Here is a 72,089-nt window from a genome sequence, read left to right as displayed (position 1 = left end):
GGGTCCCCCAGGAACCCTCTGTAGCAGTGGGGGAGCCCCAGATCCCCTTGCAGTTCTCTGTAGTTCTTGGGATCCCCAGGTCCCCCAGCAGCTCTCTGCAATGATGAGGGAATTCTGGACAAGGCCCCAGAGGTGAATCTAGTGTGAGAAGCTGGGATGCCTGGGGGTCTAAGGGAGCCCCTAGAAAAACCACAAAGTTAGTCTGGCCCCCAGGAACCTGCAGGCTGACCAGGGACCGACGAGGTTCCTGGTACATGGGATTTTTGGTGCGCAAAGCAAGACAATCCCAGGCAAACTGGACAATTTGATCCCCCGGCAGCTTTCATCTTACTTTCATCCCGATCTTACTGGGGAACTTGATTCCAAGGCGGGGCAGGGGGCACTCTCCTAGGATGGAGAAATATGGTTCCCTGGGGCATTTAAAACAGCAGATGGGATGCCCCTGGCACCAGGGCCTCAGCCGGGTGGCTGAGGCAAGCAGCTCTGGCTGCTGGGGAGCGGGGAGCAGGGCAGGTGGCTGCTTGGGGCTCTGCTTTTGTTTTTCTGCCACCCTCTTTGTCATTCAAATCACTGTCTGGGAAGGAGAGTGCCTTCAGAGGAGTGTCGCCTGGGAAAGGCAAAGGACAGAGTAGAACTTCCCTGATGCCTGCTTTACCCGGAGAGCAGAGGATTAGGGGACTCCGCATCTTTGGGGGCTCCACACCGTGGGAGCAAATAGCCCTCCTCCAGGCAGAATCACACAAAGTCTTGCTAGTCCTCCCCTTCCGGCCAAGCCAGGACGTGTCTCCAGCCTGGGAGAGGGTGCAGCCAGGCCCCGGCTCCTCCCTCCCGGTGGCCCTCGCCTGCCCTCTCAGCCCTGTCCCGGCCTCTCCAGCTCCTGGAAATTCAGCCCCCTTCTCTTTGGCGCTTCACCCCACTTTGATTTCTTTTTCTTTAGGCCTCTTGCAACCATCCTTCCCTGTGTTCAGATGAATAAAGTAAGGTCTTGGCCAGTCCCTTGCCCCAAGCCTCCTTTCTGCCTCGGAAATTCTTTAAAGGTCTAAGAGAAAGAGGCTAGGACTTCACACGGGAAGGGGTAACTTTGATCCCTAGGCTGGAAATCCCATGAGGTAGAGCTCGGTCTTCCTCCTGTCCCACTGCCTCACGGAGCTCGGCCTGTTAATTTGCTCTCAAAGAATACACAAAGAAGACAGCTTTTAACAAGGTTGGTGTTCAATGACCAGGGAGGTTGAGAGAAGAGATATTCCCACTCTTAATGTATTTACCAGTATCTTCTTCTTAAAATTTGGGTTTAGTTGGCCCCTTTGATCTCCCCGGAACCATAGCCTCAGGCCGTAGTGCCCTAGTCCAGGCCTCCTAGTGAGATGGGAGTTGTGAGCACACGGCCAGCCGGCCCCCCTCTATCTCTGAAAGTAAAGCTAAAGTCAACTAACTGTGTCAGTCTCACAGTCACGGCCGACTGTTTGTGACCCCATGGACTGTGGCCCGCCAGGCTCCTCTGTCCACGGGATTCTCCAGGCAGGAATAATGGAGCGGGTTGCCATGCCCTCCTCCAAGGGCTCTTCCTGACCCAGGGGTCCAACCCAGGTCTCCTGCATTGCAGGCAGATTCTCTACTGTCTGAGCCCCTGGGGAGACCCTAAGGAAATCCCTTGACACAGGGAGCCCCGAAGTGCGATGAGCCCCAGTTTAAAGGAACTTTCTCCATCCAGGCAGAATCTGGGCTTGAATCCTGAGAAGCAGGGCTAGATGGCAGCCTGTTTAATTAAGCATCTACTATGTGCCAAGCCTTTTATATAAATTACCTCACTGATCCATAAACATACAATTTGATGATATTAGACAGAATGAAAATACAGTAATTAGACAGAATGAAATACAATAATTCACCTCAGTTCAACCCCCCATGAGAAGTAAAACCAGGAACATCTTATCTGGTCCTTAAGCCTGTGACTCTCTTTCTATTATACGATGCTATGCAGTTCCCGGTAGAAAGAAGATAAAGGAGTCAGAGTAGAAGAGCGAAGGAGCTCTTAAAAATAGGGCTGTGTTTGTAAATGTTATGGATTTTCACTGGGCTTTGGGCTCAAAGCTAGCTCGTGAGATTTTGAGTAGTTCCCATTGAACGTTTTGAATGCCAGCCACTGCTCCCGTGTCTAAATGTATACTCCGTGATGCAGTCTGCTGATTTGAAGTCTTTAAACCTCCTTGTAATATAGCGTCAGCTTGTATTATATCTTTTATTGTTAACCACCTGCTCTAACAGTAGTACTTGCTTTCATTTGTCCTACAACTGCTTTTCCTAAATTTCAGAGGAAACGTTGGTTTGTTCAAGTATTTCAGAATATTCTCTTTCTCTGAGATGTTCATGATCTCTTAAATTTCAAACGTATTCTCTCTTCCACTTTCATCTTCCAAACCAGAGGTTCCTTCCTTTCTGTCTGGCAGAGCTGATTCTAGGGACTCATCTAAATGTCACCCTTCCAGTCCCCTTCAATGTGACTTTTTGTGCCAATAATATCTCAGGACAGTTTCCCCATAGTGGTATTCCGAGTGAACCTCTGGTCAAGAAGATGCTCATGTCAGCTGTGGTGATTTGTTGAGGCCAGCTGGGTGTATGGTTTTAATAAAAAGCCTACTATTTCCTTTTTGTTAATCAGAGGATAATCAGAAGAGAGACTGCCAACAGGGCCATTCTTCCCCCAGAAGCCTGGGTCACGTCCCCACAGTGAGTGAGGCAGAGGGTGGGTGGCCCTCAGCTAGGCCTGTTCACTGCTCTGGGATTTCCAAGTCAGCCCTGCCGTGTGGTGCCATGTTCATGCCGCAGACAAGTGGCAACGTTCCACCTGTCTCAGAACTTCAGTTCTTCTTAAATACTGGAAACTATGAATGGGATTTCCTGACACCTCAGTTGGTAAAGAATCCACCTGCAATGCAGGAGAACCTGGTTCCATTCCTGGGTCGGGAAGATCCGCTAGAGAAGGGATAGGCTACTCACTTCAGCATTCTTGGGCTTTCCTGGTGGCTCAGCTGGGAAAGAATCCACCTGCAATGCAGGAGACCTGGGTTCAGTCCCTGGGTTGGGAAGATCCACTGGCCTAGAGAATTCCATGGACCGTTTAGTCCATGGGGTCACAAAGAGGCAGACACGCCTGAGCGAATTTCACTTTCATGAATGGCCGGGGGCTGCTGAATATCAAGGAAGAATGGATCTTTCCTCAGTCTGGAGGGCAGCTGCTGTGGCTCAATGCCTCCTGCTGACACCCCGACAGCCCATGCTGGGGTGAGGAACAAGCAAGTCTGAATAATTCTGTGTCTCCTCTGGGCTGGGGTGTGGGCTGCCCCTCACTGAGCCCTCAGAGGCTCCTCTCATCCAACTTGAAACCCGTGGCCTGAGGTTTAGAGTGAATATCCCAGGGTGGTGGATTCTGCAGGGGTTTGGGGACGTTTCGGTGGCAGGGGCTGGTCTTTGCACCTGCAAGTGTGTGTTCTGGCCTCCTTGAGCTATCATCAACCTCTTTCCAGAACCAAGGGGCCCAAACTAGAGGTGGGAAACCCTGGTACTGTGAGTTGAACTGTGTTCCCCGCCCCAGATGTATGTGTTGAAGTCCTTACCCTCAGGACCTCAGCATGAGCCCCTGTAGGAAAATAGGGTTGACCCAGAGGTAGTTAAGGCGAGGTCACGCTGGAGTGAGGTGGGCCCCTGACCTGATGTAACTAGTGCCCTTACAGAAGGCAATTTGGGCACACACACACAGGACATCACGTGAAGATGAAGGCAGAGACTCGCGTGATGCGTCTGCAGGCCAAGGAACACCGCACCTCACCAATAAACTGCCAGAAGCTCGAGAGCACCTGGGAACAGAGCCTCCCTCGTGGCCCTTCAGAAGGAGGCAGCCTTGCTGACTCAATTCTGGCCCCCCGGGCTGGGAAACAGTGGATTTCTGCTGTTTAAGCCACCAATTTGTGGTGCTTTGTTACTGCCATCCCAGTAAACTGGCGTACCTGCATTGCACCATTTTCTTGACTTCAGAATTTCTCAGAGCCTTTAATATAAATTAGATTTGTGTGCAGGGATTTCCAAATTTCACCTTCGGACACTTTTGCTCCACTGGGCATCTAGGAAGACTAGTGTGAACGGGCACACACACACTCTGGAATACACTCCTTATGTGAGTTGTCTACGTTCCTCGAGCCCACCCAGTAGAAGTAAGAAGACGCTGTTTCTAAGCCACCTGGCGCCTTGGGTCTTGGCGCCCGAATCGCTGAACTTCTCTGTGGCCCCGTTGCCACCGTCATGCAGCCGGAATCGTAGACTCCTCGGAGCCTGACCACAGCAGATGCTCTGTACACATCGGGGACCACGTCTAGAGCCGTTTTCACAAATAGCGCCGTCACGGCTGCCGGGGGAGACGTGATGGAGCTGGCTCTCCCGCCAGTTCCGCTGTGGAGTCGGGGCGCCTGGCGGCTGTGGGTGGGGAGAAGCAGCGCTTGAGTCTGGCTTGCATCCAGTAACAGCAGGGACAGCCAGGCCGCTTTCGAGAGGCCTCCGGGGCGCTTTCAGAAGGCAGATTCCCGTGGTCCCGAGGGCTGGCCGGGGCACGTCAGCCTCGCCACTGCCCCTCTGCTTGCCAGCATCCAGATGGCTTGCTCTTCACCCAGGGCCTCCGTTGTCTGGAACGTCCAAGCTTCCAGACAGAAGCCGGGGGCAGGGAACTGTTGGAAGGGGCCAGGGCGGGCGCCTGGAAAAGCTGGAAATAACACTCACACACACAGCCAGGGAGTGTCCCTTCCTAATTGCTACCTCAGGATGGACGTGGCAGATGCGTGGGAGGAGCAGGAGATGGGAGGGCAAAGGGCTGAGGGACACGGGTTGTTGGGCTGCAAACTCCCCGCCTCCAAAAGCACCCAGCTGCTCCCAGCGCCCCCGAGTTCAACTCCTGATCGTTGTGAAGCCACCCGACAGCAGTTCACACCCAGCCAGGAGAAGAGAGGGCGGGGGGAAAGGCTTGGCAGCAACTATGCCCATAAACGCAGTGACTTCAGGCTGATAATCTCCTCCCACCCTAAGCCCCTGAGAGACGTTCAGGCAGCAGAGGAGGAAGCGGGTGTGGAGGGGACAGAAAAACACGGTTGGAAAGGCAGGTGAGGCCCAACTGCTGGGGTCTTCCAAGTCCTGATTTGTTTATTTGTAAAGGATTTCAGGCTACTCCTAGGGCTGTGGGAAGTTATATTCTTTGCACAAATGAGTGACGTATCAGAGCAAGGCTTCTGATGGCTCCAAGGGGCCGAGATTAGAGGCGGAGACCCTGAAAGTGACCAAGGGCGGGAAGCCCCCAGGTGCTCCACTGAGAAGTGGGAAGCGCGCCACAGAGAACACTGCAAACCTGAGTACTGCAGGCTGGCAGAGGGGAGAAAGCAACGCTTGTCCCTCCTCACACCTTCTAGAACAGCTAGACTTAGAAGACTTGTGCTGGCGAGATCACAGAGCAATAGAATGCTCTCTCTCTGCTGGCGGGAAAACGGCTGACCCTCTCCTGCTTGCTTCTCAAAGATGCAAACTCAAAACTTCGACCAAGGGGTTTCTAAGAAACCGCCAAACCCTGTTTCAAAGTAGTTGTAAAACTGCCCTGGAAAACTATCGGATACTTTCTTACAAAATGTGACATGTACCTATCCTGTCACTGTAGGTATTTTCCAGGAAAAATAAATAAAATTTAAAATAAAATTTTTTTAAAGAAGTCTCGAGGAAGACTCATCCAAAAATGTTCACAGTAGCTTTATTCACAAGAGTCAAGGTCTCTATCAACAAGAGAATGAATGAACAAATTGGGTACAGTTCTACAATGAAACACTACTTAGAAATAAAAAGGAACCAGCTACTGACGTGCACAACTTAAGGAATGTCACAGACGTGTGAACAAGGCCGGATGTAAGTGAGGGCTTACTGTATGAGCCTATTTATATGAAGTTCAAGAACAGGCAAAATTAATCTAGTGTGATAGAAATCAGAGCAGTGATTGTCTCTGAGAGTGGGGGGTTAATTGGAAAAGGGCAGGAGGGAGCTCACTGGGGTAATGGAATTTTTCCACAGTTTATTTGGGTGATGGTCACACCATAGGACCATAGAGTACTTTTTGTTTTTAACTCGGCATCTGGCAGGAATGGCATTTGTTGAACCACCCCCTGGGAAACTTTATTCAGACTCCTCTCCTGTATTCGGTCTAGGTTCAATGAACTTATGTACCACAAAGAGGAGAAGATGCTGTTTAAAACCACAGCCTGAGCCTCATGTTTTGGGTGTTGGACCCCAAGTCATTTAACTTCTCCCTGCCTCAGTTTCCATTTTTACATTTTTTTTTACAGTTCGAATAGGCAGTCCACTCAGGGTTAAACAAAAGGCGTGATGAATTACACCCACTTTTCTCAATAAAGAAAAATTACTCAAAAAATGTAAGCAAGATCCAACTTCTAGTTTCCATTCCAGCATGTAGGAAGCTTAGAAATTGCCATTCTGTCCTAACAACAGATAAAAAGCTGAACTGAAAAATCAATCACTATTCTCAGATCCACAAGAGAAGTGAAGTCACAGAACAAACTGATGCCCTCCAGACTGGTGAGGCTGGCAGGCAAACACCAAGAGTCACACCTTGCAAGAGCAGAGACCAGTGCTCGGGGAGGGAAGCCCCAGCTGCAACTGGTGAACTGCTGGAGACTCCATGTGGAGTCTAAAAATTCACGGGAGCGGAGGGACATACTTTTGTGAGATTTATCTCCTGGAGCGAGGTTCTGACAGTGATTATCAGAGGGGGAAAAAATGTAACCCCCTTGTGTTTCTAGCAGAGGGAAGGGGAAAAGAACCATTTTGAAATATGCCAAAACACTCTGCTCTTCTTAGCAGGGCCTGCCCTCAAAAGAAACTGTTTAACCAGAGCCTAGCCTCCTGGGGTTTTATCAGAGCCTAACCAACTTGGAGGAAGGGAAACACCCACATCCAGCCACCTCTACACATCCTGTCCCACCTAATGGGATAACACTGAGAAGTGCGGCCTTGAGGCATAAGCTCACAAAATGACTGAGACTCACCCATGGGACCACAGACACTTCTCCTCCCCCGCGCCTTGTCACCACATCACTAGAGGCCTGTTCACAGTGGTTCCTTTTACCCACTACATCATACCCAGCTATCAGGGAAAAATCACAACACACACTGAAAAAGCTCAGATGGAAGAGACAGAGCAAGCCACAGAACAAGCCTCAGACAAGACGGTGATGTTGGAACTACCAAACTGGGAATTAAAATGACTGATTAATATGCTAAGGGCTGTAGTGAGTGAAGTGGACAGCATGCACCAACAGATGGGCGATAGAAACAGGTGAGCATCCTAACACGTGTTACCACTCAGCCCTGTCCAGCTCTTTGCGACCCCGTGGACTGTAGCTCTGCAGGCTTCTCTGTCCACGGAGTTCTCAGGGCGAGGATACTAGAGCGGGTTGCCATTCCCTTCTCCCGGGGATCTTCCTGACCCAGGGATCGAACCCAAGTCTCCTGCATTGCAGGTGGATTCTTTACCATCTGAGCCACCAAGGAAAAACCAAAAAGAAATGCTAGAGATGAAGAATGCTGTAACAGAAATGAAGAGTACCTGTGATCAGCTTCGTAGGCTGGACACAGCTGAGGAAGGAGTCCCCGAGCTTGATTACCTCAATAGAGACCTCCCAAAATGAAAAGCGAAGAGAGCAAAGAGTGGAAAAATGCCATACAGTCTTCAAGAACTGTGAGACAACTACGAAAAATGTAATAGATGATGGAAATACCAGAGGAGAAGGAAGAGAGAAAGGAATAGAAGAAACATGTGAAGCAGTGATTATGAGAATTTCCAGAAATTAAAGTCAGACATCAAACCACAGATCCCAGAAGCTCAGAGAACATCAAGCAGGACAAATGACCAAAAAATTACACCTAAGAATATTATTTTCAAACTACAGAAAATCAAAGGTAATGAAAGTAGCCAGAGGAAAAAACCTCCTGGCTTAGAGAAGAACAAGGATAATAATTATATCTGACTTCTCAGGAGCCGTGCAAACAAGAAGAGGGTTGAGTGAGACATTTTAAATGTTGAGAAATCAATCACCCACCTAGAATTCTATACTCTGGAATTATCCTTCAAAAGTGAAGGAGAAATACAAAGACAAAAGTTGAGAGAATTTGTTGCCTGTAGACCCGTCTTACAGGAAATGTTTGAAGAAATTCTGTAGAGAGAAAGACAATGTGTACAGATTAAAAATTCAGATTTACATAAAGAAAAGAACTTTGGAGGAAGAAGGGGAAAGATTGTGTCTTATTATAGTTTTAATCTGTCTTCCCTTGACTACTATTTAAGTTAAACTTCTCTTTTTCCTAATTAAAAAATAAAAATAAATTAAACAAGATGAACGGTGGCTCTCCTGAGCTATTAGCTCCAACATGGTCCTCCATCAGACCTTGATCAGGGTTCAGAGTTCCCACCGTTTAGAATGGAGTGGGGTGGGTAGCCTCTTCCTTACCTGTCTCCTCTTCCAGTAAAGAACCTAGTCACCTCTCAGTCTCTTCCCAAAGAGCCAAAGGAACAGTTAAAGAGAAAGGATGTGAAAGAAAACAACACAAGGGTCTGTGTTTGGAGGGTCTTCTACCTGCTTGGTGTCAAGCAGACATCCTGTTCTAAAGATGAGTGATTTAAGCGCCAGCTAAAGTGTCAGAACCTGGTTTTGAGCCTTGGCCTCCTGGCTTCTCCTGGCCCCTTCTACCCAGGAGATTTATAAAAGAGCAATCAGAGAGGTTCACCGCAGTTTCTGAAAACACTGAGTTTCCAGGATGTCTGTCAGAGGCAAAGAGATTCTGTGCATGCAGAGAAATGGGCATGGAGGCCCGAGAGAGTCAACTGTAGGGAGAGGTCAGTGAACTTCCCTGAGCAGATTCACACTGCAGAAGGAAGGCTGTGGGTTGACTCCAGTTCATCCTGGCAGCGGTGATGCTGAGATGGGTGCTCAAGCGGGGCCCTGGCGGCTGGCCAGCTTCTAGCATCTATGAAGGCCACTTTTCTCTCTTTCACCCCTGTTCTTCCTGGAATCCTCGGGGTGGAGGCAAGCACATTCGAGAAGATTAATCTGGAAATATCTGGAGAAACAGGATGAAAGTGTTCTAGGGCGCGGCCTTTGTCAGAATCAACCCTGTTCAGCAGACAACAGGCTACTCCTCTATGCCCCATGTGGCACAAAATCCATTGAACCAGAGCCCATGAATAGTCACACTCTTGCCTTCTTTCCTGTAACTCACTTTGGGAAGTTTCTTTTTTTTTTTTTTTTTTCATTTTCATTGTTCACCTGGTGATTGAGGTCTAACTAAAGGTCAGAAATTTATGGCTATTTTAAAAGACAGATTTTAAGCCCAAGAATGGAACTTACGCTTGAGAATAAAATGAACGCATCCTACGGACAGACTACTGCACGGGGCACTTGACAGGGATGATATTGAAGACACTTAGCAACCAATAGGCACAGACTCTGGTCAACTGTAACAGGGCTCTGAAGGACCAGATGTTAACCCTTTAGTTGCTGAATCTAGGGGAGATGGCCGGGAAAATGGGAGAACAGCCAGGCCTTCAGGGGAGGGGGGAACCCCTGGGGGCTCAGTTTATTCACTAACTGGTACAGAAGTATTTCTGCTGGTTTTTTGTTTGTTTTGTTTTTTGGCTGTGCTGGGTGGCTTTTGGGATCTTAGTTCTCTTGCCAAGGATGGATCAAACCTGCACACCCTTGGCAGGAAAAGTACCTAACTACTGGACCACCAGGGAGTTCCCAGTATTTCTGTTTTTAACAATCGGTTTGCCTTCCCCTAAGCAGAAAGCTAAATCCTAGCCCTGAAGCTGACCATTTGGGGATGGAAATGCTAAACCTAAGGGAAATTAAGAGATCTGGTCAAGGTCATGTAACAATGTCCCAGCTCAGCCTATAACTCTGTCTTTAGATCCTCAACCTCGTACTAGGAAAAGTGTCCCTCTAACATTCTGATGTTTCGTCTCTATCAACTCATAGACCTTGTCAATACCATAATATTTTAAGTTATTTATAATTGTATAGAAAGCAGGCTAAGGTCATGTCAATATATGAAGTATTACCTAGGCCAGGGGGTGGCAAACATTGTCTATGAAAGTCACCCTGCAGATAGTTTTTGGTTTGTGGCTCACAAATCTCTGCCGCTCTGGTGCTGTAACACTAAGTCAGCTCTACAGATGGGTCAATGAATGACTGTGGTTGTATTCCAACACAGCTTTATTAATGGGCAGAAAAATGTAACTTTTGTATGATCTTCATGTGTCACAACATATAATTAATCTTTTGATGTTTTTAACCATTAGAGATGGAAGAAAACTGAGAAAACATTCATTCATTGGAAAACCTCCTTACCTTCCAAATCATACAAAAACATGGTGGGCTGGATTTGGCTCATGGGCTGCACTTTGCTAACCCCTGGTCTCAAGGTTCACCATCTCCCCGGCATAGTATTGACACAGAGCAGGAACAAGTGTGGAGCTGGTCTACCTCACCCTACAGTCTATATACATGAGTAAGCCTGTGAGAACCTTTGAATTCTAGAAGTCTGTTTGTGGGTGTCTGGAGGTTGCCTGCGAATGGGGGAGCTGACCGGCTCTGGGGGCTGTGTGTGCAGAACTGCCTTGGAATCAAGAATTGAGGGACCAGCCCGGGGCTCCCCAAACCCGGGGCCCTTACCTGGTCGTTACCCTGCCCTGCTTCTCTCTGTGCCTACTCGGTAAGGGGCTCGTCAGGAGTCAGCATTTCGCCTCCCTCCTAGGCTTCATCGCTGTGTTATTCGGGGAGGCGGTATAACAGGTAACTGAGCACACGTGCTCTGGCCTGCTGCTCTGTTCCTGCGGGTGACCTTGGGCGAGTTATTATACTTATACTCCCTGGGCCGCCTTTTCTCCACTGGCAACATGATGCAGAGTAACTGAGGCAACACGTAGAAAGGACCTCTATAGTGCAGCTCAGTCAAATACAGCTATGAATATCCCTGTTCTGGCTCTCTCCTGTCTCTCACCGGAATCCGCCTGTTGGACTGGATTATGAAGCATCGGGCTGGCTTCTGGGGACGTGGCTGCAAGGCCAGGAGAGACTCAGCCCTGACCTTGGAGTCCTTCAGCCTATTCAAGGGTAGAGTTGTCTCAGCTAGCTATCGCTGTGTAACAAAACACCCCAAAGTGCACGCATGTATTTGTCTACAGTCTTGCAGTGTGAGCAGTGTGCAGTGTAGCCAGCTGGTTTGCTTCTGTGTCACTGAGTCTTTACTGAGTGGCTCCACTGGAGCTGGAGGCTGCATGACAGCGTCACTCACTCTCAGCAGGGGTGGCTGGAACAGCCAGGGCTAGCTGGGCTGACCCCTGTCTCCTCCTGCACCTCCCTCGCCTCATGGCCTCTCTCTAGCATGGTGACAGCGCCTTCCTTGAGGACAAAGACGGACAAAGGGGGCACTTAAGGTCCCAGCCTAGAAGCCATGGTATCATTACCACCCCTTCCTTTGTAACAGCAAGTCACAGGGCCAGCTTGATGCAAGCAGAGGTGACGCAGTCTCAGTGTCTTGCGGGAGGGAGCGCACAGGAGTGGAGGAGCTGTGGGCAGTCGTCTCTGTAGGGTATCTACCAAAAGGATGGGAAGAGACAGTGTGAGCCACTTGGGAGCAGCATTCAGACTAGCTTGACCCTTTATAAGCCAGAACCTAGACACTAAGATAAATATTTTAACTTTATTTAAAATTTTTTCCCTTTTCTTCTGTTTTTTTTCAGCCATGCAGCTTATGAGATCTTAGTTCCCCAACCAGCATTGAAACTGGGCTCCTGGCAGCTGAGTCCTAATCAATGAACCTCCAGGGAATTCTCTCTCAAGACATATTTGAAGACGTTAAAGAAAGATTTCTTTCTCTGTTGGTATGAAAGAGTTCTCTTAATTTTAAAACTTATTTTTCAAAAGCTTCGTTCATCTTACTAAAAAAAAAACCTAAGATAATGCTAATGAAAAATAAGAATTTTAATCACTTTCTGTAACTCAAAAAGATTTTGCATGACTCTCTACTTTTATACATTCCATTTTTATAATGATAAAAGTTATAGAAATGAGAAACAAAACCTTTATATAGGCTGTTCACAAACCGTATTCGGTTATTTTTACTTATCACAATATCCAACATTCTTTCCATGTCCCCTACATGGTTTTCATAATTACTTTTTCAATAGCTACTATATTGTTCCATTGTGTTGACCTGCCACATCCCATTAAATCTTTCCCCTCCTGGTCATCTCAGTTGTTTCTGCTGTGATATATTTTTTCGTATTTTGACACGGCCTTCCTGTTGTTTTTTTTTAATAGCTGAATGATATTTCATTGTGTTTATCTATCATCTTCTATGAACATGTGTTCCTTTTGTGGTGACCATTGTGGCTGTGTGTGCAGACTGGATTGCAGTGAAGCTGGTCGCAGAAACACATGCTGGGACCAGGAGAGGCTGCCTCTGTCACTCACGGGCAAAGGCAATGGGGGAGGCTGGAGACCAGGATACGAGCAGATCAGTCACACAGCAGTTCCATCAGCCCTGCTGGACATCCACCTCTGCTCTTGTTTATCCACCGCTCATGCACGCCTAAGCTTTTGTGTCAGGATGTCTTGAAATGCCTCTCGGCTTCCTATTGTTGTTATTTTTAACCTGTTATAAGAAGCCTATAGTATCATAGCTCTTTTTTCTTCTTTTGAATGACTTTCTAAGATAAATTCCTAGGGCTGAATTACGAGGTCAGAGAGCGCTGAATATGTTTGGCTCCTGCTATGAATGGCATAGTTGCCTCCCAAAGCTGGCACTGCATCCTGGTGCTATTGTTCCATATTAGCATTGAAAGCCAGCCTGAATGCGAATGGGCGTCTCCAACAGGCCTCCCCGCGTTTCTCCTCTGTGTGTGCTGATCATAGCACTTATCACAGTCTTTGACTGATGGCTCACTTGTCTACGTGTTCACCTAGTCTCCAGATCCCTAAGGAAAATAGGCATCTTGTCCATCTCTAAGTGTCTAGTCCTGGCACAGTGACTAGTCCTACAGAGAAGAAGTGAAATGAATACTAATTTAATAAGTAAATAAATGATTACCTGAAATGGTAATTATTTTCTCAGACTTAGTTTCAAATCCATCTCCCTGAGCAGTGTCCATACTCCTTTGGACTCACCTTCAGTTCAGTTCAGTTCAGTCGCTCAGTCATGTCCGACCCTTTGTGACCCCATGAATCGCAGCACGCCAGGCCTCCCTGTCCATCACCAACTCCCAGAGTTCACTCAGACTCGCGTCCATCGAGTCAGTGATGCCATCCAGCCATCTCATCCTCTGTCATCCACTTCTCCTCCTGCCCCCAATCCCTCCCAGCATCAGAGTCTTTCCCAATGAGTCAACTCATCACGTGAGGTAGCCAAAGTACTGGAATTTCAGCTTCAGCATCATTCCTTCCAAAGAAATCCCAGGGCTGATCTCCTTTAGAATGGACTGGTTGGATCTCCTTGCAGTCCAAGGGACCCTCAAGAGTCTTCTCCAACACCACATTTCAAAAGCATCAATTCTTCGGCGCTCAGCCTTCTTCACAGTCCAACTCTCACATCCATACATGACCACAGGAGAAACCATAACCTTGACTAGAGGGACCTTAGTCGGCAAAGTAATGTCTCTGCTTTTGAATATGCTGTCTAGGTTGGTCATAACTTTTCTTCCAAGGACTCACTTTACTCATCTCTAAAATGGAGATAACAGCTACCTTGCTGGATCTGTGTAGGTGTTTGAGACAGTGTTTCTGAAAGGTCTAACACAGAGCCTGATGCAATAACAGGCGACAGTTTTTATTAGGATGGCATGTGAATGTCACGTGCACACACAGTGAATCTCCCCTTGTAAGAACCATTAATATATTTCTCCACTTATATGTTAAGTTCTGACCATTTTTCTAATAAGTTTGAACAAAGGCTTCTTATATTTTAGTTTTCTAGTCCTTTGTCACATCAGTTAAAAATATTTTAATTGTGTCATTTTTATTATAGAGGGTTTGCGGTTGCTGTTTAGTTGCTAAGTCCTGTCTGACTCTTTTGTGATCGCAGAGACTGTAGCCCGGCAGGATCCTCTGTCCCTGGAATTCCCCAGGCAAGAATACTGGAGCCAGTTGCCATTTCCTCCTCCAGAGGATCTTCCCAGACCAGGGGTTGAGCTCACTAAGCCATGCCTCCTGTGGCTCCCGCATCGGCAGGCAGATTCTTCAGCACTGCACCACCTGGCAAGCCCAGTATTTGGGTGGTCACTGTTAAATCTACTATAAGTACTTAAAAAAAAAAAAAAAACCCAAACACCTCATTTCTTATTTTTTGAGAAAAAGAACATTATATTACCAAATGACATTGAAACAAAGGGGTAAAGTCAGGGTGAGGCTGGACTCACCCCAACAGTTGAGGGTGGGCTCTGTTGGGAGGGCAGGGTAGGGGACAGCCAGCCTCTGAGTTCTGATTTAGACTATCAATGCCACCTGGAGGGAAATGGCCCCCGTTTAAAATTCTACCCCATTGGTGTCAACAGACGCTCACGCTCTTGGGGTCTGGAGTGGACGTACCTTTTGGCCTCAGGGGAAGGGATGACTAGTTAGCTGCCTCATAGACAGAGTCTCCAGCTAAAGACCCTTCCTCCTTTTCATTTTGTTATGAACATGAGGCTAAGCTCTGGTCAGAGCTCTGCAAATGAGAACTCGCTGAGTGGAATTTCTAGAAAAGTTCCTTCAAGGTGAGATGGATATCTGGGTAGTACCCCCATTACCCCATTTCCATCCAGACACTTCCTACGTGGAGTATAGGTGCAATGACTGGGGCTGCAGCAGCCATGTTGAGCCATAATCTGACCATAAAGCTAAGAAGTCAAGCACTAGAAATGATAGCCCCCTGATGAACCACTGTACTAGCCCGGGGACGCACACCTTTGTGCTTATTTTATGAGAAAAAAATAAACCTTTCATTTACTTAAGCCACTTTGGTTAGTTCTTGTTAATAACAGCTAATCTCCATTTCTAATGGGCTTCTCTGGTGGCTCAGGTAAGAATTTGCCACAGCGCAGGTGACCTGGATTCAATCCCTGGGTTGGGAAGATCCCCTGGAAAAGGAAATGGCATCCCACTCCAGTATTCTTGTCTGGAGAATTCAATGGAGAGAGAAGCCTGGCAGGCTACAATCCATGGGGTCACAAAGAGTCCGACAGGACTGGTTGACTGACACTAAGTAACTAATCTCTGTTTCTAATAGATACATTTCAGAGCCTTATATACTATTCTTTCTTCATCGACATTTGGCATGGGTTTACTTTGCCTACAGCTTTCAGCTCAAATGCCACCTCTTCAGAGCTACCTTCTCTGACCGGCCACTGGTCCTAAAGTCGCCACCCTCCCCCTTGTCACTGTTCTTCCCCATCACCTCAGTTGGTGGTCCTTACTGCGCCTTTCCTACCAGCGATGATCTGACGTGTTGATTTCGTCACTTGCTGGTTGTCCATCCTGCTTCCTTGCACGCTCGCAGGGACTGGGCCTGTCCTGCTCTCCTCTGCCATGGGGAGCTTTCAGGGCACGTGGTGGTGCTCAGTGAGGACACGTGCGCTGGGCGAGCCTGTGCAGGCGCCAGGATGAGGCACTGGGAGTAGGCGGGCCTGTTGGTAGGCTTCGTCAGGGGGCATCCAAGAGGCTCGAGCGGAAGGCTTGTTGTGCCAGTGGGTAGCAGGCCAGGGTATAGAGTGGGAGGGAGAGGCTGACTTTCCCTCACCCCGCCCCTTCAGAGTGTGAAACACACCCCCTCAGGGCCCCTCTGCTTGGGCAGAACGTGAGTGCTCATTCGTCATCTTCACCTCTATCGTGGCTTCTGTGCCCGCACAGCAGGACCTCAAAATTCCTAAACCATCTGTGTCAGGATATAGCTTCATCCCATGGGGAAATACTCACCTGAGCCTCCACAACAATGGTTGACTGACTGAGCCCCCAACATCCCTAGTGGCAGAAGGCTTTTTCTACCCGGAAGATCTTTGACAGAAGTGGTTGTGGTTTCTCCCTCTCGTGACTTGATTAAATCCCAACTCAGTCTAGGCTGCCAGGTGCAGGTCTCACTTCTCCAAGGAGCCTTCCTTGATTGCTCTGGTTCACCTGGGTCCTTCCTGTTTCCCATGCCCTGACCCCCCACTTTGACATATCATTCGTTGTTTTACTCATTTGTTCATTCACCTAAAAACACCTATTTAAAGCCTCCCCTGAGCTGGGTACTATGTTAGTCCCTGGGTTACAATAACCAAAAATAAACGCAGTCTATAATGATCACATATTAATTCTTTTTTCCTTTTTACCTTTTGGCCATGCCGTGCAGCATGTGGGGTCTTAGTTCCCCGACCAGGGATTGAATGTGTGCCTCCTGCACTGGAAGTGCCAGGGAACTCCTGAACCACACATTAATTCTTGAGATGTTTCCAGTTTTCAGTGCCTTGGTGATCATCAAATTGTATAAAAAAAAGCCCTAAAGTCAAGTGGCATTCACAAAGCAGATGGTAGCTTTCAGCCACACTGCAAGCACTCACCTCAGGACCAGCACGGTGATGGCTGCAGAGAAAGGTTTGTTGTAGGGCAGACCCATTTAGCTCTTTTGGGGGCAGTAGAGCTGTGTACACATGGGTGGTCTGCTGTTGTGTGGGGCTTCCCTGGGGGCTGGAGCTAACAGCAGCCCTGCCCAGAGGTCACTGTGGCACCTTCCGATGGGGAGCTGTGGAGCACAAGCGTAGGAGAAGGAGAACCTCTGTTAGCCACGAGAAAGTCAAGGTTTAGGTTCTGGGCAACTAACAGACAGAAGGGAAGGAAGTTTGATTCTTTCAGTGAAAACCCAAGAGTCTGCAGCAGGGTGGGCCACAGGATAGTCAAGGAGTCACAGAAGGGTCTTGATGGCACCAGCAGAGGGGCAGGGGGCTTCCCTTCTCCTGTGGGTGGGAGGGAGCTGAGTCAGCTCACATCCTGCCTTTCCTTGTCCAGCGAGACCAAACACGCTCTGAGCACAACCAGTCAATCAGTGCGCTTGTGCCATGCCCTCAAACACAAACGCACTCAGACGTCACTGTGACACTGCTTCGTAATCCGGAATCCAAACAACCCAAGCTCACACAGCCAGACTGTTTTCTACCCTCGGCTTGTGTCAGTAGGAAGCAGCTTCCACATTATATCACAGAGCCAGGGAGATGGAGCCAGGGCTCTCATCACTCAGAACCTCAGCACTACATCCACGGACCGCTCCCACTCGAAGCAACGTACCTGGGGAATCAACACTGATTCTTAGGCGGCAACTGGATCAGCGTGGATAAGCCTCACTGGGTAGCATTTTCATGTCAGGTGTGTTTCATTGGAGCATGACTCCTTGAAAACGGCATGACCTCTTTGGCTTTCGGTTGATTAGAATGTTGAAGCAACCAGGCCAGCCCACGGCTGACCTTGCTGGACAGGCCCGAGGTTCACCCATCTTGTGATGACTTGTCTGTTTTTAATCCCAGCCTGGCTTCTTCCTGCCGCCCAGAACTCTCTGGCCTGCTCCAACCCCTTGCTGTGTGCTCAGCAAAATAAATGCATTTCAGAGATTAAGCAAAACATAACTAAGAGCGCAAATCTCCTAGAGGAAAGAAAATGATAAACAGTGCCGCATCCCAGAGCAGACTGCCTGCTGCTCTCACCACGGGTGCATCTGCCCTTCGCTTACCTGGGTGAGCACTGGGAGCTGGCCCTTGTGGCCCTGTGGCTGCGGATACACGGGCCTGGTGCTTTGTGGGCAAATCCTTGTCTGCCATCTTTCCCTAGGCTGTGAACTCTCGGGGGTGAGGGGTAGAGTGTCTCCTGTGCCTGCGCCTGGTGTGGGCTCCACCCGCACCCAGGGAGACTGTAGGATAGCTGTAGGTGGAAGCCACAGGGGGCCTCTGGGACTAGAAAAGAGCTACCATGAGTGTGTCATAACACCAAGGTGGAGATGAAGCAGCAGGGCTCAGACTAATGGGTATCTGGAGGCTCTGTCTTCTGCAGGCAGCCTGGGGAGGGGGTGAGAATGAGTTCCCACCCAGAGAGTTCGGTGGCGCTGTAGCCAGGGAATCTGCCAGCCCTAGAGTTCCAGAAGGCCCCAGCTGCTTCATCCACTGTCTGCTGCCCCTCTTCCTCACCATCTATTACAGGTTGAATGGTGTCCCCCAAAAGGTATGCTGAGGCCCCAGTCCTCAGTACCTCAGCTTCTGACCTTATTTGGAAATAGGGTCATTGCAGATGCAATAAGCGGGGATGAGACCCACTGGAGAAGGGTGGATCTCGAATCCAACAAAGCTGGTGTCCTTAGAAGGCCACGCGAAGACAGAGGCATGCAGGGAAAGCGGCACGTGACGACCAGGGCACAGACTGGAGGGACGCAGCTCCAAGCTGCGAGCCGCCCAGAGCACCAGAGGCCAGCAGAGGCGCGAGCCAGCATCCCTTGACGGGCTCAGAGACAGGGTGGCCCTGGGACTCCATGGTTCCAGGCTCTCTGGCCAGCGCCTCCTGGACTGGAAGACAACACGTCTCTGTTGCTTGAGCCCACTCCATTCGTGGTACTTTGTGACAGCAGTCCTTGGAGACAAGTCCCCACCCCTCTCGTGTCTGAGATGCTATGCCAGAGAGGAACTTATTGCGATGCTAAGAAAGCATGAAGCTAGCAAACCATTGTGACATATGACAAGGTACACAGCATAAGTCCGCAGTGGTCATGCACAGATGTGAGAGTGGGCCCATAAGGAAGGCTGAGCACTGAAGAAAGGAGGCTTTTGAACTGTGGTGTTGGAGAAGACTCTTGAGAGTCCCTTGGGCTGCAAGGAGATCCAACCAGTCCAGCCTAAAGGAAATCAGTCCTGGGTGTTCGCTGGAAGGACTGATGCTGAAGCTGAATCTCCAATACTTTGGCCACCTCATGCGAAGAGCTGACTCATTAGAATAGACCCTGATGTTGGGAAAGACTGAAGGCAGGAGGAGAGGAGATGACAGAGGATGGGTTGGATGCCATCACTGACTTGAAGGACATGAGTCTGAGCAAGCTCAGGGAGATGATGAAGGCCAGGGAAGCCTGGGGTGCTGTAGTTCGTGGGACAGGACTTAGCAAATGAACAGCAACAACAAAAAGCAGGAGAGTCGGCCCTTTTCCAAGGTCCTGGAACTCACTGTGTGTTTGTAATTTTGGATTACTTTTCTTAAAGGGTGTCATCTATAGCGTGTGAGTCATCCTCCACGGACCCTGGCTGTGTCCTGGTCCCTCTGTTCACCCCACCCCCTGGGCACAGCCTCGGGGGGTGGACTGCAGGCCCGGGCGGGGCCATGGACACTCCTGACTCCACAGACGGCATCGCCAGCCCTGGAGGCTTTGGAAAGAGGGGCCAATGTCAGGTTGCTCTGTTCGTGGGGGCAGAAGGCTGAATGGGAGCACTTCTCAGAGTCACTCCTGGGTAATGATGTAGAACCACCTTCCATCAGAACCTCAGTGGGCAGAAGCTCACATTTACAGCAGGCAGCCTCCATGGAGCAGAGCTCGGCCCCGATGGAACAGTTGAGCCCGGGGGAGAGAGAGGCCCGTCGCTGCTCTCCTTGCAGGCTGCCCTGCTTCGAGGCCTCCCTGCCTCCCCCGACCCCTGTCTTCCTTCTCTACGTCCACATTAGAGGGGTGGCAGATGTGACCCCTCAGGCCCTACAGGCACGGGTACACATGACCTATCCCCTGGCTCAACACAACTGCTTTCTCATCCCGTCACCCATGTCCAGGCCGACCCCAGTTCAAACCAGTATCACCCACATGCACTTGGCACTTAGCTGATTCTCCCAGTGGGGAATCCTGGGTGAGTGGCATGTGGGCCCTGGGATTGAGGAGTTCTTATTTTGCTTAGTTGCCCAGTTGTGCCTGACTCTTTGCGACCCCATGGACTGTAGCCCGCCAGGCTCCTCTGTCCATGGGATTTTCCAGGCAAGAATACTGAAGTGGGTTGCCATTTCCTTCTCCAGAGGATCTTCCCCCCCCAGGGACTGAACCTGTCTCCTGAATTAGTAGGTGAATTCTTCACCAATGAACCACCAAGGGAGGCCTGGAAGGAGGAGACAGATCCGAGAATACCTCAGAGCCATAGCAGGTTCCATTCCAAACTATGGCAATTAAGTAAGTCACACAAACTCTTCTGGTTTCCCAGTGTCTGTAAAAGATACGTTTAGGACTTCCCTGGTGCTCCAGTGGCTAAGAAGCTACCTGCCAATGCAGGGGAAACGAGTTTGATTGCTGGTTCAGGAAGATCCCGTATGCCAAGGGGCAACTCAGCCTGTGCGCCACAAACGCTGAGCCCTCGCTCTGGAGCCCGTGCTTTGTAATGAGAGGGGCCACAGCAATGATGAGCCTTTGGCACCACAAGCAGAGAGTAGCCCTCACTTGCTGCAACTAGAGAAAGCCCCCACAACAACAAAGAGCCAGTGCAGCCAGTAAATAAATAAATGATTAAAAGCAGAAGTCATGTCTGTACTATACTGTGGTCTATTCAGTGTGCAACGGCGTTATGTCCGCAAGACAATGTACATGCCTTGATTGAAAAATACTCTATTCCTATAATCTATACGGGGAAAGAACAGATGTGTGCACATGTATAACTGAACCACTTTGCTGTTCACTCTTGCTGAAGCTGACAACATTGTATACTCCAAGTTAAAATAAAAGTTTTTAAATAGCTTACTACTCTGAAGTTCTCAGCATCACGTGACAGCCCAGGATGGCTGCACCTTCCCTTTGTGAAAACTGCAGGACCTCCACAGTGCAGTAACACAGGGTATGCCTGTAAATGGCCACGCAACACAGAAATAACACTAAAGAATGTGGCCACTGCCCAACAGGCAAGCACTGTGCCATCTGGCTTCTCAAGAGGGCAATTAATTTCAATTTGGGTGGGGGTGGGTGAGGGTTTTATGAAGGAGGTGCTGCAAGGTGGTGATTCAAAGTGTGAAATAGTCAGAACTAATGATGCTGACCAGCGAGAGAGGAGCAATTTCCCCGGGGGCCTGGCGAGTATCCTCAGAGGCTTGGCCGTGGGAAAGTCCCCGGACCTTGCAAAATGAGGTGGGTTAGCAGGGACGCGCAGGGCAGGGAGGGCCGCCGGGCACTACTCAGAGGTGGAGCATCACAATACTCTAACCCCAGGCTCGGCTGTGCCCCAGTGAGTGTACCAACTGCTCACAGCCCCAGGTGGGGTGAGTGCTGGGCACATCCAGGCACTGGCTTGGCCCCTTCCCTCTGGAAATAGATTTCCTTCCATTTCCAGAACAGCCTCTCACAGCTGTGCCTCTTCTTCCTGGATGTTGCAACAAAACCACCTGCCCTCCCGTGAAAGAGGGCATTGTTTCCACCTGGGCCACCCCCAGCAGGGTGGGGAGAGCAGAACCTGCTGAGGAGAAGCCCAGCCTGCCGGGTGGGGGCATCTCAGTGCCAGGCCTGAACCAAGCAGCAGGTGTGGCTGCCATAAAAGAAATAACTCCCCGGGCACCGCAAACGGAGACACAGCACTGCTGCTTTCCTCAAGGCGTCATCGCTGCTGGGAAAGCTCTCCTGAGAGCTCACCCACCTTTGGGGGATAAAATGTTTACAAGAGGAAAACACATAAAGAGACTTTGTTTTGCTTTTCTTTAGACACTTGAGCCACCCACAATCATAGTTAAATAAAGTAAACAGAGCAAATTCTCTAACCATGGTCCACACAGAAAGAGCAAAGATGACTGTCCTGGGGGTGGCCAGTTCAGACCAGACTGGGGGGCACAAACTCCAGCCTGTTTTCACCACCAGCTGCCCTGGGTTGGGGGTGTGACCAAGTCTTTAAAAGGCTGGGTAAGATGCGGATTTTTCAGTTGAGTACCTAACCTGAGACCTCCACACAGGATGGGTATACAGAGTGTGTTAGTTTTGAAGTGAGGGTATATCTGTGTGTCAGTGTGTGTGCGTGTGTGTGTTTCTGTGTTTGCATGTATGTGTATTTCCTTGTATGTCTGTGTATGTGTCTCCATGTCTGTATGTCTCTGTCTGTTCATGTGTATATCTGTGTGTGTGTGTGTGCCAGTGCGTGTGTTTGCTTATGAGAGAGAGAGAGGAAGCACCAATTAAGGGCTGGTTCATGCAGGGACTCTGGGGGCCCTGGTGCCCCTCTCAGCCCCACTGACCCGTTGTCTCACTTGCTGCCTCCGCCCTCCATAGACACGTGCGTTCTTTGATCGCCTCAACATTTCCTGATGGCAGCAAAGGGATGGCCAGTTTTATGCTCCAGGTTGTTAACTCGTGGAAGTTCTGGAAAAGCAAACATGTAGGTGCCGGGTGCACGGAGCATCCTGCCTGCACAGTGGGCCCCTTGTCAGGGCCCAGGCTGCTCCCTGCTGGCCGGCTGGCTGGTGCGGCCCTGGCAGGGCGGGTGGGCAGCCTGCCTCCACTGTCCCCTCCTTTCCTCACGATCTTCTCTCCCCTTTCCCTTCCTCCTTATCGTTCATCCTCCCACTTTCCTCCCCACCTCCTCGTGGTGTCTTTCTCAAGAGAGAAGCAAACGGCAGAGCTGGCCGCTCACAGGAAGTTTCCGAATTCTACACGTGGTGGGAACAGGCTTTACCTCAAAGCCCCTTAAAAGAGCCACCCTGGGGTAGCCCAGGAGCCTGGGGAGGCAGCGGGGGAGCATCCCAGCTGGGCCCTCAGCCACCACAGCCCGAGAGGGCCCTTCACCCCATGCAAGCCCTCACAGGTCTGCCCGCCTGCTGGCACTCTCCACGTCGCCTCAGCCCATCTGGCCTCAGAAACCAGGAGGCATCTTTTCTATACCAGGGTCACCGCACCAAGTCATCCCCTCTGGCCGAGAGGACTGATGCAGTTTCCTCTGAAAATGATTCTGTCATCCCAGGAAGCCACGTGGGGGACTCATGGCAGCACAGCCAGAGCCCTGGACTGTGCAGCTGGCCCGAGTATCTTCCCGACAGCCTGCCAAGCCAGGTACCCTAAGCTGGTCAGAGTCCAGGGCTTCATTTAGTTCCTCTTCTCCATTAACTCACCAAAGTTTGTGTCACTTTGTTGTGGTTACATATAGCCATTGACCCTAAGAAAGTGTGTGAGAGGTGAGCATGTGAGAGGTGAGCACGCACCAATCATAAAAGTGTCAAGCGAAAGCTTCTCCTTCATTGTTCGAGGGCGTGAGAGCAACACATTTGGAGTCATATGCACACGTTTCATGGGTGTGTCCGTGTGTATTAAACTGCAGGTGGAAAACCAGAACAGAGAGCGGGGACAGTTGTGTGACTGTAACTAGGAATTACCCAATGTGAACAAAAGAGAGGAAATACAAAAAAAAAAGGACAGATCTTCAGGGACCTATGAGACTACAACATGATTTGATGTTCACGTAAAGGACTTAGTGAAAGGAAAGAAGACTGTGAGGAAGAAAAAGTCACTGAAAAACAATAGCTGAAAACATCCCAAATTTGGTAGGAAGTTGAACAAACTTCAAAGACGATAAACCCTAATAAGTCCATGCCAAGACACATCATAATTAAACTTCTGAAAACTAAAGAAAAATAATCTTAAAATCGGCCAGAGGAAAACACTATCTTACCTATAGGGGAAAAACAATTTGAATAACAGTAAATTTCTCATCAGAAACCATGGAGGCCAAAGGGAAGTAGCACAATATTTTTTAGCACTGAAAGAAAAGAACTGTCAACCCAGAGTTTTATACCCAGCAAAAATATCTTTCAGGAATGACAGGGAAATAAAGACATTATCAGATAAAGGATAACCAAGAGAATTTGTCATCGGCCAATTTACCCAGAATAAGGGCTAAAGAAAGTTCTCTTTTAAAAAGTTAATGATAAAATCAAGAATTTTGGAACACCAAGAAGGAAAAAAATCACAGCAAAACGAAAATATGGGTAAATGTCATAAGCTTTCCTTCTCCCATTAAAGTTTCTAAATAATGTTTAATGATTGAAGCAAAAATCTTAACATCCCTTTCTCAACAATTGATAGACCAACTAGAGAAAAAGCCAACAAGGATATAGAAGAACTCAACAGTGCCATCAATCCATAGAATTTAATCTACATTTATAGAACACTCCACCCAACAACAGCAGAATGCACAGGCTTTTCAAGCTTCCATAGAACACAGACCAAGATGGCCTATATTTTGGGCCATTAAAAAAGGAAGTTGAAGGAATTTAAATCATGTAAAGTGTATTCTCTTGCCACAATGGAAACAAACTACAAATCAATAACGAAAAGATAACATAAAAATCTCCACACATTTGGAAACTGAGCAACACATTTCTGAATAATTCATGGGTCAAAGAGGTAACCATAAAACAAATTGTTTAAAATGCAAGGAAAAGAATGGAAATGAAGATACAACATATCAAATTTTGTGGCACATCAATAAAATAGTGCTGACAGCGAAATGTGTAACACTAAATACATATAATAAAAAAGAGGAAAAGAAAGCAATAATCTAAGCTTCCACTTTAAGAACTTCAATAAACCCAAAGCAAGCAAAAGAAACAATAATAAAGTCAGAGCAAAAATTAACAAAATTTAAATAGAGAAACGTTTCCAAATAAAGAAAATCAATGAAAAAAAAAAGTTGGTTCTCTGAAAAGATAATAAAATGGTGAACTTCAAGCAAGACAAAAAGAAGACACAAATTACCAACATCAGGAACAAAAGAGAATATATCACTACAGACCCCACAGCCCTCAAAAGGAAAATAACAGAATATTGTAAACAACTGTATATCAACTTTGACAATTTTGATGAAATGAACCACTTCCTCAAAAACCACAAACTATCATAAATCACTCAACATGAAATAAATCTTTTGAAAAATACTATAACTATTAAGGAAACTGAATTTGTAATTAAATAACTTGCAAAAAGTTCCAGGCTTAAATTCACCAAGTGGAGAATTTCACCATTCATTTGAAAAAGAATTAACACTAATTCTATACAATCTTGTATAGAAAATAGGAGAGCAAACAACTCAAAATTCATGCCATGAAACTGGTATTACCCTGATTCCGAAATCAGACAAAGAGGGTATAAAAAATTCAGACCAATGTTCCTCATGAATGTAGATGCAAAAATTCTTTATAAAAATATTATCAAATAGAGTTTAACAATATGTAAAAAGAATTGCTCACCATGACCAAGTGAGATTTATTCCAGTGATGCAAATCTGGTTTGATATTTGAAAATCAATTAATGTAATCCTTCATATTACAAAGAAGCCCCTGATCATATCAATTGATGTAGTAAAAGTGTCTGACAAAATTCAAAACTCATTCATGGTAAAAACTCTTGAAAAAATAGGAATAGAAGGGGACTTCCTCAAGTCAATAAACAGCATCTATGAAAAAGAACCTATAACCAACATCATACTTACTGATAAAAGAGTGAATGCTTCCCTTCTAAGATCAGAAACAAGGCAAGACTGTGTACTCCTATCATACTCATTAAGCGTAGTGCTGGGCATTCTAGCTAGTGCGACAAGGGGACCAAAGGAGGTAAATGGCATATAGATTGCTCTAAGGAAGACTGCATTAAGAGGACAAAAAGACCAGAATGGGAGAATATATTTGCAAACCACAGATCCAACATAGGACCATTGTTTAGAATATAAAAAAAGAACTCTCCAAACTCAACAGTAAAAGAGCAGACAATCTAATTAGCACACGGGCAAAAAATATGAAGAGACATTTTACCAAAAAAGACATAAAGACAGAAAACAGGTGCATCAAAAAATGTTCAACATCATTAACCCCTAGGGAAATGCAAACCTATACCACAATGAGACATCACTACAAACATATCAGAATGCCTAAATAAAGATACAATGACAATAAATGTTGATGGGGGGACAAATCAGAGAAACTGGATCACTCATATGTGGCCAGTGGGAATGTAAAATGATACTGCCTCTCTGGAAAACAATTTGGCTGTTTCTTTAGAAACTAAACATACAACTACCACATGACCCAGCAATTATACTCCTGGACATTTATCCTAGAGAAACAAAACTTAAGTTCACACAAAAACCTGTACAACAATGTGTATGGCAGATTTATTTGTAGTAGCCGCAAACCAAAAGCAACGCAGATGTCCTCCAACGAATGAATGAATGGCTAAACAGACTATGGTATAGCAAAAAAAAAAAGAGAGAGAGAGAGAATGAGCTATTAATACAAGTAAAAACCTGAATTAACCTCCAGAGAATATACTGAGTGAAAAAAATTCAATTTTAAAAGGTTATATATCATATGATTCCATTTTTATAACATTCTTGCAGTGATAAAATTGTAGAAATGTAGAAGTGGTTGCCAGTGGTTAAGGCAAGATGTGGAAGTGGGAGGAAAGAATTGGTGATGGATATGTTCTGTATCTTAACTAGATCAATGTCAACATCCTGGTTGCACTAGAGTTTTGCAGTATACTGAGTAAAATGTACCTGATAGCATTCTGTATTACTTCTTACAACTGTATATGAATCGTAAATTAAAAGTTGAATTTAAAAATTATGAAGATGACAAAGAGCTTGCTTATGTTGGTTATATCTATTGATATTTATATTAAAAACAAAAATAGACATTTAAAAATATCAATTCATTGAAAATAATGTCATACCAATACATATTAATACAAACAGCACATTTTGAGAATAATTATTTTTTTCAAAACAAAGGAAAATTAGAAAGTGGCAAAGTTTTGCATTTTTCAGATCTCTGTAGTGTTTGGTTTAATTGAAGACAGCTGGATTCTCATATTCGCTTCTGCAATCTAGTCACCTCCAACATGTTGTTTTAGTTGAAGTATATGAAGACAACCCAGTCCCACTTTGATATTAAGTTACCAAAGACAAGAATATTTTAGTAGCCTTTCAAGTAATTGTAGATACTTTTTTTGATATCAATACTACACAAAAAGTTGACAAGTGATTATATTTTTAATTAGCTGTAACACAGAATCTGAGACTATGTTAATAAACTTTTCATTCTCTGTTGCTTCAAAATCCATTTATCCATATTGCACTTGGAAGGAATCGTGTTTGAATTTTGGCTTTCTAGAGCCCTGAAAAGTGTCTAGGACCACCAGGGGTTCCTGGAGGACACTTTTCGAACGATTGCCCTAGCGTTCTTATTCTGAGACCTGATACAAGTACCCAATAAATACATCAATTTGATGATGGAATATTGAAACCTTTTAGTTCAAAAGACTGCCCAGAGACTGGGCAGATGAAACGATTAGAGGTGGGAGAAATATTCCTCTGGAGAAGTCAGATAGAAAATACATATATTGAAGAACACATGGTCCTTGCCTCTGGCCCTTCCCCAATGCAGACCCCATCTATCTGTGAGCCATGATACTATCATATGTCTTCAAAGAGAAAGGGCTTTCTGCAGTACACCGGCCTAATAGGTGACATTTCAAGCACTTTTGGGGTTTCCCAGGTGGTGCTACTGGTAAAGAAGCCACCTGCTAATGCAAGAGATGGAAGACCCATGGGCTCAGTTCCTGGGGCAAGGGGAACCCCTGGAGGAGAAAATGGCAACCCACTCCATGGGAGTGGGATTCTTGCCTGGAGAATCCCAAGGACAGAGGAGCCTGGCAGGCTACAGTCCACAGGTCCGCAGAAAGTAAGACACAGCTGAACTGCCTCAGCACACTTGCATGCACATAGGCACTTTTAAAAAGACTTTTCCCTCTCTTTTTATAGCTGAAGATGTTGAGTGATTGAAATGAATTATACAGGGGATCAGAATGAGGAGCAGGTGCTAGGGTTCATGACCCTCTCCCCCATCCATATCCCCAGTAGAACAATGAATGGCCCCTTTTAGCAGCTGCTGACCAGCTTATACTTGGCTGTTCTCTTAACGGCAACATAACGGTTCCCCCACGAATCTAAATCAATGAAACAAAGAATCCTTTCCCTTTCCCAGTGAATGGTAACCCAGGAGAGCTCACTGCCTCAAGTTATTATTACAGCAAATAACTAAGCAAGGATTAAAAACAAGATCAGACTCATCTGAATAGGGGAAATCATGGCAAGCTTTCAAATCTGTTTGCTTTGAAGCAGTAAATAGTCACCAACTCAAATCTGGGAAGACATCTCAGTAAGAGATGGTTAGGTGTGGTTTTTTGTTTGGTTCTGTTTTTTTAGGAAAGGGTTTGCATCTTATTCATAAGTATTCTGGGAAAGTCTGAGAAGAGATTAGCTGTGAAACACTTAGGACGGTCTGGATAGGTTTTTACTCTCAACTATAGGAGCCCAGTGGGCTACAGTCCATGGGGTCACGAAGAGTCTGACACAAGTGAGCACACACACTCACACACAGAAAACCAGTGCCGCTTTGCACCCTCCAGTTTGTCCCTGAGGGATGTGCCGCGTATGGTAAGACGCTGCTCCCTGCTGACTTCTCCCTGGGTAGGGTTTGCCTCAGTCACTACCTGCCATCCCTCCTGTCAGAACCTCAAGTCTTGCAGAATTGGTGCTCAGTTAGTTGTTAATTTAATGAATCACATTTAGCTGGCTAGACGTTGAGCCATTGTTAGTTAACATACGAACTTGTTATTCCAGGCTGTTGTAGAGTTTTACAGAAAATGTCCTGGGATTCCATACAGGGGAAAATTCAGTTGTGCCTGATGTGGCTTTTCTGAATTTCCTAATTTATTTAATTTAATTTGTCAAGCAAAAGGACTTCTAGGATCAAAATCATGTTTCAAAATGCCTTGCCTCTCTCCTCCCTTAGGACCTCACTTCAGGCACATGAGTAGGCTAGTGTGCTATAGAGTTGGAAATAATTTAGGACAGTTGTCATCTCTTTGCTTGTTTTACCTATTTTTTGGCCTTACCAACTGGCATGCATAGATCTTAGCTCCCTAACCAGGAATCAAACCTGGGCCCCTGCAGTGGAAGCACGGTGTCTTAACTGCTGGGTCACCAGGGAAGTCCCCAGGAGGACAGTTTTTTACAGCAGAAATTGTCTTCTTGGTGTCATGCCAGTCAGAAGCCAAAGGTTCCAGTCCCACAAAACATCTTAGAAATCGCTGCATGCATTGTAGTTCTTTTGGTAGAAAAACTTGGATCCAAGATTATTATCCTCTGTATTTTCTTTAAATCCTCATGGGTTTTGTGAATATACTAATGCTTTAGGAGAGACCTAAGTTAAATTCAATTACAAAAAAAAAAATTCAATTACAGCACATATAAATATGATAACAACAGTAATAAAAACTCTGTATAATAAAGCATTTCCAAACCCCAGCTGGTGGCCTACTTACAACAACAATTACCCAGTTCTCAGGTTTGTTATAATAAGATTTGACTCATGTTTGGGAATCCCTGAATATATGAATAGAAGATTTCCCTATGATTTGTGGCCATTCTGTTCAGTTCACCAGGAGATATACACATGTCATAGCAACTAGATTTTTATTGGGTTGGCCAAAAAGCTCATCCTGGTTTTTCCATGACATCTTACGGAAAAACCGAACGAATTTTCAGCCAACCCAATAGCTCAAGTTGACTTCACTCATTTATTCTTTTCACTAATTGAACAGTTAGCTATCATAAAATAGGCTGTCAAAAATAATTTTTAAAATGCCTTACTGTATGTCAGACACTATTATGGCTCCTTTATTATTATTATGGATCCATATTCCATCTTTTAACTTCCTAACAACTGTATGCTGCAAGTATTTGTTTATCTCTGCCAAGAGTTAATAGTCTTCTGATGGAGATGAGTACTTAGATAAATAGAGAACAGTGTTGTCGATGCAGTGGGAGAGCTGTTCCAAGGGATTATGCAGAAACAAGAGAGAAACGCGACTTGATTTCCCCAAAACACAGGGGATGAACAGAAAGTAAAAAATGCTTAAGTTTTATTTCTTCTTTCATGTACAATTAAGCTTTTCATGGTTTGAAAACATTCATTAATATTTTATCACAGATAATATATGCCACTACATTCAGTGTATTTCTAAATATTAAATCATTAGGCTCTAACAGTATATCAATTTTCTTCTAAAAATGTTTTTAGATCTGACCTCAGCTGTTTTGAGCAATCTGCTGATAAATCTGTATGGAGCCCTGAACTTTATTCCTTGAGAAGTAAGAATAGATGTTGATTAGGTGAATTATTAGAAAGCAAATCTGGATAACATAGTGTGAAACACCTTGACCAAATTTACAAAATGGTGCTCACAGCCCAAATTTGGAATCCAGAGGGTTTTTTTTGTTTCTTTGTTTGACTCTCTAAAATGTTTGCAAAAATGCATCAATGTTGAGACATTTGGGAAATTTCAAGTAAAAATGGGTAAAATGTTTTCTCATGAAAACCAAGATTTCTGATTTCTCTTTAGAAAAAATAGAATAGTTGGTAACCTGGGCCACTATTTGGAAGGTGGGCATTAGAGACAGAGGAAGTGGTCTAAGAAAAGATGTGTGTGTGTGGTGGGGCCGGGGTGGGGGGGTGGTGTGAACTGCAAGTGGTTCCCTGAAGTAGGAGTGTAAAATTTAAGTCAAAAGGAGTAAAGATGAGGTTGAAGAGGCCCAAATGGGTCAGATTTTGGCAGGCTTTGCATGTGGTGTTAAAGAGTTTGAAATTCATCCTGCAAAAAATAAGCAGGGTTTTAAGTAGGTGAGTCACACTGTCTGATTTCTGTTCCAGCCAGATCATCCTAATGGCAAGTGAAGGGAGAAGCTGAAGACACCCAGCCTGAAGACTGGAAGGTAAGCAGAGAAGCTGTATAATGATTTAAGAAAGACACAGAGTAGCTTGAGTTCTGGTAGTGACTGTGCGGATGGAAAAAATACAGAAAATACCTGAGAGATGTAAAGGAGCATAGAAAAAGTTCAGGGTTTTACATCCCATGAAGCAAAAGGATGAAGAAGGAGAGGAGGGGTCCTCCTAGGATGCTAAGCATGGGGTGGGTGGTGTCCTTAGGCTAGGAGGAGATCACAGAAGGAAACAGTGTGGAAGGGAAGCTGACGTCCACTCCCAGGCCTGTGAGTTTGGGGGTGTGGGCGGCCACGCAGAGACATACAACAGGCAGTTAGCTATAGGCGCTGCCTTAGTCTGTTTGGGTGGCTGTAGGAGGAGAGTGCAAGATCAAGGCTCTGGTGGATTCTGTCTGGTGAGGGCCCACTCCCTAGTTCATAGTCTTCTGGCGGAGTCCTCACATGGTGGGAGGGGTGAAGGAGCTTTCTGGGGTCTCTTTTATAAGGGCACTAACCCCATTCATGAGGGCTCCACCCTCATGACCTAATCACTTCCCAAAGATCCCACCCCCAAACACCATCATATTGGGGATTAGGCTTCAACATACAAATTTTGGAGGCACAAAAACATTCATTCTATAGCAGGAGTCTAGGGCTCCATGAGAATGACTTATTTAGAGGTAAAATTTTGGTTGTCATTAGCAAATCAGTGGTTGTCAAACCAAGAGGTTACTTAAATCCGCCAAGGAGAGTGTGGAGCTAGGGAAGAGCACCATGGAGGATGAAACACGGGGAACACCATCTTCTGACGCAATGACATGCAGGCTCTAACTGCTCAGTATGCTTTTGCATCTCAGACAAACTGTGATTTCTGCCTTTTCACCAGAATAGCTTTCTCCTCTTCATCATTTCCTTTCTCACATTCACTCCTCACTGTCCTACTGCTTGGTACCCTTGCTACTTCATTTCACTCCCTTAGATGCTTTGTCATAAACTATATCACATATAAAAAGAGGGTATTTAATAATACCCATGAAGGCAATGGCACCCCACTCTAGCACTCTTGCCTGGAAAATCCCATGGATGAGGAGCCTGGTAGGCTGCAGTCCATGGGGTCGCAAACAGTCAGACACGACTGAGCGACTTCCCTTTCACTTTCATGCACTGGAGAAGGAAATGGCAACCCACTCCAGTGTTCTTGACTGGAGAATCCCAGGGACGGGGGAGCCTGGCGGGCTGCCGTCTATGGGGTCGCACAGAATCAGACACGACCGAGGGGACTTAGCAGCAGCAGCAGCAGCAGCAGCATGATCTAAAGATCAATAAATTAAACACAGTATCAGTTTAAAAAACAGAACATTTCAGTTGTAACCCTTCCCTCATCCCTCCTCCCAGGGGCAATAACCACTATCATGAATTTTGCAGTTTTCATATAGTTTTATCACGTGATTATCACTAAATATTTTTCTTTTTGAGGGGGAGTGTTTGTAAAAATGACGACTGTCTTTTTCTGTAATAGGCTTGTTGGTTGTGCTGTGGTTCATTCTTTCATTTCTGTTTGGTCCATTGCATGCTGTAACATCAATTGTCCTGCTAATAGACATTTGGGGGCATTTTGGAATTGGGGCTGTAATGAATGGTGTCTTTATAAACATTCTTTTTTAAAAAATATGTTTATTTGGCTACAGAGGGTCTTAGTTGGGGCAGGCAGGCTTTTCTAGTTGTGCACATGGGCTTAGTTGCCTCACAGCATGTGGGATCTTATTTCCCTAACCAGGGATCAAACCTGCATCCCCTGCATTGGAAGATGGGTTCTTAACCATCAGACCACTAGGGAAAACCCCAAACATCCTTATCTGTGTGTTTGGTGAACATCTGTGCCTCCAGTTACACCTAAATTTGAAACTGCTAAATTGAACTGTGTGGGCAGCCACACTCTTCCAAAGTGGTTGTACCCATTAGTAATCTGACCTGAAGTTATCATGCTTTTTCAAAGCTGAGTGGTTTTTTGTTGTCGTTGTTGTCAAGATACCTATGTTCATTAAATAATTTTTAATTGAAAAACAATTTTCTCATTTGTCCTAATATTCAGTGACTAAAGCAACAAAAAAAGTTCTCTGTTCCGTCTTCTTTTCCCCTTTTTCTTCCCACTTTTCCTTTTTTGATTCATTCTAAAGGCTACGTGAGTCGGAGCGAACTCTGGGAGTTGGTGATGGACGGGGAGGCTTGGCGTGCGGCGATTCATGGGGCCGCAAAGAGTCGAACACGACTGAGCGACTGAACTGAACTGAAAGGCCACAGAGCTCGGCTTTGTACTTTGTAGGCCCTGGTTTGGTTTTCTTTCCTCCTGCTCTCCTTACTCACCCCCACACACCACCCACAGGAAATTGAGGAAGGTCCCCAGGGTCCAGGAACCTACATTCCCTGTGGATTCACGGGGCTAGAGCAAAACCCCCATCATCAGAAAAGCTGGAGAGGGCAGGTTGCTGTTGGCCTCTGGAAAATCCCCCCAGCCCCGGAGCTCCCTGTTGGACCGAGTGCAGCCTGCTTTGTGTTTTCTTTTTAATTTGTGTCATCTGTACAATTAGCCCTTGGTGACTAGCGGATATTGGTCTGTCGAGCTCCCTGTCTGCTTGCCGAGCGGAAAGGTAAACAGCACTGGGACCTACTCAGTATCTCCCACGGGTTATTTATGCATGCAGTGTGCCGCTCTGGAAATAGAAACATCAGCGCTGTGAGGCATCCAGAGGTGAGTGGGGCAGGACTGGCGTGCTCCTTGTCAGACGGACAGCTGTGGCCGCCGCACAAGAGCGGACCGGAGCCCGCCCACCAGGGCGGAGGCAGCAGCCGCTTCCGCTTGTCAGGGCAGTCCCGGAGCCGCGCAAAGGTTGCCCGCCCCCAGGAAGGGCTGGGGCCCCTCTGCAGCGGAAATGCTCTCGTTGACCTCCAGCTGCCTGGCCCTGGGGCATCTAGGCTCTGGGCTTATGATGCATCTCAGCCCTTAGCTTCTGGGGGATGGATCCCTGGCTGTGAGGGTGCTTCTCTCTGAGTGTTTACGGCAGCAAACTGAGAAGGTGCCCTACATGGGTTTATCCTTAGCTTCATTCCCCGTGATTCCTCTCCTTGCCCAAACACTGTGTAATACCTGGGCAATACCTGGGTCTCACCCTCAGAGATTCTGATGTCCAATGTGCAGTCTGGACGTCAGGATTTTTCAAAGCTTTCCAGATGATTCTAACATACAGCCAAAGCTGAGAAACACGACTTAGGCTCAAAGCTGAAGGGTTCAGGGATACCAAGAAACCATTTGTTATTTCTGTTTTGCTTTAATTAACTGTCATTCCTTGAAGCCCATTCATTAAGTGCTGACAAAATGCTAAGCTCCGAACACACCTTAGGTTACAATGATTTGCCCTGAGTCAACCTGCTTATTTAACTTATATGCAGAGTACATCATGAGGAACACTGGGTTGGAGGAAGCACAAGCTGGAATCAAGATTGCCAGGAGAAATATCAATCACCTCAGATATGCAGATGACACCACCCTTATGGCAGAAAGTGAAGAGGAACTAAAAAGCCTCTTGATGAAAGTGAAAGAGGAGAGTGAAAAAGTTGGCTTAAAGTTCAACATTCAGAAAACGAAGATCATGGCATCTGGTCCCATCACTTCATGGCAAGTAGATGGGGAAACAGTGGAAACAGTGGCTGACTTTATTTTTCTGGGCTCCAAAATCACTGCAGATGGTGATTACAGCCATGAAATTAAAAGACGCTTACTCCTTGGAAGGAAAGTTATGACCAACCTAGATAGCATATTCAAAAGCAGAGACATTACTTTGCCAACAAAAGTCTGTCCAGTCAAGGCTATGGTTTTTCCAGTGGTCATGAATGGATGTGAGAGTTGGACTGTGAAGAAAGCTGAGCGCCAAAGAATTGATGCTTTTGAACTGTGGTGTTGGAGAAGACTCTTGAGAGTCCCTCGGACTGCAAGGAGATCCAACCAGTCCATTCTAAAGGAGATCAGTCCTGGGTGTTCTTTGGAAGGAATGATGCTAAAGCTGAAGCTCCAGTACTTTGGCCACCTCATGCGAAGAGCTGACTCATTGGAAAAGACCCTGATGCTGGGAGTGATTGGGGGCAGGAGGAGAAGGGGACGAGAGGATGAGATGGCTGGATGGCATCACCAACTCGATGGATATGAGTTTGGGTGAACTCCAGGAGCTGGTGATGGACAGGGAGGCCTGGCGTGCTGCAATTCATGGGGTCACAAAGAGTTGGACACGACTGAGCAACTGAACTGAACTGAACTGAACTGTTAGGAAAACAAAGGCTGAGATGTTAAGGGATTTGCCTAAGTTTACACAGCAAAGTTTGGTTTAAATTCTGATCCTTGTGACTCCACTGCCCGTGCTCCAACCTGTTTACCAGTCTGCCCCAGGTCACCTCTCTTCTGGAGACACATCAAGGAGGGTTTGGGGAATGAGAGATCCCTTTCACTCAATGTAGCATGATTTAAAAGATGAGTGAGGGAGAGACGAAGAATTCAAGCAAGTGAGGAAGGAGGAGGGAGAGTCCTCGGCCACAATTCAGGGCCCAGCTTGCGGTGGGGAAGGCAGGCCAGGGCAGGGCTCAGACTTGGCTCTGATGGCAGAAACAAGTGTCTCATGAACAGACCCCTCAGGCTGGGATCTGTGAGATCAGCTCGGAGGTCACTGGAAACCCTGGGCCACCCTGCAGGGCACGGCTGGGTCAGTCAGGGAGCAGGACATGCAGAAGCTAAGGAACTGGTGCTGTCTTTTAAAATTTTTCTCATTACCCAGTTTCTTGTGAATTCATTTTATGATGAGGAAGAAAAAAAAAACACATTAAAAACACTGTTATGTGAGCACTTTTTCCACAGTCTGTTGTTCTTGAATTTACAGTCTCTTTCAAGGCTCTTACCGTAGACTGAAAATCTATCTAAAAAGCCAAAACTATAGAGCCCGAGGCTATCAGCATGTAGACCTAATTTCTGTTCAGTTTGGGGGCACTTAAAGTGTAGAAATACAGATCTTCTTTTGAGCTTGGAAACTCCCATACCTAGTCCCTCAACTGGAGTCTTTTTCTTGGCTTCCCATCACCAGAATCTAGACTAGTCTTGGAGCCAATTCCACAGGCTTCCTCTGCAGCTGAGCTGCTCTATACAACCGTCTCCCTGCAGGGTTTCTGTTCTGCTGCTTTTTATCTTGAACCAGAGATTCCCTTTCCTGATTTCCCAAGGCAGGGATGCATCTGCTTCTTTCTTTCCCTTTCTTCTCCTCAAATGGACCTGGGACATTCTTTTTTTTTTTCTTTTTAAGTGTTTGTTTGGCTGCACCAGGTCTTAGTTGCAGCACGCAGGATCCTCACGCTTCACTGTGGCGTGTTGTATCTTTAGCGGAGGTGTGCAAAGACTTAGTTGTGGCCTGTGGAATCGAGTTCCCCAACCAGGGATCAAACCCAGGCCCCCTGCTTTGGGAGGATGGAGTCTTAGCCACTGGACTACCAGGGAAGTCCCCGGGCCTGGAACATTATCTGAAGGCACCTGCCTGGCCCTGCTCCCTTCCTGCCAAGGAGTTGGTTTCCTTGTTGTGTTATCATCTTCCTGTTCTGCCATCGTTACCCCAGACTCCACTGCCATGGGCATCATCACGGTGTCCTAGGCCACTTACGTTGAGAACAAAGACTTATGTTGAGAGCCAAGACGTCCCAAGGAGTTATGTTTCATGAAACACACTGAAGGCCTGAAACACCTTTTACGGAAAGTCTTCCTAATGACATTACAAAGGATAGAAGACTTCCTTAATGGCACCCAAAACATGATTTAGTTTGCTGTAATGATTCAAGTACCTCAATCATCTAGGTCATTGAAAAGAGGTTTTGAAAAAGAGGGTATCTTCTGAAGTGTGAATGAATCAAGGCAAATTGGAAGTGGTCAAACAGGAGATGACAAGAGTGAACATTGACATTTTAGGAATCAGCAAACTAAAATGGACTGGAATGGGTGAATTTAACTCAGGTGACCATTATATTTACTACTGTGGGCAGGAAGCCCTTAGAAGAAATGGAGTAGCCATCATAGTCAACAAAAGAGTTCGAAATGCAGTACTTAGATGCAATCTCAAAAACGACAGAATGATCTCTGTTCACTTCCAAGGCAAACCATTCAATATCACAGTAATCCAAGTCTATGCCCCAACCCGTAATGCTGAAGAAGCTGAAGTTGAACGGTTCTATGAAGACCTTCTACAAGACCTTCTAGAACTAACACCCCAAAAATATGTCCTTTTCATTATAGGGGACTGGAATGCAAAAGTAGGAAGTCAAGACACACCTGGAGTAAAAGGCAAATTTGGCCTTGGAGTACAGAGTGAAGCAGGGCAAAGGCTACTAGAGTTCTGCCAAGAGAACGCACTGGTCATAGCAAACACCCTCATCCAACAACACAAGAGAAGACTCTACACATGGACATCACCAGATGGTCAACACTGAAACCAGATTGACTATATTATTTGCAGCCAAAGGTGGAGAAGCTCTATAGAGTCAGCAAAAACAAGACCAGGAGCTGACTGTGGCTCAGATCATGAACTCCTTATTGCCAAATTCAGACTGAAATTGAAGAAAGTGGAGAAAACCACTAGACCATTCAGGTATGACCTAAATCAAATTCCTTATGATTATACAGTGGAAGTGAGAAATAGACTTAAGGGACTAGATCTGATAGATAGAGTGCCTGATGAACTATGGAATGAGGTTCGTGACATTGTACAGGAGACAGGGATCAAGACCATCCCCGAGAAAAAGAAATGCAAAAAAGCAAAACGGCTATCTGGGGAAGCCTTACAAATAGCTGAGAAAAGAAGGGAAGCGAAAAGCAAAGGAGAAAATGAAAGATAGAAGCATCTGAATGCAGAGTTCCAAAGAATAGCAAGGAGAGATAAGAAAGCCTTCCTCAGCAATCAATGCAAAGAAATAGAGGAAAACAATAGACTGGGAAAGAATAAAGATCTCAAGAAAATTAGAGATACCAAGGGAACATTTCATGCAAAGATGGGCTCGATGAAGGACAGAAATGGTATGGACCTAACAGAAGCAGAAGATATTAAGAAGAGGTGGCAAGAATACACAGAAGAACTGTACAAAAAAGATCTTCATGACCCAGATAATCACGATGGTGTGATCACTCACCTAGAGTCAGACATCCTGGAATGTGAAGTCAAGTGGGCCTTAGAAAGCATCATTACGAACAAAGCTAGTGGAGGTGATGGCATTCCAGTTGAGCTATTTCAAATCCTGAAAGATGATGCTGTGAAAGTGTTGCACTCAATATGCCAGCAAATTTGGAAAACTCAGCAGTGGCCACAGGACTGGAAAATGTCGGTTTTCTTTCCAATCCCAAAGAAAAGCAATGCCAAAGAATGCTCAAACTACCGCACAGTTGCACTCATCTCACACGCTAGTAAAGTAATACTCAAAATTCTCCAAGCCAGGCTTCAGCAATACGTGAACTGTGAACTCCCTCATGTTCAAGCTGGTTTTAGAAAAGGCAGAGGAACCAGAGATCAAATTGCCAACATCCGCTGAGTAATGGAAAAAGGAAGAGAGCTCCAGAAAAATATCTATTTCTGCTTTATTGACTATGCCTTTAACTGTGTGGATCACAATAAACTGTGGAAGATTCTAAAAGAGGCAGACCACCTGACCTGCCTATTGAGAAGCCTATATGCAGGCCAGGAAGCAACAGTTAGAACTGGACATGGAACAACAGACTGGTTCCAAATAGGAAAAGGAGTACTTCAAGGCTGTATATTGTCACCCTGATTATTTAACTTATATGCAGAGTACATCACAAGAAACGCTGGGCTGGATGAAGCACAAGCTGGAATCAAGATTGCCAGGAGAAATATCAATAACCTCAGATATGCAGATGACACCAACCTTATGGCAGAAAGCGAAGAAGAACTAAAGAGCCTCTTGTTGAAAGTGAAAGTGGAGAGTGAAAAAATTGGCGTAAAGCTCAACATTCAGAAAACAAAGATCATGGCATCTGGTCCCATCACTTCATGGCAAATAGATGGGGAAACAGTGGAAACAGTGGCTGACTTTATTTTTCTGGGCTCCAAAATCACTGCAGATGGTGATTACAGCCATGAAATTAAAAGATGCTTACTCCTTGGAAGAAAAGTTACAACCAGCCTAGACAGCATATTCAAAAGCAGAGACATTACTTTGCCAACAAAAGTCTGTCCAGTCAAGGCTATGGTTTTTCCAGTGGTCATGTATGGATGTGAGAGTTGGACTATAAAGAAAGCTGAGTGCCGAAGAATTGATGCTTTTGAACTGTGGTGTTGGAGAAGACTCTTGAGAGTCCCTTGGACTACAAGGAGATCCAACCAGTCCATCCTAAAGGAGCTCAGTCCTGGGTGTTCATTGGAGGGACTGATGCTGAAGCTGAAACTGCAATACTTTGGCCACCTGATGTGAAGAGCTGACTCATTTGAAAAGACCCTGATGCTGGGAAAGATTGAAGGCAGAAGGAGAAGGGGACGACAGAGGATGAGATGGTTGAATGGCATCACCGATTCAATGGACATGGGTTTGGGTGGACTCCGGGAGCTGGTGATGGACAGGGAGGCCTGGCATGCTGCGGTTCATGGGGTTGAGAAGAGTCGGACACGACTGAGCAACTGAACTAAACTATGAGGTGTGACTTAGTCTGTGAGTGCATATGTGTGCATATGTGTGCTTATGTGTGTGTATCCGGGTAGTCACACAGAAGAGTGAAGATGTTTGTGTTGATACTAAAGGAATCAGTAGCCATGGTTACAGGGTCTGGCTGAGCCTCTGTTGTGTTCACCAGCAGACATGTTTCTCAGGACAGCAATTTCCTCCTCTCCCAAGCAATGAAGTGTGCAGACTGGCTGATGGAAGACTCCTGAATCACCCAGTAACTAGGTTGGTGAAGGGGATGAACCCTCATCTTTACCAGCCTCCCCTTCCATGTTCCTCGGCGGACACTCAGTGAGCTAAGGCTGGAGGTGGAAAGCCAGCGTTAATGTGGCAAGAAGTGCTTTTTCCTTTGGTTGACATTCCCCCTGAGAGGCCTAACATTGAGAAACGAAATGCCCGGAGATCAAATTGCTTTTATTACCACAAGGAAGACACTTAAGCTTGAAGGTGAGACAAGCCTAGTTCTAATCAGGCCCACATGACCATGGATGTGGTCTTGGCCTGTTTTCACTTCCTGGTGTGGAGTTAGATGGGAGCGTTTGTTCCAGTCTGAAGAAAGGGGGAGGCATGAGAAAGTGCCTGTGCGGTGGAGATGTGACCCTAGGAAGACACCTGACCCTCAGATGGGAAGGGTTCCAGGCGGGATGGCCAGACCACGCCCTGCACAGCTCCTGACTCACCTGTCACACAGTCTGTGTCCACGTATGGGCAACTGTAACTCCACTGAGCTCTACAATAATCCTCAGTCCCAGTGGCATTTTAAAAATGTGATCCAGGGCAAATGTGAGATTTTTCAAATTATCGGCCATAGGCCCCTGAGAAGTCTGCAAGGACATTTAGGAATCCGTACATTCTAGGAGGACTTGGTTTTGTTATTTATTTGCTTATTTTTGGTTGCCTTTGCTGCTGAGCGCAGGCTTTCTCTCGTTGCAGTAAGCTGAGTCTACTTTTGTGGTGGCGTGCAGACTTCTCATTGCGTGGCTTCTCTTGTGTTATGGAGCGTGGGCTCTAGAGCCCAGGATCAGTAGTTGGCACATGGGCTTAGATGTTCCGAGACATGCGGACTCTTCCCTGACCAGGATCAAACACAAGTCCCCTACATCGGCAGGCAGACTCTTACCACTGTACCACCAGGGAAGTCCTCTAGGAGGGCTTTGAAAGGTTTGGATTATCTGACAGCTGTTTAGAACAGAAATATGATGGGATTGTAGAGCCTGTGTCTGCTTTTGTGTTTACAATCAAAGCTTCACCATATTAACTGATGAGTTAATATGATCACAGTGAACTTTTTAAAAAATCATAACAAAATTCATGCAGAGAAGTACACTCTTTCCCAAATCCATCAGAGGCCATCTGTTCAACTTTCTCTCCCATCTTTCATTGCTGGGTCAGCGGCCTCACTGCAGGGGCAATGACTGAATTTCCGTCCTGGGGAAGCCCCACAAAGGTGGTGGGGATGGAGCTGGGCCAGGAGGAAAGGGTGGGATTTAGCTGGGGAGGGAGGAAGGGGCCTGGTGAAGGCAGGAATGTGACGCCTTTCAGGGTCTACTCACTTCCAATCCAGACTGTTGTAATTCCGCAGGGAGACCCTTCACATGGGGATGGTTTGATAGTGTTGGAAGTTAATAAACTGTACATAATTTTTAAAAATTATATCAGTAAGAATCATTACTTCTGCTTACCTTCACTTTAAGATAAGGTTAGGGATGCATTTTCCTCCAAGATATACATGTTAAAAAATTAAACTATATTTGTATTGAAATCTGGTATTCCATTCATACTTTGAAAGCCAAGGTAGTTCTTCTTTGGATTCACTTAGGAGCTGAGTGTTTGATAACAGGCAACTGGTATACATTTAGAAACACCATTTTGTTTAACTTGGAAACCACCGTAAATCCATATTTTGGTTTTCCGCACATCACTGGGTTCCACATGGCACATCTGGGGTTTGGAGAGAGGACTTGGGGAGGGACAGGGAGGGGGCTCTGTAGTTTCCCAGGCTAAAGGCGGAGAGTCGGGGAGGCCGAGAATGTGCAGTTGATCCATTTACTTTGAGGAAATGGTCTTGTCCTGCTTCACCTTCCCCAGCCTTTCTCTTAGATAACAATGTGTTTTTTTTCCTGGAACTGCAGTATTTGATTCTATGCCATCTCTTCCTTTTATCACAAAACCTTCTCATCAGTACTGTTTAATGTTTGAAGTGTAATCAGCTAACTTGAGGCAGCATCTGTTGGAAAGTTTCCTCCACCCACAGGGTCACTTCCCGTGCTGGATTCCCCAAGCCCCTGGGATGTCCTTTGCCCAGGCTCCTGTCTCTGCACTCATTGCACAGGCAGGCAGCTTGAAAGCCATCCTTAGGTGCCAAGTCTCTACTTACTTTCATTCTTTGACAAAAGTCCAGGACACAGCAATAGAGAAATCCTAGCACAGCTCCGCCACTAACTGGCCAGGTGACCTTCCATAGGCAGGACTGTAGGCACCTCAAGTCCTGGACGTCATCTTGCCTTTACCTTCCAACCCTGTTACCTTCCTGCTTCAGAGCCTCTGTCCTGACTGGCAAGAACCTCAGAGGAGTCCACACCTCCACCAGGTTGGAGTAACTTCTGCTAGTGGGGTGCGGTGAGGGACCAGGCAGGCCTAACCAGGGGGTGGTTCTGGTGTTAGCCAGCTGTGTTAACCTGGAACAAATTGCTTCACCTCTCTAAGCCTGTTTCCTCATCTGTAAAACAGGGTCATAATGGTACTATTTCATATGTGTAGGACTAATGCAGATTAAATGAGAAATGTATGTAAAACATTTGGCACAGTAAGCTATTGATGATGGTGTTTGATGGTGATTGATGAAGCTATTCCTATGGTGATGGTGATGATGATAACTCCGAATCTCATTCCTCTGGAGTATTTTGAGGGACTTTAGCCAAGAGTAGCCAGGAGAGAACCCTGTCTTGGCTCTAGACTGGATCCTCTTTCTCTTCCCTCTCTTGGGGAACTTCATCCATGCTAGAACACACTCTATGATCATATCTTGGCGTGACTGACATCCTAGTTGCAGGGAGCAACAAGTCATTTCTCCCACTGATTCACAGAATTCAACACGACTCATTGTCTTGCCACGTGTTTCCTTTCTTTCTATGGCTCAAATGCACGTGTCACTGCAAGAGGAGGAACTCTTCCCCTGACTCCCTCAGAATGCCCAAGTTCAGTGCCTCCAGCTTCAGCCTTGGCTCCAACAGTGGAGATTGGGGAGTTCAGACCTCAGAAAGGATGGAGCATCCTGGAAAACTTCCTTCGCTCCAACCAAAAACCATTCCCATCCCAATTCAAGAATTCTGTGGCAGTTTGACCACTTCCTTTATTTCCCAACAACTTTTTTTCTGCAGAGGCTCATTTTCCTTTTGAAACTAAGTCGTCCTCTTTGAGCTGGAGTTTCACTATGGAACTGTTTTGTACCCATCCATGGATAGTTTTGAGCCTCCCTGGTGGCTCAGAGGTTAAAGCGTCTGCCTGCAATGTGGGAGACCCAGGTTCGATCCCTGGGTCGGGAAGATCCCCTGGAGAAGGAAATGGCAACCTACTCCAGTATTCTTGCCTGGAGAATCCCATGGATGGAAGAGCCTGGTGGGCTACAGTCCACAGGGTTGCAAAGAGTTGGACAGGACTGAGCGACTTCACTCACTTCCTTGTGGATAGTTTACAAATGTTCTCTGCAAATTCTGGGGCTTTTGTGGAAGTTTGCCAGAGAGACTTCTCATGAGCTAGGTTCTAGCATGGATGAAGTGAACTTTTGACAGTTCCTGCATCCACCATATTTTTCCTGGAAAAGTTTTCCATTTTCCTTCTCTTTATCTAGATCTAGACAAGAATTATCCTTGCTATCAACTGAGGTGTAATAGATTCCTATCTTAAGGAGGTTTTTCTTGAAAAAGTATATATATGTATGTATATATGTGTGTGTGTGTATGTATGTACTCACACAGTGAAGAGGACAGATTTCAATTGGGTAACCTGGAGAATTTTTCCATAACACAGATATGTACATATCTGACCTCCTAGATCAAGATATGAGATATTTTTAACATCCCAGAAGCTCTCTAATATTTCCTGATGCTGCTTCCTCTTAATACCAACTGCTGCCAGATGAAATGACTTTAATGGTTTATTTCACTGCGGATTAGTTTTGCCTGTTTGTGCAATTCATATGAATGGAATTGTCCAACATGTACTCTTTCAGTTCAGTTCAGTCGCTCAGTCATGTCCGACTCTTTGTGACCCCATGAACCGCAGCACGCCAGGCCTCCCTGTCCATCACCAACTCCCGGAGTTCACCCAAACCCATGTCCATTGAGTCAGTGATGCCATCCAACCATCTCATCCTCTGTCATCCCCTTCTCCTTCTGCCTTCAATCTTTCCCAGCATCAGAGACTTTTCAAATGACTCAGCTCTTCACATCAGGTGGCCAAAGTATTGCAGTTTCAGCTTCAGCATCAGTTCTTCCAATGAACACCCAGGACTGAGCTCCTTTAGGATGGACTGGTTGGATCTCCTTGTAGTCCAAGGGACTCTCAAGAGTCTTCTCCAACACCACAGTTCAAAAGCATCAATTCTTCAGCGCTCAGCTTTCTTTATAGTCCAACTCCACACCCATACATGAGTACTGGAAAAACCATAGCCTTGACTGGACAGACTTTTGTTGACAAAGTAATGTCTCTGCTTTTTAATAAGCTGTCCAGGTTGGTCATAACTTTCCTTCCAAGGAATAAGCATCTTTTAATTTCATGGCTGCAATCACCATCTGCAGTGATTTTGGAGCCCAGAAAAATAAAGTCAGCCACTGTTTCCCCATCTATTTGCCATGAAGTGATGGGACCAGATGCCATGATCTTTGTTTTCTGAATGTTGAGCTTTAAGCCAATTTTTTCAGTCTCCACATTTACTTTCATCAAGAGATTCTTTAGTTCTTCTTCGCTTTCTGCCATAAGGGTGGTGTCATCTGCATATTTGAGGTTATTGATATTTTTCCTGGCAACCTTGATTCCAGCTTGTGCTTCATCCAGCCCAGCGTTTCTCATGATGTTCTCTGCATATAAGTTAAATAAGCAGGGTGACAATATACAGCCTTGACGTACTCCTTTCCCTATTTGCAACCAGTCTGTTGTTCCATGTCCAGTTCTAACTGTTGCTTCCTGACCTGCATATAAGTTTCTCAAGAGACAGGTCAGGTGGTCTGGTATTCCCATCTCTTTCAGAATTTTCCACAGTTTATAGTGATCCACACAGTCAAAGGCTTTGGCATAGTCAATAAAGCAGAAATAGATGTTTTTCTGGAACCCTCTTGCTTTTTCGCTGATCTCAGTTATTTTTAACTTTTGTACGCTTTTCTACAGTACAAATGTTCCATAATCTCTCCATTCCACTACTGATGGATGTTTGAGTTATTTCCAGGTTTTGACTATTTTGAATTTAACTGCTGTGGAAATTCTTATACATATCTTTTGTTGAGCAACCTCATTCCTCTTGACTGTAGAGGAATTGTGGAGCCGAGGATAAGCTTAGTTTAGATAAAGCAGAGATGGCCAAATAGTTTTTCAGAATGGCGACAGTCATTTGCACGCTCAGGAGTGAAGTGTGAGTGTACTAGTCGCTCAGTGTCCTTGCCAACACCTTGCCTGCTGGTCTCTGAATCTTAGTCCTTCCTGCGGGTGTGTGGTAGTATTTTACCGTGAGTTTAATTGGCATCTCCTACTGTGGTGCTGACACAAGGTGGCCTTTATATGCTTATTGACTATTTGGATACTCTGTTTTGCAAAGTACTTGTTGAAATCTTGTGCCCATTTACAAATTGGATGATCCTTTTCTGTTCATAGGAACTCTTTACATATTCTGGACACTAGTGCTTTGTCAGATAAATATACTGCGAATATTAGCCAGTCTGTGTTTTCCCTCTTCACTCTCTCAGTGGCATACTTTAGTGAAGACAAGCTCCCTAATTTCAGTGTAGTTCAACTGATCAACCATATTTTTAATGGTTACTGGCTCATGTGGCCCAGTTAAGGAATCTTAGACTATCCCTAAAGTCATAAAATATTCTGTTTTTTATTCTGGAAACTTCATTGCCTTACTTTTCACATTAAGATTTATAATATATTTTGAATTGTTAAGTAGGGAGTCAAGCTTTATTTTTCTTATACAGAAATACAATCAATCCAGGGCTATTTATTGTAAGGACCATTTCCCTCACTGAATTGACGGAGTGCTCTCATCATAAATAAAGAAGTTGTTTATGTGTAGGTCTGTTCCTGGGATCCCAGTTCTATTCCATGAATTTATTTGACTATCTTTGTGCCAAAATAATGCTGCCCTGATTACTGTAGCTTTAATAATAAATCTTGATATCTTCTAATGAAAATCCCATGGACAGAGAGCCTGGTGGGCCACAGATGAGATTGCAACAAGCTGGGCACAACTGAGCAACTGAGCACACGTCTGATACTGAAAATCTTCAAGTGTTATCCTTTAAGATTGTGCTGGGTATTCCAGATTGCCATGTAAATTTTAGAATCCGCTTGCCAAGTCTTTCCCTCACTCTCTCTCGCCACTTGATTGCAATTTCTTAAATCTATAAATCATTTGGAGATAAAATTGACAAATATTGAGATGATACATGTCTCCACTGTTTAGGTCTTTAGTTCCTCTCTGTTCAGTTCACTTCAGTCATTCAGTCGTGTCCGACTCTTCGCGACCCCATAGACTGCAGCATGCTAGGCCTCCCTGTCCATCACCAACTCCTGGAGTTTACTCAAACTCATGTCCATTGAGTTGGTGATGCCATCCAACCATCTCATCCTCTGTCGTCCCCTCCTCCTCCTGCCTTCAGTCTTTCCCAGCATCGGGGTCTTTTCAAATGAGTCAGCTCTTCGCATCAGGTGGCCAAAGTATTGGAGTTTCAGCTTCAACATCAGTCCTTTCAATGAATATTCAGAACTAATTTCCTTTGGATGGACTAGTAGGATCTCCTTGCAGTCCAAGGGACTCTCAAGAGTCTTCTCCAACATCACAGTTCAAAAGCATTAATTCCTCTACACTCAGCTTTCTTTATAGTCCAACTCTCATGTCCATACATGACTACTGGAAAAACCATCCTTGACTAGATGGACCTTTGTTGGCAAAGTAATGTCTCTGCTTTTGAATATGCTGTCTAGTTTGGTCATAACTTTCCTTCCAAGGAGTAGGCGTCTTTTAATTTCATGGCTGCAATCACTATCTGCAGTGATTTTGGAGCCCCAAAATAAAGTCTGTCACTGTTTCCACTGTTTCTCCGTCTATTTCCCATGAAGTGATGGGACCAAATATCATGATCTTAGTTTTCTGAATGCTGAGCTTTAAGCCAACTTTTTCACTCTCCACATTTACTTTTATCAAGAGGCTCTTTAGTTCTTCTTTGCTTTCTGCCATAACGGTGGTGTCATCTACATATCTGAGGTTATTGATATTTCTCCCAGCAATCTTGATTCCAGCTTGTGCTTCCCCGAGCCCAGCGTTTCTCATGATGTACTCTGCATATAAGTTAAATAAGCAGGGTGACAATATACAGCCTTGACGTCCTCCTTTTTCTATTTGGAACCAGTCTGTTGTTCCATGTCCAGTTCTAACTGTTGCTTCCTGATCTGCATATAGGTTTCTCAAGAGACAGGTCAGGTGGTCTGGTATTCCCATCTCTTCCAGAAGTTTCCACAGTTTATAGTGATCCACACAGTCAAAGGCTTTGGCATAGTCAATAAAGCAGAAATAGATATTTTTCTGGAACTCTCTTGCTTTTTTAATAATCCAATGGATGTTGGCAATTTGATTTCTGGTTCCTCTGCATTATCTAAAACCAGCTTGAACATCTGGAAGTTCATAGTTCACATAATGTTGAAGCCTGGCTTGGAGAATTTTGAGCATTACTTTGCTAGTATGTGAGATGAGTGAAGTTGTGAGGTAGTTGGAATATTCTTTCACATTGCCTTTCTTTGGGATTAGAATGAAAACTGACCTTTTCCAGTCCTGTGGCCACTGCTGAGTTTTCCAAATTTGCTGGCATATTGAGTGCAGCACTTTCACAGCATCATCTTTTAGGATTTTAAATAGCTCAATTGGAATGCCATCACCTCCACTAGCTTTGTTTGTAATGATGCTTCCTAAGATCCACTTGACTTCACATTCCAGGATGTCTGGCTCTAGGTGAGTGATCACACCATCGTGATTATCTGGGTCATGAAGATCTTTTTTGTACAGTTCTTCTGTGTATTCTTGCCACCTCTTCTTAATATCTTCTGCTTCTGTTAGGTCCATACAATTTCTGTCCTTTATTGAGCCCATCTTTGCATGAAATGTTCCCTTGGTATCTCTGATTTTCTTGAAGAGATCTTTATTCTTTCCCATTCTATTGTTTTCCTCTATTTCTTTGCACTGATCGCTGAGGAAGGCTTTCTTATCTCTCTTTGCTATTCTTTGGAACTCTGCATTCAGAGGCTTATATCTTTCCTTTTCTCCTTTGCTTTCCACTTCCCTTCTTTTCACAGCTATTTGTAAGGCCTCCTCAGACAGCCATTTTGCTTTTTTGCATTTCTTTTTCTTGGGGATGGTCTTGATCCCTACCTCCTGTCAATGTCATGAACCTCCATCCATAGTTCTTCAGGCACTCTGTCTATCAGATCTAATCCCTTGAATGTATTTTTCACTTCCACTGTATAATTGTAAGGAATTTGATTTAGGTCATACCTGAATGGTCTAGTGGTTTTCCCTACTTTCTTCTGTTTCAGTCTGAATTTGGCAATAAGGAGTTGATGATCTGAGCCACAGTCAGCTCCCGCTCTTGTTTCTGCTGACCGTACAGAGCTTCTCCACCTTTGGCTGCAAAGAATATAATCAATCTGATTTCAGTGTTGGCCATCTGGTAATGTCCATGTGTAGAGTCTTCTCTTGTGTTGTTGGAAGAGGATGTTTGCTATGACCAGTGTGTTCTCTTGGCAGAACTCTATTAGCCTTTGCCCTGCTTCATTCTGTACTCCAAGGCCAAATTTGCCTGTTACTCCAGGTGTTTCTTGACTTCCTACTCTTGCATTGCAGTCCCCTAGAATGAGAAGGACATTTTTGGGGGTATTAGTTCTCTCAGTGGGGCTTCCCTATTGGTTCAGATCGTAAAGAATCTGCCTGCAATTTGGGAGACCCCGGTTTGATCCCTGTGTCAGGAAGATCCCCTGGAGAAGAACATGGCTACCCACTCCAGTATTCTTGACTAGAGAATTCCATGGACAGAGAAGCCTGGCAGGCTACAGTCCAAGGGGTCACAAAGATTCAGATGTGACTGAGTGGCTAATACTTTCAGTAATATTTTCTTATTTTCAATGTGGAAAGAAAATTTAATAAAATTCATCTTTTTACGTGGCATACTTCTTTCCTTTTTATTAGGTAGGAGTAGCAATGCAAAAGCTATTGAAAATCAAATTCCATTTCCAGCCTATCGATGATAGACCTTAAAGATGTCTAGAGGCCCCATGGTAGCATTGGTCTGACTTCACAGCCCTCCTCATTGCCTGCTGTGCCCTGGGTTTCTGTAGATTAGAGAGTCCTTCAGGCCTCCCCACAGCTCTCCATCTAACTGTCCTGCTCTGACATTGCCAGTTTCTCATCCCTCCAGACTGAGTTCATTTTGTTATTTACTTACAGTCTGATTTCAGACTGGGTGTTTGTCTGCAAGCTCGCTTACGTGAAAAGACATTTTACCAGAAGGACATAGGGGGCTTATAGGGCCAATGGGAGGCTGCAGGGCTAGGGGCTGAAATGGGCAGACATCACTCACTTGGAAAACTCGGTCGTGAGAAGCCCAGTGCGGTCTCTCAGCAGCAGCTTGGTCCACAGGCTGGTGTGGCTGCGTAGAAAGAACACCCACCAACTGCTCCTCCGTCCTTGTGCAACTTGCTCAAGAATGAACGTTCCAGAAGAGAGGGCCGTCTGAGCCAAGTTGGAATTACGTGAGAATCTGGCTGCTTTGGTTTTCGCACTGGGAGACGGGCGTGGGAGGAGGCAAGAATGATCTCTCACCTGAATTGTATAGCATGAGGACTCACCTGAAGGTAAGCAAGGAGCTCTTGTTAAAGGGGAGGGAGGGACGGTTGAAGGTTGGAGGGCTGAAAAATAACACTGTTATCCTAAATAGATGGTAAGTCACTCGAGGGCAGTTACAGGGCCCTGAGTATAGACTGGGAACCACCATGCGTGTGATTGTTGTTTACAGCGGTAAACACAGTTCAGAATGTGCTCAAAGGATTTATCCTCTGGTGGGGAGTCCCTAGTCCTCAATGTAAAGTGGAACCTAACACCTTAGCCCCTGTTCTCTGGGCAACCTGCATGATAATCCACTACAGCCATCAGTCATTTTAAAGAGGAAAGAGAAGGTAAGGTTATTTACAGAACGAACTCAACCATGTTAAAATAGATAGAATAAGAAATATATGCACTAAAACACTGAGTGAGAAAGTCTGGATTATGAAAGTGTAGGAAATTTTAATTTACATTTTTTGCTTTATTTTCTGTATTTTCTAAATTTTCTACAATAACCAGATATTACTTAATGACATTATGGTCAGTAGTGATTAATATCCTCACCTCTATAATATGTTTTACTTACATTTATAAGTTGGATAACTTTGAATCCCTTTTTGAAGTAGTAATTCAAAAAAGTAAAAACAGGGCTTCCCTGGTGGCTCAGTGGTAAAGAATCCGCCTGCCGGAGCAGGAGACCTGGGTTTGATCCCTGATCCGGAAGATCCCACATGCCGCAGAACAGCTAAGCTGGTACGCCGCAGCTGTGAAGCCTGGGCGCTAGAGCCCGGGAACTGCAGTCACTAAGCCTCTGCGCTGCAACTGCTGAAGCCCAGGCGCCTGCGCTCCAGCCGACGGGCCGCAACCAGAGAGTAGCCCGGCTGTCGGCTGCTAGAGAAAAAGCCGCACAACGACGAAGACCCTGCACAGCTAAAAGTAAATAAATAAAAAGTTTTAAAGTCAGATGATTTGTTCTTTAACTTTTAAGTGAACATTTTGTTGACATATGCTGTCTGGAGAGAGGAACGTACATCCTAAAGGTACAGCCTCGTGAACTTCCCCCGAACGGAAGCACTCACGTGTCAGCGCCCAGATCATTATTCGCGCTACCCCCTCCTTCCTCTCCCGCGCCTGCCAGCCATCCTGACTTCCCACACTGTGGATTGATTCTGCTGGGTTTGGAACTTTCTATAAATGCAATCATGGAATACTTACTTGCGTGTGTCTGCCATCTTTTATTCAACTTTCTATTTGTGAGCTTCATCCATATTGCTGCGTGTAGCTGTAGGTTATTTATTAGCATTGATATAACTGATATTGCATAAGTTTATCATGATTTTTAAATCCACTCCTCTGTTGAACATTTAGTCCGTCTTCTTCTCCCCAGTTTTAGGCTGCTATGAATAGTGCTACTGTCAGGGTTCTTGTATGTGCGTTTTGATGAACATGTGTAAGCTTTTCTGTTGAGTATATACCAGGAGTAGCCTACTGGACCCTAAGGTGTGTATATAACCAGCTTTCGCAAATACCGCCAAGCCGCTTTCTACACTCCCTCCCTCTCAAGTGATGCCTCACAGTTCTAGTTGTCCTAAATCTTTCCCAACACTTCACATTGCTTTCTCTCTTTTAGCCATTATTATGGGGATACAGTGGTATCTCGTGGTTTCAGTTTGTGTTTGGCAGTTGGCTAATAGGATTGAGCGCTTTTCATATGTTTATTACACATTAGCCTTTTCGTAAAGTGCACGTTTACCTGCCCCTTTTCCTGTCTGCTAATACCTATCAGATTATGCTTGATAACTGTGTGTTCAAACTGTCTCTGTATTTAATTATTCTCTGTATCCTTGATTTATCAGAGCTTCCCCCCACCCCCAAACATTAGAATCACCTAGGCAATGGCACCCCACTCCAGTACTCTTGCCTGGAAAATCCCATGGATGGAGGAGCCTGGTGGGCTGCAGTCCATGGGATCTCGAAGAGTCGGACAAGACTGAGCGACTTCACTTTCACTTTTCACTATCCTGCACTGGAGAAGGAAATGGCACCCCACTCCAGTGTTCTTGCCTGGAGAATCCCAGGGACAGGGGAGCCTGGTGGGCTGCCGTCTATGGGGTCGCACAGAGTCGGACACGACTGAAGCGACTTAGCAGCAGCAGCAGCAGCTTTGAATAAATGTTGTTCCTGGAACCTCATCCGTGTGAAGTCAGGACTTTGAATTAGTGAAATCGGTTGCAGCACCACCACTGGCATTTGGTAAAACTTTAAAACTTGATTTCAATCGTACCAAAGAGTTGCAAAAATAGTACAAAAAATTCCCATATTTCCTTCAACAATTTTCATAAGATGTTTACATTCTATCACATTTGTTGTATTATTTCTACATCTATTTATTTTTATGCCTATCTCTAGGTTTAGATCAAGATCTAACTTATTCTCTGAATCGTTTGAGAGTAAGTTGCAGGTATCATGCTCTTTTACCTCAGTCCAGCCGTTTTTGAGAGAGCCTTTTTTTTTCCTTGTAGTTTGGTTGATTTCTACTTTCTAAATTTTCAAAGTTACGTTGTTAGGTCCAAATAGGATATGTTTCCTATATCTTTTTAGTGAATTGTTTCTTTTTATTGAAATGCAGCTTCAATATTATAATGTGTAATAGTATTTCGTTTCAGGTGCACTACATAGTTGTTTGGCATTTGCATATATTATGAAATGATCACAATATCATTTATAATAATCCTAGTAACCGTCTGTGGCCTATTTAGTTTATAACTGGAGGTTGTGCCTCTTAGTGCTGTTCACCTATTTCAGCCTCTCCCCCCCTCCCACTGGCAGCCACCATCTCTTCCCTGTCCTCTGTGTCTGCGAGTCTCTTCTCATGCTGTTTCCTTTCTTTGTTTGGTCTGTCAGATTCTACATATAAGTGAAATCATACACTATTTATCTCTCTCTCTGACTTACTTCACTTAGCATAATGCTCTCTAGGTCCATCCATACTGTTTCAAATGGCAAAATTTCATTCTTTTTATGGCTGAGTGGTATTCCATCCTGTGTGTGTGTTGGGTTGGTCAAAAAGCTCATTCAGATTTTCCGTACCATCTTATGGAACACTCAAATGAACTTTTTTTGCCATGTACACAGTAGTATTTATATGGGTGTATATATAGATAGGTAGATGTCACGGCTTCTTTATCCATTCATCTATCATCATCTATCAATAGACATTTAGGTTCCTTCCAAATCTTGACTATTGTAAATAATGCTGTAATGAACATTCACGTACATTTTTTTCTCTTTTATTCAATTTTAAAAAAATTGAAGTATAGTTGATTTACACTGTTGTGCCAATCTCTGTTGTACAGCAAATGACTCAGACATATTATGCATTCTTTTTTCTATTCTATTCCATTGTGGTTTAGCACAGGATGTTGAATATAGTTCCCTGTGCTATGCATTGGGACTTTGTTGTTTCTCCATTCTAAATGGGGTAGTTTGCATTTATCAACCCCAAATTCCCTGTCCATCCGTCTCCCGCCCCTTCTCCCCATTGGCAACCACAAGTCAGTTCCCTGTGAGTCCGTTTCTGTTTCATAGGCGGGCTCATCTGTGCCATATCCCACATGCAGGTGGTACCCTGTGGCGTCTGTCTTTCTCTTCCTGACTTACCTCATTGCGTACGATAATCTCAGATTGCATCCATGTCACTGCAAATGGCATTATGGCCCTGGCACTTATTTATATAACTGGAATTTTGTACCTTTCAGCTGCCTTCGTCTAATGCTCACTCTCTCCACCTCCTCCTTTTTAAATTTTAAAGTCTCATTTAGATTCTCCAACAAACTTATTACATTTATTTCCCATCATGAATTTTCACATCCCATGTCTTGGGCTTTCAGTTCCTTTCTTGCTGGTGTGCATCGTTCAGTAGTCCTTTGCTAATCACAACTAGTAAAGCTTCTAAATCTCTGAATGTCTCAGCCTTGAATGATAACTTTAGCTACTATAGCATTCTATTTGGACAAATATTTTTCTCTTTTTTTTTAAGATAAAATTTTTATATTCTATTGAATCCATTATGACTGATGAAAATCCAACTTACTATTCTTTTTTTTTAAATTACAGCCTTAACTCTTTAGTATCTTTTATAATTTTTCTGTGTGTTTGTTCCAAGCTTTTGGTACTATGTGTCTACATGAGAGATTTCTTTTTGTTTATCCAACTCATAATACAGCTACTGTTTCAACTTAACAATATTTGTCATTTTTCAATTCTGCAATATTCTCAGGTAATTGAATACTATCTGTCTTGCACACTTTCCTTTTGGAGCTTGCTAGGGCTTTTCATTACAGACACTTGGTCTCTTAAGTTTTCTTTCATTTTTTTCATCTCTCCATATCTGTGCTATATTCTAGATAACATCCTTAGATTTATCTTCAAAATGATTCTCTCTTTGACTATTTACAGCCCATGGTATCCACTGATGTTTCAGTATCAATAACTATGGTATAAGATGATTAATTTTTAAAGAAATATGTCAATACTTTTTATAGTCTAGCTTATGACATTCAATATTCTTTCAATATGTTAGGCATAATTATTTTAAAAGCTTTTTCACATTTTTCCCTATTATTTTTCACTCTTGATTCTTCCCATGGTGGTTTGTTTCCTTCTGTGACTTCCAACTATTGACTATGAAATAATGTTCAGGAGTATTGTCTTTGTAGGCGTTCCATCTGCCCTGGACTGCAGAAGCATTTTAGAAGCTGCTCTCTCCTTCGCCTCTCCTGATTAATGGATTCTGAAGCAATTGTGAATGCTAACCCCTTTGTTTGGGCTCCTTACATCACAGCCTGCTTGGCTGGATTCTAAATGTTGTGAATGATGACTTTTCTACCCACAGGACCAAGTGGAAAACAAGTTCTCTCGATATTGCCCTCGTGGGTGGAGTTCTTCTAGTCTCTTTCACGTTGTGCAGCCATTGTTGAATCTCGATTTTATTCCAATAGCCCAGTCCCAATTCCCTTCGCATATGGGGCATATGGCTTGGACTCTTTCCCCCTATGCAAAAGCTAAAGCCTCAGTTCCTGATGGTTAAGGCTTAAATCCAGTTCTGACATCCCTATGAGCTATTTTTATTTCAGCTCCTACTTACCATTCTGGCTTTGAACAAAATCTCATTTTATTCCTGGAAACTTCAATGTATTAGATATGTATGTAATCTGGTAATAGTCCAGAATTTTTCTATATTTGAAATGAGTGGATATTTCTCTGCCGAGCCAGTATGTCATATTGACTAAAAGTGCATGTGTGTCTGTGGAGAGATGTTACATCAGAGAGGCAGCAGCAGGACCAGAGGGTGATTTTGACATAGAAGCCAAGGGAGGAAAGAGCATCAAAGAGAAGCTGATGGCCATTGGTTGCTATTAGGCAAAAGCAAAAGAGGAAATACAAGATGTGAACACAGGATCTAGAAACGAGTGACTCCTGAGCCTGGTATTCGATCAGATTTCAGGAGAGAATGAGGGTGGGGAAACGGAAGCAGTACAGTTTGAGCTCCTGTCTGGAAAGTGTGACCATGTGCGAAGAAAACAATCACAGAGGTCCCTTCAAGGAACATTGTGTGAAGATTTGGTTTCCAGAGCAAGAGAGACCTCAGACTAGCATCGGTGGTTCACTGTCCATCTGGCAGGACATCTGTTCTTCTAGCCATCCAAATTTTGTTTACTTCCTGTATAGGAAGATAGCATTTGCTTTTTATTTGATGAAAAGTTTTTCCAGCTCAAATGGACGTCTCAAAACTCTCTTTCTGATCTCCTCTAGCCTCTTGGTTTGAATTTGGCGTCCTTAGCCTGAGAGTTGTGGTTCTGGGTCTCGGCTTCTTGGTGACATAGACAAGGGCATAACAGATGTGATAAAACCAAATTCAGTCATATCCAAGCCACGTGGTTGTCGCAAGGTGGCCCATTTCCACAATGAGTAGAAGCAGGGCCGAGGAGAAATGGGGGATTATGTAAGGGATGTGCTCTACCGCCCAGTCCTATCTGGCTCTTTGCGACCCCAAGGGCTCCTCGGTCCATGGAGTTCTCCAGGCTAGAATACTGCAGTGGGCTGCCATTTCCTCCTGCAGGGATCTTGCTGACCCAGGGATCAAACCCGTGTCTCCCGTGTCTCCTGCACTGCAGGCAGATTCTTTACCGCTGAGCCGCTGAGGAAGAAGCCCTATGTAAGTGACAGAGGAAAGTAAAGAGAGAGGAAGAGGAAAGAGATGAAGAGGAGAGAGGGCGGGGCAGAAGGGGAGAGGGTGCAAGGACATTGACTGATTAACTGAAGAAGGCAAGTGCAGAACTTATTACATTTGAACCTCCGTGAGGCTACAGACACTGGAATGCTACATGCCTCAGCAGATATGCTCAATCTAAAGATATTCTCTGTCTGCCCCCAAGCTATTCTTAATCATTTTCCTTACCTTTTTACGTATCTAGTCATTGTATCCATACAGCAGACCTTCTCAAACTAAATAAATCTGAAGGCGTTTGGAGCAGTACAATGCCTGCAGAGTCCCCTTTTCCGAAAGGGATCCTCAGAACCCATGTATAATTGTTGCCCCCATCTGCTCTCTTTGGACTGAGACACTCCTGCATTCACGTCTCTTCCTTGACTTTGCTCCTTAGTAGCTTTGCTCATGAAATTTTACTATGCAAACCTCCCCAAGAATCTTATCACTGAGTCATTTTCAGATATTTTTAATTTGGTTGCAATGCTTCCCAGTGGCTCAGTGGGTAAAGAATACGCCTGCACTGCAAGAGCTGCAGGAAACGTGAGTTTGATCCCTGGGTTGTGAAGATCCCCTGGAAATGGTAATCCAGTCTGGTCTTCTTCCCTGGGAAGTCCCAGGGACAGAGGAGCCTGGTGGGCTACAGTCCATGGGGTCACAAAGAGTCGGACACAGCTAAGCAGTTGAGCACGTTCACACACAATGCCCTCCCCGCGCGAACCCGGCGGGTGAACAGAATGAAAGCTGACATCATTGTCAGAGGAAACGGCTGGGATGTAGCCTCCCTGAGCCAAGAACAGTCCTTATGACCAGGCCCTTGGGCTGAAGCGGTGTTGAAAGCCCAGCTGGTGGTCAAAATCCTTAGTTACAGCTGAGCTGCTGAATGTGGAAACCAGCAAACCACTGAGCACCCCCTAAGCTGCGGGTCTCAAAGGCAGTCTATTCAGCGTTCAAACAAGAAAGAATGCATCTGAACGCTCTGGAGAACAACCTCCGAGGAGCTTTTCGCTAATTGAAGTTTGGATGGAAGTGCAAGAGTTGCTCTGGGACTCTCCCAAAATTAATTAACTGCTTGGCTGAAATGAATAAATAGCAAGCTTAAGAAAGGGGATTCCACTTTTTCTGTCTGCTCACAGCTGGTAGGTCTCACTCAAGGGAGACTCAAAGGAAATTCTGGAATAGAACAGTGGGGTCGACAGAGACTGAGTCAGAGGCAGGGGCTGGCCAGGTCTCTATGGCCCAGCGTCAGCACTCATTTGGATGGGCACAGCCCCTGCCAAAGAAAGGTACCTTTGTCTAACCTGCCACTTGTTCTGGTGGATCTCTTCCTCTTTGCCCATCTCCCCCAACAACCCCCCACGCCTGGGGTGGGTGACAGCCGCCTCTGTGTCCCCCTCTCCCCCAACAACCCCCCACGCCTGGGGTGGGTGACTGACAGCCCCTGCCGGGGTCCAGCCCCAGTGGATCCAGGGAATTCGAAGGGTGGACGGAGTCGGCGAGGAAAACTTATTTATTTATTAATATAAGATTAGATTAGGAAGAAATAGTGTAGTAGGAAAATTAAGTGGAGAGAAGAGGCTGATTAACTTGGGTTACGTGGAAAACCAATAAAGTTCCAGACAAGGAGCCTGCACCATCTACGTTAGGCCGCCGGCGCCTGTTTGAATATCGGAGAGTGCCCCGCCTTGGGCTCTCTCTCTTACGGATCTTAAAAGCCGGGACAAGTAAGTAGACACAGTGAGCCTCCACGTCCCAGGTGGAAATTCAGCCTGAAATTAGAGTAAAGAGGAGACACGGGGGAAACCAGTCCAGCAACTGGCTCTCCTTCTATTGTCCTTCAAGGCCTTTTATACTTTTGATTATACATAGAGATCAATGGGTAATACAAAATTATGTAGCGTTCGCAGCCCAGACTCTTTCTGTATATTTTTTTGTATACAAAAGGTCTCAGGTGATTTACATTATCTTCTGGCCAGGAGGCTTGTTAACACTTTTTGGCTCTTTTCCTTAGTGAATGTTAATTTTGTTTCCCCTGAAGTGTTTTTCTTTAATCTGCATCTCCTTAAAGCACTAAAGTTACATCTCTATAGAACAAAGGTGCAGTGGGTTATAACAAAGAAGGTACTTAACTCAAAGATCTAATGCTGCTATTACCAGGTCTACTACTTGTTTTTCTATATACCAACTATATCTAAAAATAAAGGATAGGAAAATTTGGCAGCAAGTATTGGCTCAACAAATGAAACTTTTAATTAGTCCTATTCTAATGATTTTGACTCCTCGGAAGCCCCTACATTCCTAGGATGTTTTAAGCTTCCTGAGCCTTCTGCGGTCAGGAGGCCTCAAACAATCACATGTGTAGCTGTACGAGTCCTGCAGGCAGGCTAGAAAGCCATCAGAGGGGTTTTTGGATTGAAACACTCTTTCAAGTACAGAAGACTAAAGCCCTGAATTGACTTTTTCCAGAAAATGTCAGAAGAGTGGAAAAGCAGGCAGATTCTTATTTTTGGGGGGGTGGATGCTCAGGAAATTCCAGGGGAAAACCTGAGGTCTGACTAGCCTTGCCATCAGAGCTCTGCCGCATGACCTTGTCACGGGTGGAATTCCTCACGCTGGCTCCCGGCAAGCCACCCTCTGCGCCCACCTCCATCACAGTACAAACCACTCTGTGCTGTGATGCAGCCCTGTTGTCAGTCTTTGCCATTGGACCATGCGCATCTCCATGGCAAGGTGTGTGTCACATGTCCTTAGACCCACATGGACTGGGATGTGGCCGTGCTCAGTGTGGTTTTTGAAGTTTTTTTGTTTTTGTTTTTTCAAATTGAAGGGTATTTACAATATTGTGTTGGTGTCTGCCGTACATCAACATGGATCAACCTTTTTTTTTTTTTTAATGTGGACCATTTGATAGTCTTTATTGAGCTTTGTTACAATAGTGCTTCTGTTTTATGTTTTGGTCTTTTCCGCCAGGAGACATATGGTATCTTAGCTCCCAGACCAGGGGTTGAGTTCACACCCCTGAGTTGGGAAGCAAAGTCTTAACCACTGGACCACCAGGGAAGTCCCCAGTGTGTTTTGAATTGAATTTTCATTAGAGACTTATTGAGATGTTTATATGGTTTCCTTTGTTACTACTACAGTTAATTGCAAGAGAAAAGTCCCGAAAGGTAGCACTTGCTTAAGCATGTAGGTCATCGCGTATATTTCAATCTTGCCTAACACCTTGCCCATCACCAGCTTGATGTGTGTCAGGGTACTCTGGAACCACCCAGCTGGGCAAGTATTTTCTCACCTGGGTGCCAGGCACAGCAGCAAGGAGAAGGCTTTTGTCTCATGCCCCTGGGCCACAAGTGGTTTGCTCTAAGTTAGGCTGGAACTAGGTGGTGCTAATGGTAAAGAACCCACCTGCCCGTGCAGGAGACAGAAGAGACGTGGTTTGATCCCCAGGTCGGGAAGATCCCCTGGAGGAGGGCATGGCAACCCACTCCACTAGCCTTGCCTGGAGAATCCCCTGGACGGAGGAGCCTAGCAGGCTACTGTCCAGTGGGTCACACAGAGTTGGACACGACTGAAGCACACACATGCACTTCTGTTCTCTACAGATTTCTCACTTAGGGTTTGGCTTTCCTGAATATCCTGAGAATCTAGGTACCATAAAAGTAGAACACCATCCTTGAAGAGTTTCTTGCAAACAATGTCTTCTCTTAGAAGATCTTCTGTGTGAGGGGTCTTGGCAGAGATGAGGGGTCACGGGCGTCCTGGGCTCCATGCCCCAGGGGCTGGGCAGCCTCACCCTACACAAGCAACAGATGCCACTCCGTCCGGTCACCACCCTTCTTTCTTGATCATTTGAGTCCACTGAGGAAAAAGTAAGTGTGGCTGAGAGGGGGTCACACTTAAAGCATACCAGCAGCTAACACCATATTTTTGTCAGTTGGTGCTTGGAAGATGGCTGCCCAGGGAGGGACAGGGTGATGAGTGGACACGATAGAGAAGGGGAAAGTGCAAAGATTCCCGGTCCCTGCTTTATGACTTTATTCAAAGTCTTCACTGGTCAAAATCACCCTCCATACCTCATATACCTCTGTTCTTCATATACCTTGAGTATATGTGTCCCGGCTGCAGCCTCTCACCCATGAGGTTATGGAGCAGGACAGCCTCAGTTCCCTGAGGAGCCTTCCTCTGCAGCGACAAGGAACCAGTTATACAACCAAATTAGCAAAGTATGCCAGGGCAAATACAGTAGGGTTGCCACATAAAATGCAGGATGCCCAGTGAAGTTCGAATTTCAGATAAACCTGAATTATTTTTATTTTAATATTGACTAAGACAAACATATTAAAAATTGTTAAGTTGTTATGTGAATATACTCAATACAACTGAACCATATACTTAAAAGTAGTTAGGAGTGTTTAAAAAATTATTTGATGTTATGTGAGAGTCTGGTTTAACGGGGTGTCTTGTATTTTTTATGAGCTGCATCTGGCTTTTTTTCCCTTTGGTGGGACCGCGGGCTCCTGGGTCTCAGTTCTCCAACCAGGGACTGAATCTGGGCCACAGCAGTGAAAGCAGGGAACCCTGACACCCAGACCACCAGGCCACTCCCTGGCAATTCTAAAATGAGGAGAACTTCCCCTCTCATTCCTCTCCACGGGAATGGTAAATGTAGTCCAGAAGATTCTGCAGGGCTCAGCAATTCAGCTCCTGAGGCAGAGGCTCCTGATGGAGGCTGTGGGGCGAACAGTCCGGGGTGAAGGCTGGACTGCCAGATGCAGAGCCGCGCTGCTTCCCGGGGGTCCGCCAGCTCTGGGGCGGGCCCAGCAGGACACAGCGGGACAGCCCCTGGTGTCACAGGCCCACCGTGGCTGCCCGGAGGGAGGGAAGAGATCGAGTCCCAGTTACCAAACCGTCCTGCAAGACAGGCCCTGACAGCAGTCAGAGAGTAATGGCCCCAATACGCCTGTCATCACTGGGCCTCGCTCTGGCGGGCACGCCCCATCTTTAAGCTGCCGAGCCGCGCCGAGGCGCACGCCTGCTTTAAGCAGACCGAGCCCCGCAGAGGAAAATCTGGATCTGCTGAAAATGCGGTGGTGAGTGATTATTTTATCCTGTTGTCAACAGGAGAGACGATAAGCTTTCTTTAATGAGTAAAACTCCCCTAATACATTTAAAATAGGGTACCATTTGGAAAAGAAAAAAGAAAATTCAAAATAGAGGAAGATTGATTGGCATGCCACCTTGAACATGCCAGGCATGGCAAAAGCTGGTTATTCCTGCAGGAGGGCCGGCTCCCTGGCAGACATCCTCTGGTGGACGGGGCGCCTGGTGGGCATGAGGCGGGCTTAGCGCCACGCACAGAGTGGCTGCTCAGCGGGCAAGTCGGTTTCCTGGAGGTTCACAGAGCCAGTCTCCTTACGGTCTAGGTGGCCTGCAAGTTTGTGAGGGCAGGCAGCTGTTTGTTTCCATTTGTGCGGTCCCCTTCAACTGATGTGGCTGGCAGGAGAGTGGCGAGGCGCGGGGCCCTCGCAGTGCTGGAGGTGGCCGGGGAGACAGAAGCGGTAACTTGCTCCGGCAGAGGGAGGGTGCAGACGGGTGAGGGAAGCTCCTGCTGGCGGACTGAGCCGGGACTGCTTTCGAAAACTGCCATCCGGTCAGCATCGGGTGACTGGCGTGCCTGGCGTGCCCCACACAAGGCACCAGGTTAGTGGGCAGCAGGAAACAGATGCAGCTAGTGATGATGATGATAACCCTAGACAAAATGCTATCTCATGTGTCATAGATTGATTTGTGTCCCCCCTTCAAAGGTATGTTGAAGACCTAACCCATTGCACCTCAGAATCTTACTTGAAAATAGAGCTCTTGCAGATGTCATCAAGCGAAGATGAAGTCAGACTGGAATCAGGTGTGCCCTAACCCACTATGACTGGTGTCATAAGGAAAGAGACATGTGACAACAGAGGCTCACAGAGAGAACCCGTGTGATGCCCAAGACAGACTGGAGTGATGTGGCTGCAAGCCCAGGATCTCAATGACGGCCAGCAAACCCCCAGAAGCTAGGAGAGAGGCCCAAATGGGGTTTTCCTCTGCGCATCAGAAGGAACCAACTCTGCGGACACCTTCCTTTCAGACCTAGCCTCCAACACTGGGAGACAATACATCTCTAATGCTTGAAGCCATCTAGTTTCTGTTTCTTACTGAAGGCAGCCCTAGGAAAGCACATCCACCCCAGTCACATCGGCAATGCACTGTTATCGTGTGGCAGGCACCATGCCAAGCGATTCACACAGTCACATCACGTATTTTTCACCACAGCGCTAAGAGAAAGGACATGCTGAAGCTGAGGAAAAGGAAGCCTGGAGAGGTCTGAAGTCAAATTACTTTAGGTAGAAACTTAGTCAACAATGAGAGAGGTACTTTCAGGTGAGAACCTGCAAATCAATCTTCAGAGGCAATAACTTATTTCATCCAGGTATTAGGTCAGCCCTCAGCACTCAGAGGAAAGAGGTTTAACCCAGTAAGTCACTGGATGAGTGACAATAGGCTGCAGTAACAAACGAGCCCTGATCCAGTCTCTGGGAGTGCCCGCCACATTCACTTACTAGGCTAGCTAGGTGGGATGGCAAATCTAGATGGCAGCTAAAAGGAGAGCCAGTGAGAGCAGCTGTGGTCACCTCAAGTTGGGAAGGATTCAATCTGTGACTTTTTAAGTAATAATAATGCTAAGAAAAATAACCAGAGTTCATAATCAGAGAGAAAATCTCTTGATGGTAGCTGGCTAGTGTAATGTTAGTGGCTAAGCTTCGGTTAAGTGTGTCAGAGATTAAATGTGAGTGAACAGGATAGCATTTAATACTTTTGCTTCATGTTATTTCTAAAATATTCAAAATTTATCCCCTATAAGTAAATACTGTCTCTTGACAAAGTCTTTTGCCAACATATGTATGTGTGCGCAAGTCGCTCAGTCATGTCCAACTCTTTACAGCCCCATGGACTGTAGCCCACCAGATCCCTCTGTTCATGGGATTCTCCAGGCCAGTATACTGGAGTGGGGAGCCATTTGCTTCTTCAGGGGATCTTCCCAACCCAGGGATCAAACCTAGGTCCCCTGCATTGCAGGAGGATTCTTTACCATCTGAGCCACCAGGGAAGCCCTTTCCAACATATATATGTTGGAATATATTATATATTCCATATAACATATATTATATATTTCCAATATATAATAAGTATCCAATATAGATACTTATTATATGTATCTATAGATACTTATTTAATCATGAGAAACTCTGGACTGGAAGAAACACAAGCTGGAATCAAGACTGCCGGGAGAAATATCAATAACCTCAGATATGTAGATGACACCACCCTTGTGGCAGAAAGTGAAGAGGAGCTAAAAAGCCTCTTGATGAAAGTGAAAGTGAAGAGTGAAAAAGTCGGCTTAAAGCTCAACATTCAGAAAATGAAGATCATGGCATCCAGTCCCATCACTTCATGGGAAATAGATGGGGAAACAGTGGAAACAGTGACAGACTTTATTTTGGGCTCCAAAATCACCGCAGATGGTGACTGCAGCCATGAAATTAAAAGACGCTTACTCCTTGGAAAGAAAGTTATGACCAGCCTAGATAGCATATTCAAAAGCAGAGACATTACTCTGCCAACAAAGGTCCGTCTGGTCAAGGCTATGGTTTTTCCAGTGGTCATGTATGGATGTGAGAGTTGGACTGTGAAGAAGGCTGAGCACTGAAGAATTGATGCGTTTGAACTGTGGTGTTGGAGAAGACTCTTGAGAGTCCCTTGGACTGCAAGGAGATCCAACCAGGCCATTCTGAAGGAGATCAGCCCTGGGACTTCTTTGGAAGGAATGACGCTAAAGCTGAAACTCCAGTACTTTGGCCACCTCATGGGAAGAATTGACTCATTGGAAAAGACTCTGATGCTGGGAGGGATTGGGGGCCGGAGGAGAAGGGGACGACCGAGGATGAGATGGCTGGATGGCATCATGGACTCGATGGACGTGAGTCTGAGTGAACTCCGGGAGATGGTGATGGACAGGGAGGCCTGGCGTGCTGCGATTCATGGGGTCACAAAGAGTCGGACACGACTGAGCGACTGAACTGAACTAAACTGATAGATACTTATTATACATGAGATGAATGATAGGTGTTCATGCGATGAAATAAGATATAGGTTTCTTCTTCTTCACACAAGGAACAGGCAAAAAACAAAATACAAAACAACAACAATACTGTGCCCTGGGATGCTCTTCTCCTCTGAAGTCTGGGTTTTCATGGGCCAGGAAAACCAAAGTAAAAACTGGACAAGTTAGCCAGTAAGGACGTTAACAACACTGACCATATAGTGACACCATCAGTAATGTGAATCAGAGCACAAAGCTGGACCCTGCGTGAGAAGAAGAGCGATCTTTAAATGGAATACATTTAGGTTTTGAGAAATCTCAACGGCATTTTCTCACCTTGTCAAAGCAAAATTTGTCCATCAGCACAGAGCTGAGCCCCCGCCTTCCCCCCAGAGTCTCATAGACAGAACCCCAGGAGCCGGGGGACAGCCCTTCCAAGGCCCGGCGCCACCTGGGGACCGTGGCCAGCTATTTCTGGAGGAAGAGGGGTGGGGTGCTCCCCAGCACGTGCCCCCAGCCGGTTCCCAGCTGCCTCCCGACCACCCCGCGGCCCCCTTTCACAGAGCAGGGCAGAGTGTGGTGTGGAATTAGCCCTCTCATGGGACAGCACCAGGCCCCGGCTCCTGGACCTCTGCCCTTGTCCCCCTCAGGGAACAGTTCTCACAGGGATTAGTCTGCCTTCTCAGAACTAGGCGTGCGCTTCCCTTCCCTCTCTCCGTACCACCAGTGAACACTGTCAGCCCTGCAGCCACAGGACTGCCTCCTGGCCCACCTGGCCCTGCAGCTCCCTGTGGCGCTTCCTGGCAGAAAAGAGGCGAAAGAAACAGGAGCAGAGAGCCCCATGCTGGGTTCTGGGGGCTGGGTCATGTGGCACGGCCCTGGGCCCTTCTCTCCGTTTGTCCCTGGTCCGGGCCATCACTAAAGGCTCTGCCTCCAGCCTCCGTGACATGGTGGGAAGAGTGCTTCCTGCTCACTAGACACATGGACTGCAGGGAAGGAGCCATCGTTATCCTCCTAGGCTGGGGGATGCACGCATTAGAACTGGTCATGAGAAAGAAATGCAAAGATGAGTACAGTGGACAGTTACAAGAATTTTTGTTTTTATTTGAACGCAGGGGATGACATTGGAAAGGCTCTGGGATGCAGCAAGTACATAGCTTTTAATTAGTTGGATGGCATGGCCATTGCGTAGCCAGGAAGACAGGTAAATGTAACACTTAATGCATCTTTATTTCTTTACAGGTCAGTAAACTAGAGAGACGGGATCTAGCGCTGTGGTTTTCTCCTTTTAATTGAGCTCTTGTTTAGATACGTGTGTGTGTGTGTGTGTGTGTGTGTGTGTGTGCGCGCGCTCCCAAGTTTAAACTTTCAGAGTTATATAACCATTCCCCTTGGCTTAGAATCAAGCTTTCAGATTAGCTGGAGGTGCCCTGGAGATTGGGAGCTTGGCATGGGGTGATGCACGTGACCCTGTCAGGCTTCCTGGTCACCCCCTGGAAAGGTGTTTGCTTGCAGGTCACAGAAGAAAGCTGCTGGCAGGTGGGTTCTAGTGCCCATTTTTGAGGCACTGGGTCAATACTTTGAGCAGTTCGAGTTCTCAAAACTGTAATCACGAAAGATGGAAATTTCATCACACTTTCCCCTTTGAAAACATCCTGGGTATTCAGCACGTCACTGAAATGCCTATACTAGCAGGAGCTACTTGAGAAAAAGCAAGTTTTCCAGTTATTTAAAGTCTTCTTTCAGGGGTGTGCTCAGTCCTGAATAGGAACTGTACGGATCTTGGAAGCATCACCCTGTGCAGCCCACATCCTAAATGTTTCCTTTCTTCTCTTGCTTGCTAGGAGTTACCGTCTCCCAGCTGTCGATTAAAATAGAAATTATGACTATTTCTGAATGGCTAGTAAACATGATGGCAGACAGATTGCAGATAGGACTCAACATTTCAAACTTCATCTGGTGGGATGCCCTATCTGTCATTGGTAGGACATATAGCTCCCCTAAAATCCGAACCAGCCCGTCACTGCCTGGCCTCCGCAGGCCGCCAGGGTTTGCAGATCACAATTAAGGGCACTGAGCTCTTAGATCCCTAGTGAAAGGCCTATAGAAATGCAAATCTCCCAGCCATCCCTCAACTCGCCGGAACATAGAAAAAGCAAGTGGGGCCTAGGGAATCTCCTGGCACTATTTCCTGCTCCAGAGGAGGCTGGGGAAGAGGCCCAGCCGCCAGCTGCCGGCAGAAGGCACGCATTTCAGCACAAGCAAGGCACCTTGATCTTTGCAATGTGCTTGGTGCAGAGAAGGCCTTCCAGTGCCAGTCACCATGAATCAAGCAGAGATGTGACTCTCCAAAGAGCCCCTCCAGCCTCTAGTTCTGTCTGATTTGCAGTTTCAGTGGGAGGTTAGTGGGACAAGTGGGGAAACGGACAAGCAGCCCAAGAATGTCAAAGTGGCGTCTGACCAAGACAGGCCAGATTAGTGTCCCTTGACCTTTTACTTTTCAAAAGAGAATAGCATAGTTTTTCTTATCATTACAAATACTGCGTTACCCACTGAACAAATTCAAACATTGAGAGAACTATTCAAAACGAAAGCTGAACTCTTATCACCCTGAGATAACAGCTGTTACAATTTGTTATAATTTGGTGACCATTTTTCTGATAACTTTGTGTGTGTTTGTACACCTAGAAATTTCCTCAAGGGGATAATATGCTTGTTTTTATGTAACTGCCTTTTTTAGTGATCAACAACAAATATGACTGTTTATCAAGACTACTCAATAGAGTTGTCCCTTGATTCTAAGACACTCCTGCCCTCAGGATACCAAAATCCCCCAATGCTCAAGTTCCTTATATAGAACCTTGTAGATTTTGCGTATAACTTAAGTACATCTTCCCATATACTTTTAAGTATCTCTAGATTACTTATAATGGGCTTCCCAGGTGGCGCAGTGGTAAAGAATCCGCCTGCCAGTGCAGGAGACGCAGGACACAAGAGGCGCAGGTCTGACCCCTGGGTTGGGCAGATCCCCTGGAGAAGTAAATGACAACCCGCTCCAGTGTTCTTGCCTGGGGAATCCCAAGGACAGAGGAGCCTGGTGAGCTTCAGTCCATGGGGTCGTGAAGAGTTGGACGCGACTGAGCCCACAGCACACACAAACAGGGATTACTTTTACTACCCAATGCAACGTAAATGCTATGTAAACAGTTCCTGGTTCATGCAAGTTCAAGTTTTGCTCTTTGGAACTTTTTGAGACTGTTTTTCCTGAGTATTTTTTATCCCAGATGATTGAATCCATGGATGTGGAACCTGTGGATATGGAGGGCTGACTGTATTCCACTGTACGCTGTATCAGGATTTATTAGCCAACAACAATTTGACGTACACTTCGTTTTCTTCTAGTGTTTCAGTATTATATGTTACACTGCCATGGACATCTTTTGGGTATTTGGCTGATTATTTACTAAAAGGTGAATTTCTACAAATTATTTTACTGGATCAAAGGGAAAGTTTATATCAAAGTTTGATACAGTTTATTACTCTGCCCTGCAGTTTAGAATCTCATCAGAATACAATGGTGCCCATTTCCTCATACACTTACCAACAGCAGGTTCTGAGATACTTTTTAAACTTTGCCAATCTGATGAACCCATATATATATATGTATATATATATGAATATATAAAATAGCATTTCTTTCCTAACTTATGATACTGAATACATTTTTATGTGTTACTGCCCACTAGCTTTTTTTTTTTTTAATGAAATAGCTCCCAATGTCCTTTTTAAAATGAAATAGCTCCCCATGTTCATTTTTCTGAAAGGTTATTATTAGTTTTTTTTTCAATTGTAAAAACTCTTTATGTCTTAGAAATTTGCTGTCATATGTTTTTAGAATGTTTTAGAAAGACAGAATAATTTGTATTTTGGTTTTGGTAGTTACAGAAGCTGTTTTTAATGAGGTAAAATTTACTAATATTTTGAAGAACTGATTTAAAATATCATAACCATGATTTGATTGTTATTATAGTATATGTATGGTTCCTAATAAAAACATAAATCTTTGTTCTACCAAAAGTTCTTCTCTTATGTCATTTTTTTCTTTTAGGTAAGGGTCTAGTTCCTTGACACACGAATAAGTTGCCGATCGCTTCCATATCATTTACAAATGATTCATCTTTTCCCTTTTTGATATGAAATGCCTTCTTTATTATATATTAAATTTTCATTTATTGCATGGGACTGTTTTTAGACTTTATCTTCTTCCATATATTTAATTATCTACTTATGTGCCAGTAGCCACATTGTTTTAATAGTTTTATAGTATATTTTGATATTAGGTAAATACCCAGTCATTATCCATCCTTTTCCCCTCAAATCTTTGACTATTCTTAGGTCTTCTACTTTGACTTATTTTTAAAGTAACCTTTGTTGTTGATTTGATCGAAGCATCTAGAAAGGTACGCAAGTCAAATTATGTAATGATTGATTCTCAAGAGTGGAAACATTCATGTTCTTACTACCCAGATGAGGGAAACAGAGCATCCCAGAACCCCCAAATCTCCCCTTGTGACTTCTAGTCACTAGTCGCTCACCAAAGGCAACCACTGTGTTGATCTCAATCACCACATTCATTTTACTTTTCTTTTAAAAAATTTTAAACTGTGGTAAAATACACGTAGCATGTAATTTACCATTTTAGCCATTTTAAAGTATACAGTTCACTAATGTGAATGCTCAAAATCACATTATTGTGCAATCAATCTCCAGAACTTTTTCATCGTTTAAAATTAAACCTCTATACCCATTAAACCGTAGCTCTCCGTTTTCTACCCCCCACCCCCAGTCCCTGGCAACCACCTGTTCTACTTCCTGTCTCTGTGAATTTGACTACCCTAGGTACCTCATGTAAGTGGAATCATACATATTTGTATTATTTACTAGCTTATTTCACTTAGCATAATGTCTTCAAGATTTGGCCTTGTGTCAGATTTAGCACATGTCAGAATTTCCTTCCCTTATCCTGCTGAATAATATCCCACTCTATGTATATACCACAGTTTGTTCATCATTCTTCTGTTGATGAATTCTCGGGTTGCCTCCACTTACTATTGCAAATAATACTGCTATGAACATGGGTATACACATATTTCTTTGACACCTTGCTTTAAATTCTCCCAGAGGTGGGATTGCTACATCATATAGTAATCAGTTCAGTTCAGTTCGGTTGCTCAGTCACGTCTGACTCTTTGCAACCCCATGGACTGCAGCAGGCCAGGCTTCCCTGTCCATCACCAACTCCTGGAGCTTGCTCAAACTCATATCCATCGAGTTGGTGATGCCATCCAACCATCCCATCCTCTATCATCACCTTCTCCTCCTACCTTCAGTCTTGGCCAACATCAGGGTCTTTTCCAGTGAGTCAGTTCTTTGCATCAAGTAGCCAAAATATTGGAGCTCCAGCTTCAGTGTCAGTCCTTCCAATGAATATTCAAGACTGATTTCCTTTAGGATTGACTGGTTTGACCTCCTTGCAGTCCAAGGGACTCTTAAGAGTCTTCTCCAGCACCACAGTTCAAAAGCATCAATTCTTTAACACAGCTTTCTTTATGGTCCAACTCTCACATCCATACACGACTACTGGAAAAACCATAACTTTGACTAGATGGACCTTTGTTGGCAAAATAACATCTCTGCTCTTTAATATGCTGTGAAGTTTTGTCATAGCTTTTCTTCCAAGGAGCATATAGCAATACAATTTTCAATTTTTTGAAGACCGACCACCACATTTCCCATAGTGACTGCATTATCTTTCCACCCACCAAGAGTGAATGAGAGGTCTAAATTTCTTCACGTCTTCTCCAGCACCTGTATTTTTCTGCTTTTTTTTAAAATATAGCAGTCACCTTAATGGCTGTGAAGTGGTTGCCTTTGTTTTGAACTTTACATAAATTGAATCATTAAATACATATCATTTTGTGTCTGACTTCTTGTTATATATTTGCAATATTATTTTTGTATCATCCATGTTATTGCATTGAACAATATTTAATTAATTTTCCAAGATTTATAATATCCTATAGTTTATCCAGTCTAATATTGAGGGACTTTGAATTGTTTTTATTTGCTTATTACTATGACTACTACTGCCATGAAACTTTTAATGTTTTTATATGTACACATGTATGTATGGCTGTTAAATATATACCTAGGAGTGGAATTTCTGGGTCATAATGTATCCACGTATTCAGCTTTAGAAGATGCTGCCAGTTTTCTGAAGTTGTACTGATTTGCACACCTGCTAACAGTGTATGAGATCTCTCTAGCTGCTCCAGATCCTCACTGACATTTAGTTGTTTAACCTAACCATTCTGGTGAGTAAAAAGGAGTATCTAATTATAGTTTAAATTTGCATTCCCCTGATGAATAATGAGGTTAACCAACTTTTCAGATGTGTATTAGCCATTTGGATATTCTCTTGTGATATGCGTGCTAAGTCCTTTGTCCATTTTTCTGTAGCATTTTCTTCATTTTTTTCCCCCCTCAGTAACTTAAAGGATTTCTTCATTCATTCTGAATGAGCCCTTTGTTAAAAATATATATTGCATTTCTGTTTTCAGTCTGTGGCTTGCCTTTTTACTCCTTCAAATGGTATCTTTCGATGAACAGAAGTTCTTTATTTTCATGTACTCTAATTTATCTATGGCTAGCGACTTTCATGTCCTATTTAAGAAATTTTAGCATATCTTAATAGCACAAAAATATTCTCTTGTGTTATCTTCTAAAATTATAATTGTTTTAGTTTTCACATTTAGGTCCACAATCCAGCTGGGCTCTTGTTTTGTGGGTTTTTTAATCATGTGAGATAGAGATTAAGAAGGGGTTTTTTCCATAAGGATATCCGTTGACCCAGAATCACTTATTAAAAAGATGGTTTCCCCCCCCCACTGTACTACAGTATAATCTTTGTTATAAATGAAGTGTTGGTTTGTTTCTAGCTTCTCTATTCTGTCCATTGATCTGTTGTTTTTTCCTCTGTTTTTTTTTTTTTTTTTCCTTTCTCATGCCAGTACCACACTGTCTTAATTACCCAGCATTATAATTTGTGTTATCAGGGTGAGTTTTTCAGCTTTGCTCTTCTTCAAGATTGTTCTGGCTATTCTTGGCCTTTGGCGCTTTGTATTTCCACATATAATTTAAATTCTTGTCAAATTCCATGTCTTAAAAAAAATTCCAGAATATTTTCGAGGTTTATATTGAATCTATGGATTTCAGGGAAATTGACATCTTTATAATATTGTGTACTCCAATCCACAAACATGGCATATCCCTCCATTTATTCAGATTTTATTTGCTGTCTCTAAATAATGTTTATAGTTTCTGTATAGACATCTTGCATACCTTTTGTTAGAATTATTTCCAATAATTTGACTTTTTAAATTCTATTTAAATGAGATGAAGTTTTTAATTTAATTTTCTAATTATTTATAGCAGATATTTAGAAATATAATTCATTTTGTGTATTAACCTTGTTTCCAATAGCTTTGCTTAATTTATTTATTAATTTGGGAACTTGATCTATAGATCTGGATAGATCACTAATCTTCTTTACTCTTCAGATATTATCTTCTAAGCTACTCCTTTACAGATGACACATTTTCCCCTAAAAATGACTCTAACTGGATTCCACGTGTTTTATCATGCAATATTTTCATTCTCATTGAGCTGAAACGTTTTCCAGCCCCACCGAGACTGCCTCCTGGGATACGGTCATACTGAGGACCTGTCTATATTTTGCTGCTGATCCCTGGCTCTGTTCACTTTGTTTCTGAGCATTCCAGAAGAAAGTCACTAAATTATACTAACTGGGTCATCTGTAAGTCCTTGCAGCGAATTTTAGATCTCATTCTAACTTGGATAACATTTTAGCCATTTCTTTCCCACTCGTTCGTATTCT

The sequence above is a fragment of the Budorcas taxicolor genome, chromosome 17 (genome assembly GCF_023091745.1).
Source record: "Budorcas taxicolor isolate Tak-1 chromosome 17, Takin1.1, whole genome shotgun sequence".
In the NCBI taxonomy this organism is placed as follows: Eukaryota; Metazoa; Chordata; class Mammalia; order Artiodactyla; family Bovidae; genus Budorcas; species Budorcas taxicolor.
This window is presented reverse-complemented; position numbering follows the sequence as displayed.